The sequence below is a fragment of the Corticium candelabrum genome, chromosome 4 (genome assembly GCF_963422355.1).
Source record: "Corticium candelabrum chromosome 4, ooCorCand1.1, whole genome shotgun sequence".
NCBI classification, from domain to species: Eukaryota; Metazoa; Porifera; class Homoscleromorpha; order Homosclerophorida; family Plakinidae; genus Corticium; species Corticium candelabrum.
In genome coordinates this window covers 3,316,537-3,385,520 of record NC_085088.1, presented here as the reverse complement: position 1 = coordinate 3,385,520, position 68,984 = coordinate 3,316,537, and the positions used below count along the sequence as shown (strand labels likewise).

General features: G+C 41.3%; 10 protein-coding genes across 14 annotated transcripts; 4 read left to right on the top strand and 6 right to left on the bottom strand.

Moving 5' to 3' along the window:
* Positions 1–3,450: 3,450 nt before the first annotated feature.
* Positions 3,451–4,196, top strand: LOC134179051 (uncharacterized). Its single transcript, XM_062645955.1, has one exon. The coding sequence runs from the start codon at positions 3,804–3,806 to the stop codon at positions 4,143–4,145; it is 342 nt and encodes a 113-aa protein (XP_062501939.1). The 5' UTR covers positions 3,451–3,803; the 3' UTR covers positions 4,146–4,196.
* Positions 4,197–19,554: 15,358 nt separating this feature from the next.
* On the top strand, positions 19,555–21,075 carry LOC134178035 (uncharacterized). Its single transcript, XM_062644813.1, has 10 exons — positions 19,555–19,619; positions 19,790–19,849; positions 19,908–19,984; positions 20,052–20,171; positions 20,233–20,280; positions 20,330–20,422; positions 20,492–20,558; positions 20,792–20,853; positions 20,905–20,955; positions 21,013–21,075. The coding sequence occupies exons 1-10, from the start codon at positions 19,559–19,561 to the stop codon at positions 21,073–21,075; spliced, it is 702 nt and encodes a 233-aa protein (XP_062500797.1). The 5' UTR covers positions 19,555–19,558.
* Positions 21,076–21,886: 811 nt separating this feature from the next.
* Positions 21,887–23,442, bottom strand: LOC134178674 (uncharacterized). Its single transcript, XM_062645558.1, has 2 exons — positions 22,713–23,442; positions 21,887–22,653 (listed from the first exon to the last, which is right to left on the bottom strand). Exons 1-2 carry the CDS (start codon positions 22,933–22,935, stop codon positions 22,427–22,429), a joined length of 450 nt encoding a protein of 149 aa, XP_062501542.1. The 5' UTR covers positions 22,936–23,442; the 3' UTR covers positions 21,887–22,426.
* Positions 23,443–24,984: 1,542 nt separating this feature from the next.
* Positions 24,985–30,362, bottom strand: LOC134178918 (uncharacterized). Its single transcript, XM_062645832.1, has 6 exons — positions 30,310–30,362; positions 29,087–29,150; positions 28,722–29,029; positions 25,698–25,836; positions 25,522–25,619; positions 24,985–25,461 (listed from the first exon to the last, which is right to left on the bottom strand). Exons 1-6 carry the CDS (start codon positions 30,316–30,318, stop codon positions 25,276–25,278), a joined length of 804 nt encoding a protein of 267 aa, XP_062501816.1. The 5' UTR covers positions 30,319–30,362; the 3' UTR covers positions 24,985–25,275.
* A 1,616-nt stretch (positions 30,363–31,978) lies between these two features.
* Positions 31,979–36,168, bottom strand: LOC134179030 (uncharacterized). The gene is made up of 11 exons (XM_062645934.1): positions 35,957–36,168; positions 35,145–35,767; positions 34,822–35,085; positions 34,678–34,747; positions 34,350–34,612; positions 34,123–34,290; positions 33,992–34,060; positions 33,738–33,935; positions 33,444–33,601; positions 33,262–33,374; positions 31,979–32,547 (listed from the first exon to the last, which is right to left on the bottom strand). The coding sequence occupies exons 7-11, from the start codon at positions 34,026–34,028 to the stop codon at positions 32,013–32,015; spliced, it is 1,041 nt and encodes a 346-aa protein (XP_062501918.1). The 5' UTR covers positions 34,029–34,060; positions 34,123–34,290; positions 34,350–34,612; positions 34,678–34,747; positions 34,822–35,085; positions 35,145–35,767; positions 35,957–36,168; the 3' UTR covers positions 31,979–32,012.
* A 35-nt stretch (positions 36,169–36,203) lies between these two features.
* Positions 36,204–39,262, top strand: LOC134178919 (uncharacterized). 2 transcript variants are annotated; one of them, XM_062645833.1, is made up of 11 exons: positions 36,204–36,398; positions 36,460–36,663; positions 36,895–36,941; positions 36,999–37,117; positions 37,201–37,252; positions 37,332–37,370; positions 37,440–37,478; positions 37,536–37,661; positions 38,643–38,736; positions 38,803–39,019; positions 39,091–39,262. In XM_062645833.1, the coding sequence occupies exons 2-10, from the start codon at positions 36,603–36,605 to the stop codon at positions 38,916–38,918; spliced, it is 693 nt and encodes a 230-aa protein (XP_062501817.1). In that variant the 5' UTR covers positions 36,204–36,398; positions 36,460–36,602; the 3' UTR covers positions 38,919–39,019; positions 39,091–39,262. The 2 variants fall into 2 exon arrangements, with proteins under 2 accessions (XP_062501817.1, XP_062501818.1); XM_062645834.1 differs by having other exon boundaries at positions 36,204–36,411; positions 36,501–36,663.
* Positions 39,263–39,520: 258 nt separating this feature from the next.
* Positions 39,521–47,996, bottom strand: LOC134178849 (galectin-4-like). Of its 2 annotated transcripts, none has more exons than XM_062645756.1 (9): positions 47,944–47,996; positions 45,308–45,426; positions 44,486–44,587; positions 43,797–43,874; positions 43,007–43,414; positions 40,759–41,184; positions 40,189–40,330; positions 40,023–40,120; positions 39,521–39,968 (listed from the first exon to the last, which is right to left on the bottom strand). In XM_062645756.1, the coding sequence occupies exons 4-9, from the start codon at positions 43,872–43,874 to the stop codon at positions 39,792–39,794; spliced, it is 1,329 nt and encodes a 442-aa protein (XP_062501740.1). In that variant the 5' UTR covers positions 44,486–44,587; positions 45,308–45,426; positions 47,944–47,996; the 3' UTR covers positions 39,521–39,791. The 2 variants fall into 2 exon arrangements, with proteins under 2 accessions (XP_062501740.1, XP_062501741.1); XM_062645757.1 differs by having other exon boundaries at positions 40,795–41,184.
* Positions 46,723–47,714, top strand: LOC134178926 (uncharacterized). Its single transcript, XM_062645841.1, has one exon. The coding sequence runs from the start codon at positions 46,970–46,972 to the stop codon at positions 47,534–47,536; it is 567 nt and encodes a 188-aa protein (XP_062501825.1). The 5' UTR covers positions 46,723–46,969; the 3' UTR covers positions 47,537–47,714.
* Positions 47,997–49,125: 1,129 nt separating the features above from the next.
* On the bottom strand, positions 49,126–51,656 carry LOC134178700 (uncharacterized). Of its 2 annotated transcripts, none has more exons than XM_062645583.1 (6): positions 51,589–51,656; positions 51,336–51,498; positions 50,508–50,933; positions 49,924–50,065; positions 49,750–49,847; positions 49,126–49,691 (listed from the first exon to the last, which is right to left on the bottom strand). In XM_062645583.1, the coding sequence occupies exons 2-6, from the start codon at positions 51,351–51,353 to the stop codon at positions 49,482–49,484; spliced, it is 894 nt and encodes a 297-aa protein (XP_062501567.1). In that variant the 5' UTR covers positions 51,354–51,498; positions 51,589–51,656; the 3' UTR covers positions 49,126–49,481. The 2 variants fall into 2 exon arrangements, with proteins under 2 accessions (XP_062501567.1, XP_062501568.1); XM_062645584.1 differs by having other exon boundaries at positions 51,560–51,597.
* Positions 51,657–54,153: 2,497 nt separating this feature from the next.
* LOC134178839 (uncharacterized) lies at positions 54,154–56,498 on the bottom strand. 2 transcript variants are annotated; one of them, XM_062645745.1, is made up of 5 exons: positions 55,927–56,498; positions 54,885–54,914; positions 54,776–54,824; positions 54,619–54,716; positions 54,154–54,548 (listed from the first exon to the last, which is right to left on the bottom strand). In XM_062645745.1, exons 1-5 carry the CDS (start codon positions 56,365–56,367, stop codon positions 54,369–54,371), a joined length of 798 nt encoding a protein of 265 aa, XP_062501729.1. In that variant the 5' UTR covers positions 56,368–56,498; the 3' UTR covers positions 54,154–54,368. The 2 variants fall into 2 exon arrangements, with proteins under 2 accessions (XP_062501729.1, XP_062501728.1); XM_062645744.1 differs by having other exon boundaries at positions 54,159–54,548; positions 54,776–54,914; positions 55,927–56,491.
* Between the last annotated feature and the right edge of the window lie 12,486 nt (positions 56,499–68,984).

Sequence of the window (68,984 nt, the reverse complement as noted above, 5' to 3'; positions counted from 1 at the left end):
GCGGATGCCGATGGTGTTGGCCATGTCAGTGCGGTTGATTCGGTTTCCGGTAGCCGACAGAAGTCTCTTTGGGGTCGCGGTCGCGGTCGACGACGGAAAGACTTTGGAATGCAGAAAACATCTGGCCGATTTTGTTTCATCTGTGGCGATTCTAACCATATTCGTCCCAATTGTCCTCATTTGCACGATTGTCATCGGTGTTTACGTCCAGGACATGTAGCCCGTAATTGCACGGCACAGGCTCCAGTACATCGAGATAGCGGTAAGCAAAGTCACGTTACAAACCTGACAACTAATGTACATGGTTTCATAATGGTGACAGCTATAATTGGTAAAGAGAAATGCCCTTTCCTCGTTGACACGGGAGCTGATGTGAGTTTAATAGGCTATGATGTCGTTGAGGGAAACAAGTTGGCAATGACACGGCAGGTCGCCCGCCAACCGGTAATGGTCGATGGCACGATACTTAGATGTGAAGGTATGGTGAATGAATTTATCCAGCTAGGATCTCGTGGTATTCGTGCCTCCTTTTACGTGGTTAAAGGAATTCCTTATGGAATATTGGGAACCGATGTGTTGTCGTCTCTAGCGGTACAGATTGATGTGGCCAATAAGAAATTGTGTATTGACGGAGATGAAGTATCAAGTTTCGAGAAGGTTGAAACCATTCAACAATCTGTTCAGCTGGTAAAATTTGGGCGAGTATTTGCACCGGTCCACATGACGATTCCTCCAGGACAAGAAATGACTATATGGGGTCAAGTTTATTCTGCCATACCAACGGAATGGACAGGTATTATTGAGGTAACAGAAGATTTGTGCGAAAGATCTGGTTTGTTGGGTTGCGATACGATTGCAGTTGGAGGTAATCAAAAGAGGGTTCCTGTCCGAGTTTGCAATTTGACGTCTTCCCCTATAGCAGTGTATAAGGGACAAAATATTGCAGAATTTTCGGAAGCGGCCGTTGTTAATAATCAGAATGGAATTGAACGTGGTACATCCCCAGATGTAGGGAGTAAACCTTGGACGGAGGTAACTTTTGGAGACAAGTTGACGCAAGTGGAAAGGACTCAGTTAGAAAGATTGCTCAAGCGTTATCGTACTGTATTTTCATATGAAGGAAATGAGGGAAGTGCAAAAGGAATGGAGCATACAATTCCGTTAACAGATGATGCTCCTGTTACATGCCGCCCTCGTAGATTGCCGACAAAGTGGAGAGCGGAAGTTGCAGAAGAGGTGAGAAATCTTCACCAACGAGGAGTTATACGTCCTTCAACGTCTGCGTTTGCTGCACCAGTATGTCCGGTACGACAAAAAGATGGAACTTTACGTTTGTGCATTGACTATAGAGCTCTAAATGCGAGAACTAAAGATACGGCTATTCCCACGGGAAATCTATTAGAAGCTGTTGAATCTATGGCTAGAGCACGGTTCTTTAGTAAAATCGACTTAGCGCATGGCTATTTCCAAATACCCATTGCAGAGAAAGATAAAGAAAAGACTGCTTTTAGTACACAATCCGGATTATGGGAATTCAACAGAATGCCATTTGGACTAAAGGGAGCACCAGCTACATTTTGCCGTATGATGAATTTAATCTTAGGTCATATGTCACCATTACAGCTAGTGCTATATATGGATGATCTGTGTGTTTTCTCTGACTCGTTTCATTCACATTTAGAACGTCTAGAACAAGTCCTTCAGACATTACAAAGTCATGGATTGAGAGTCAATGGAAAAAAGTGTGAGATTGGTATGACTGAAGTTGTTTTTTGTGGATATAGAGTGAATGCAAATGGCCTTAGTCCAAAATCAGAAAAGACAGTGGCGATTGCCAAAATTCAGAGACCGAGTTCAATTAAAGAGGTCAAGTCATTTTTGGGTATGACCGGTTGGTACCGACGTTTTATTCCGAAATATTCAACAATTGCTAAACCACTTACGTCGTTATTAGAAGGTGACAAACTTTTTCATTGGTCTCCTGAATGCGACAGTTCGTTTGTTACTTTGAAAAAGAAGATAATGTCTGCTCCGGTGCTAGCTCATCCTGACCCATCTCAGATGTTTATACTTACAACGGATGCCTCAACGGTAGGAATTGGAGCCGAATTAGCACAAAGCACTCCAGACGGTGTGAGACCTGTAGCTTATTTTAGCAGAGTTCTGACCAAAACAGAAAGAAAGTATTCTACCTATGACCGTGAGTTTCTCGCTATAGTTATGGCGGTACGACATTTTCGACACCATTTGATTGGAACGAGGTTCATAGTACGAACGGATCATCGTCCCCTCCAATTTAGATCGGTTGTTAAAGACCCTTGGGGTCGAAGAGCCAGGTGGATTGCGGAGCTGGAAGAGTACTCGTTTAGTGTAGAATATATAAATGGTGAAACAAATAAAGTGGCCGACGGTTTGAGTCGTTTGGAACCTCAGGATGAGTACTGGTGCGAAAACGACATAGAATATGGTGCAGTCGACAAGATAATTCCCGACTGTGCTGTGAGGTCGTTATCACAAAAGTGTGTTGCCTGGGCTGAAGATGTATGGTCAGCAGATAAGTTCAGGGAAGCACAAAAGAGAGACCCGTTGCTTAACAGAGTGTACGACCTATTGAAAAAGAATATTTCTGTTTCCGCTGCAAGCTTGTCTTTGGACATGAAGCAGTTGTTTAAAGAAGAATTACACATTTCTTCAACTGATATTCTGTATAGAACAAATCCTGGAGTTGGATCACAAATTGTGGTACCATCAAAGTTAATTCCAGAGGTTCTTAGACTGGCGCACGATGAACATTTGGCAGGTCATCAGGGTTCTAAGAAAACTTTGCTTCGGGTTTTGAGTCGTTTTCGGTGGCCAACCGTTCGTAAAGATGTAGAAAACTACACGCAATCTTGCACTGTTTGTGCTGAAAGAATGCCTGTCAACATTAAAGCTCGAGCTCCCCTGTTGGAAAGACCGTCATCGGCAAAACCATTTGAGGTTATTGAAATGGACATCAAAGGTCCTCTACCGAAAACCGACGGCGGATATCAATACATTTTTGTTATACAAGATGCCTTCTCGCGGTATGCAGAAATGTGTGCCATACGGAGACAAACAGCCGAGGAAGTTTGTGAGAAACTACAAGAATGGATTGGAAGGTATGGTATTCCAACACATTTTCATTCAGATAATGGTCATCGTTTTGTAAGTCATGTCTTTAAAGAATTTTGCAAACAATACGGTATTCGACATTCGTTTTCAGCACCTTATCATCCACAGGCTAATGGATCTGTTGAACGTCTTAACCGCTCTCTGGGTGAATCTTTGTCTAAGATGGTTGCGTCACACCAACGAGATTGGTATGACCACCTCTTTGCGGCACAATTTGCTCACAATACAGCATACCACGAAACCATGGGAGATACACCTTATAGAATCGTTTTCAAAGATTCCCCAAGAACTATGTTACACGTAGCAGCGGATCTGGTATATTCTGAGTCAACAGATGAACATCAACTACCTACTGTGTATGCTGACCAAGAACAGGAGAAAGTTGCAGAAATGTACACTAATGTCGAAAGTAGATCCAAGCAGATGAAGGAAGCTAGACAACAACAATATCAAAAAAAGTTCGAAATTTTCGTAAGTATAAGATCGGTAACCTGGTATGGATAACAGCAACGTCTCGACGGGTGAAGAAGTCTCGATCACTGTCTCCCAGGTGGATAGGTCCCTATACAATAATTCAACCTTTGTCGGATGTCGTCTATTTGCTGCAAAGATGTCGCGGAAAGAAAGTTATTTCTGTTCATCACGATCGGATGAAACCATACAAGTCAAGGCCCGTACATCTCACATCGAATGAACGATCGGAAGTGATATGTCAACCGATTGATAATCTCCAACACGATAAGACGGATCCTGGACGGGATAAAGGGTCCAAGGAATGGGAATGTTGTTCAGGAGGCGTTGACCAACCGGAGAATGGCAACGATGACGATATGGACCAACTGGAGAATGATAACGAAGACGGTATGGGTGAAGACCACAATGGTGATGATGCAGTTCGAATCCAACGTCCCGTCCGCAATCGACGTCGCCCACAGCGATACGGAGATTACCTAATGGATTCCGACATTGATTCTAGTATGGACTCTGATTAAGTCTATTCGCTAATTAAGTTAATTAGAGAAGGTTATTTTAGACACTTTTTAGAGGGGGAGTGATGTAATTAGTGTATGGTCACGTGATACTTCGGCGATGTATTTAGCCTGCAGCGCTATAATAATAGCTCATTCTTGATACCCCCACTTGCGCGTGCCAAAGACATTACAGTAGGAAGCCATTTCTTGAGTACGGCTTCTCGAGGGTAAGAGACTGCTGTTCAAGCTGAAGTTGCCTGATTCACATTCTGAACAGATACACGTGGAGTGGAAAGACAGATTAGTCATTTCCTAGCAATGGAAGTTTTATCAGGGGAAGATTTTGTGGTAGGGGAACCCATTCCGGGTAACCGAACGTGACGCACTGTGGCTGAATTATATCAATAGAATAACTTGTTTCCCCCATCTAGCGTTCCTGAACTGTGAAACTGTGTATCTTGTCGAACTAGAGTCAGCAAGAATTCGTGTAGCCTACTCAACCCTTCATGGAAGGCGGTGAGCTCATGAGCTTACATCACTTGATGTACCTTGGCCTTATTTTTGGTTTGCTATACAGAGTAATAGTCTTGGGTGCAAGACTTTGCTCATGCAAAGTCTTACTCGAGAACTCTAATCTTGTTTTCAAGTTCCACTATTTCATTTGCTTGCTGTTCAATTATCTGACGAAAACCATCAGCTTCAGCCTCAGTGACATTTTCGACAATCAACATCTTCACTTCTCTAGGATCACTAGCTAGACTGTAGATACACGTCTTGATCAACTGCACCTGCAAATGAGGTAGAACAGCGTCTGCTTTCTGATTTAGACATTACAGCTATGAAATAGCTAGTGCGTGTGTGTTTTGTAGACATAACTGTTGCTGGGACTGGCAGCTAGTGCTAATATACAGACTGTAGTGTACGTGTGCTATACTCTGATCTGCGTCAGTACCTATCGAGTGCAAGTTATCACAGTAACATCTTCGACTTGGCCAATCACATATATACAGAAGCAAGCTAGACTGCCTAGAAACAACGCGAAACGTCCTACATGTCTGGTTACCCCAAATGGGTTCCCAGGTGGCATGATTTCACTCGCTAAAACTAATCCATCACTAGGCAATGAGTAATCTGTCTTTCCACTCCACGTATATCTGTTCAGAGTGTGAATTAGGCGACTTCAGCTTGAACAGCAGTCTCTTACCCTCGAGAAGCCGTACTCAAGAAATGGCTTCCTACACGTCTCTGAGAAGGCAAAGTCTCTCACAAGATACACGAAATGGTAAGTAGTGAACTTACTTACAAAGCCTAGTCAACGGCAAGATGATCTACGGTCCAGAAGCAGACCCGGAAACGTGGACTTTGTGTCGAGGTTGCGCATGCTCTAGAAGCTCCGCCCCCCCCGAATATCGTCTATTCATCACACTCCGTATTGCCTCGCGTCCCAAACGCTTCTAGACCTGATTGGCTAATTGTGTTCATTAGTATTGTTAAAGTCATAGCCAATTAGATGAGCCCAATTGGCGGCATTCACCTATTTGCGAGTATGGGCAGACAAACAACTCTAGCCTAGATGAAGCACGCCTCAAAATTAAGACCACGGCTTAATTTTTTTGGCGGGCCCCGTAGCTACGCCCCTGGCTGCGAGTAATCGGTACGTATCGTACGGTATCCAGTAAGAGTATATAGTATATACTTTCCTACAAATCTTTTGCACAATCGCCAACAAGAAATAGGTGACCACGTGCTTGCCGGAAGTAAGAAGGCCTAACTAAGATCTAATGTAATTACAGAGTACAATACGTTGACTCTTCTTCGTCGGTTGCATGGCTAATTGTTCTGATTGGTCAACTGCAACAACATGCATGGCAGTTGTAAGTCTACAACAGCATGCATGGCATGCAGTTGTAAATCGTACAGTACTCATGCCGGGAAACCACACCCAAATTTTTTCCAACTGTGATTGTTTCAATAATACACTTCAGAATGTCGTGAGTAGATTTCTAGAGTCTTTTAGGTCTGGAAATGTATGTCTACAGCTTCTAAAGAGAGCTGAGCCACATGTTGCTTTACGACTTGCCAACATGGGTGGTAACGTAAGTACAGTGCCTACGTCACCAATCGAGACTTTGAAATGGCCTCTTTCTAGTCTACTACAGGATTGATTGGTGGCCTAGAAGATTAGCCCAAGCTCGTACAGGAAGGCCAAAGGAAGCCTTTGTCGCGGATGCGGTGGCATGACTCCAGACCGACAAGGTTAATTGGCCTAGTTTCTGTTTTGCAGATGTACACTAGTATATCTAGGCATGCATCCTAGTCACTAACTTCTAGAGTCTACGATATTACCTCACTGTCTTGACTCATTGACGAATTGCTGTTGCAGACGACCGCTTTCCTGAAGTTGTTAGGATACCACGTGACTATCGTGAACCAGAGCACACAACGTAAGCTAGAGTCTTGTGTCAATCCTCAAGCACTCACGTAAAAATGTAGCGATCTGACACAACTAAGAATAGAAACATCATTATGTAATCACATCACCATTCGTCGTAACGTTGTTACTGTACTCTCTAACTTGCACGAAACTGATCTTTACCTTTCTTTCGGTCACGCAGTTCCAACTGGCTTGCTATCTATCTATAGCGACCTTGTAATATAATTAACCGGACGTCCGGTTACTTACCAGGGTGCACGTCTTGGAGCGGAGATGGTAAACACTTTACATGTCTCAGTACGACTCTGCTAGGGTTGGTTCACAATAAGACGCTGGCACCCGTGCGTTGCGTCTGTTGCGTCTGAGCGCGTCTAGTGACGCTAGGGCGTTAACTAGTGCCACACCCATTTAATTAAGCATGAATGAGTTACCAGATGAAGAAGTCGTCTTGACAAGCTGCTAGATTGGCGTGCACTGCTTAGGAGCGTAGCCTAGACCAGACTACATCCCATCATTTGTAGGCATGGTCATAAAAATTGTACAGCAAATATGTGTGAGGACGAAAGCTGTCTATATATAGTATATGCACCGCGCCCTTTCTTCTAGTCTGGATCTGCCAAATAATTCTACTATATCAGTCAACTAGGAGACCATAAAAGTGGGCGTGTTCATAAAGTGGTCGTGTCTCGTAGCATCGTGAAGTCTAGACCCCCATTTCTAGAGGTCACGTCCTACACTGCTTCATTTTCGACGTAGACATCGAAAGAGGAGGAGAACGTGGACTACAGATATATTTATATAAATTGTACGATGTCCGACGTGTGTGTATACGCTGGAACTTGTGCTAAGTAATTTTAAAATATTTGTTCAGGCGAGGAACGGAGTAATCAGCCAGTATATAATCAGTATCTAAAACGTAACAAAGCATTCAAAAAACACGCAAGTCTATTTGATAAGCTACTCGTACGCACACACGCACCTACACTCGTCCAAGTCTAAACATTAGAATATCTAGTTGATGTGCCTTGCATCCAGTTCGTCACCTATCCATATGCATGCAGCTGCGATGATCGTTACGGCTACAGACCGTTGTAGAATCGGGTTCAGGACCGTCTACTTCGTCCGGTGGTACAATATTTCCTAACTGGATGACGCCAATGTAGCTCCCTGAAGTTTCGTAAGACTCAAAAGTATAGTATTCATCATTGGTTTGTCTGACATAAAACTCATCATAAGAATCAGCAGAACCATCAAGTTCCTGTCATTTAAAAATTTAACATTGAGTTAATTAAGTAATCGATCAATTAATAAAATTAATGATGTGTCCATACGGCAAAAAGATGATTCTCTCTGATTGTCAAAAACTTATCAGATAATTGATCGTTTTTTAGCTTGTACGGATTGCTGTTACCAGTGGCAGTAAATTTCGCCACGGAAAATACATAATGAGATACGCATGGTCAGATGAAGCGTACATACTGTATACAATCACCTTTAGCGTTTGAATTGGTTGCAGTAGTGCCAACAGTTCTTCCATCACTCTTTACAAATAGATACTTTTGAGGAACAGTTGAAGCAGCACTGGTTAATGCCACCAGCACATCATCTAGTGAGAGAAGAGTCCACGAACCCTAAACGGTACAACAAATATTGACGTCGCTAGTGAAGGCAAACAGACAAAACATAACGGCATGGTAAGCAAACAAATGAACCGGTGTAGTAGGAAATCCGTCTCGGGGAAATCTGTCTCGGCCGAGACACATTTCCTTAGGATATCTGTCTCGGCTAGTCAGATTTGCTAGGAAATCTGTCACTACGCTGGGAAATTAGTCTTGGCCGAGACACATTTCCTTAGGATATCTGTCTCGGCCGAGGCGCTAGGAAATCTGTCACCACGCAGGAAATATGTCATTGTGTGTCTCACCCACACGCATGTGCAATTGTTTGATATTCTGAATGACGGGAAGCGCCATGGAAGAGCAAATGTACGAGCGGGTCGTTTTCTACCTTGAAAACGGTTCATATCCAACAGGTAGGCTGACGAAGAACAGCTGTCACACCGTCTCTACGTCCGTGCGATTGCCGATCCTCCTAACGATGTTGGTGATCTAGGTCTCTCGGAAAGCGAGAAGAGTGGTGTCCGTAAGAAATCCAAACTGTTCCAGCTAGAGGAAGGGATTCTCTACTTCCAAGACAAGAAACAATCGACACGCAGACAAGTTATCAGAGACGATACGACAAAAAGACAGGTGAACTCTCTAATTTCTCGGAGTTACGGGTTTCACCTCTAGTTAGCCATGCATGCCCTAAACTGGGGTGTAGCAATCATTTTTAAATTGTTCGGGCCTAACGCGCGCTAAAGGAGGTGACCGCGGCACGTGACAAAGCATGACTAGCGTGCGCTACCATCCAGCTAATGAAAAACAGTGTCCCCACCAATTAATCTAATTGACCTAACTGTACGTCCCCAAAGTTATGTTTTGACTTTGCCACAAACTGGTCATGAAAAACTATAATATGATCCACATTATCGTATATTTTAATATTGGCCTGTAATAAAGACTCTATATACTCCAAATAAATAAAAGTAAATAATATATTTAATTGTCTATACCTAAACTGGAAGTTGCGGAAATCGTCTGTTGGTGTAAGTCAGTAATTTCAAAATTGGTCGCCCTCACCCTTTGGCAGTTTTGGTACGCCCCTGCTAGTAAACTGCAAGGGCAGATGACAAAATTTCGTCATGTTGACTTAATAAAATGTTTACATTATGTCTTCTCTGTATATCCAGATTCTCCAAGGATGTCATGTCACTGGAGGTCATCATCTTGGCAGGGACAAAACGCTAGATCGAGTGACAAAGAAGTACTACTGGCTAGGAATAGTAGCTGATGTGAAACAACTAGTGAGAACAAGCATGCATAATTTTTTCAGAAGGTGCTTCAAAATACTGTCTCTGCACATTTCATTTCTCAGGTTCAACATTGTGATATATGTCAGAGAATGAAAAGAAAGTTTGATCATCCATCAGAACCGTTACATCCATTACCTGTACCATCTAAGGTCTGGTCGCAAATTGGCGTTGACTTGGTTGGACCATTGCAAGTCACTAGTAGTGGCAATCAGTATATTGTTGTGGCTGTCGATTACTTCAGCAAATGGCCTGAAGCCAAAGCAATTCCATCGAAAGAAGCAATTCACGTTGCTGACTTCCTTAACTCACTCTTTCTACGACATGGATTTCCAGAGGTGTTGATATCCGATCAAGGTCGCGAGTTTTGCAATGCTATCTGCAATGAACTTTTGACAAAGACAGGAGTCAAACACAGAATTACGTCTGCCTACCACCCTCAAACAAACGGACTGACTGAGCGTTTCAATCAGACACTGAAAAATGGAATCTGCCAGATGACAAACTGCACAGATGAAGACTGGGATTCAACAATTGAGGCTATTCTATTTTCCTATCGCACTGCTGTTCATGCTTCGACCAAATTCACACCATTCTTTCTTTTTAATAATCGAGATCCTCGTATGCCTCTAGATGTGCAACTGCATGCACACCACGTCTCAGATTCAACTGCGGAAACCACGATGCATTGCCTGACTGATGAAGAGATGCAACATGATGTAGAACTGCTAGTCAATCTGAAACACCAGTATGCAGCAGCTGCAAAACGAAATATTGTCAAAGCCCAGGAACGCCAGAAAGCTTACTATGACAAGCGCCATAATACATATTCTTTATCTCTCGATCTCAATGACCAAGTTCTTTTAAAAAATAGTAAACATGACAGCCGTAAGGGTGGAAAGCTGGACGTGAAGTGGACTGGTCCATACTGGGTGTCAGAACGTCTTCCGAAAGGCTGTTTCAAGCTGAAAAATGGAAATGGTGCTGTTCTGAAGCAAATCTTTCATGCAAGTCGTCTCAAACCGTATTATCCACCGCAGAGCTACGAGCCATGTGGTAGTGGCACTTCAGACGAGTGCAAAGATACCGTATGCAGCGATTTGAACATGATTGTTTTGCATACACATGGCGTAAGTTCTGTTTATTAGATCAATGAAGATGAAAATGCTGCAGAAGCCATTGAATGGCACGCGGATGACTTACCTCTTCTATCCCCTGCGTCTGCATGTGTACGTGTGGATGCTTCAGTTGCATTCCAACCTGATGCGCAACCTTCAAGGACACATCAAAATGAAGGACAGGTAGAGGTCTTCTACAGTGAAAGTCAATTAATCTAAAAATAATGAATGTCGTTAATATACCATTTTACACCAACTTCATATGCCTAATAGAGCACTATAGCTGTGTTTGGATATTTTCCACCTTCTGTGCCTTGCAGGGGTTATTGGTGATGGATAACAGGACAGAAATAGAGGCCCGTTCATTACCATCTACAACTCAACCATCAGCTTCATCCAGGGAAATCTCAGATGAAACTGACAAGGGCACTGTTGGAAGCAGAAGTATCAAATGTGACAGACGTAAATTACGGTTGGAACCTAAGAAAAGAGTACGTTTCCAGCTTGCGGTTAGCTCATTGAAAAATATCTTCTATTCTGTAATCCTTCTCTATGATTTGATTTGCCTTATACAGACAAATGAAGATAACAAAGAATGCAGTCAGACAGCGAATGAGGAGGAGAATAGCAGAGAAGAAGATGGAAAACGTAAGCGCAAGCTTGATTATAGGGGCCAAACTCAACCCCAAACAAAACGAAGACGTACTATAGTAAGTATCTCTTTGGGAAACCCTCTGAAAGGTTTAACTTACGTATTCCATGAATTGATTAGGAATCTAAGAAGAACAGTTTCACTATTTCAAGGCGAATGAGAGAAATTCTCATGCAAGGCCGCGAGCTTACGGATGAGCATATTTCTCTTGCTCACAACATACTAAAGAAACAGTTTCCACACATTGATGGCCTACAGTCACCGTTACTTGCACAGACGAATGGTTTTATCCCAGTCCAGCATGAGGGCATCCAGATACATCACGTCCCTGAGCGAAGCCATTGGGTAACTTCTAGTTGCTGTGGCCAACATATATCAGTTTATGACAGCAAAGAGGCCGGTTTTCAACTTAGTACTTCTCTCAGTCACCAGTTAGCCTTGATTTATAGGCTGGCGGTAGAAGATGATAGCGAAGACGACGATGATGGAAATGATCCCATCAACTTGTTTGTTCAAAAGCCCTATGTCCAACAGCAGAGGGGAGGTTCGGATTGCGGACTGTTTGCCATTGCATTTGCTGTGCATCTTGCTTTTGGAGACAATTTATCGACTCTGCAATTCGACCAGGCACTGATGAGACGGCACCTTCTCAAATGCTTTCAGCAGAAAGAAATGATGCCTTTTCCGCAGATGACAAAGACCACGGCTCATCGTCCCAAGAGACTTCGCGGTGTCATGATTGAGCTTTGTCGTTGGTGCTTGATGCCCGAGACATTTGCTGCTACAGTGAAGTGCCAGAAATGCGATGATTGGTGTCATTTGAAATGTGCTAGACCGATATTGCCTACTAGGAGCAAAAAATGGACCTGTGGTAACTGCAAGTAAAAATTCTGCATGCATACACTAGCTGACACTATACACATGTATATAGTTCGTGTTTGCGTTCAACGTGCATTACTGTTTGCATTGTGTGTATGATGAGCCTAGAACTTTGTTTAAACTGTGCTGTACGTATACATACGTATAGTGGGAGGCTGCAGTACAAATGAGAAACCTGGAATGCTGTGTTATGTTCCCTAGAAACGTGGTTAAACATATCATGATTTAGGCCCATTAGTAAATTCCCTGCTGCATGGAGGCATTTTCAATACCGAAACACCGGCCGTTCTGGGTTTTCCTAGAACATTCAGAGTGAGCTGCGTTTCCTAGCTCCGAGACCGATTTCCTAGGAAATCTGTCCCGCCCGATACCGATTTCCTAGAACATGCAGGGCGTGACGGATTTCCTAGCTCCGAGACCAATTTCCTAGGAAATCCGTCTCGGCCGGGACAGATTTCCTGCCGGGACGGATTTCCTACTACACCGGTTGTACTCACGGCTCTTATAGCGTTATGCATTCTATATGCTGCATCTGTAAATAGATATATCTCATGTCTAGGTTATAATTTAGACATACTGTACAATGTACAGTATACCTACAAATTTGTAGCAGTAGCATGGTACTTAGAATTATTGTCACGATTATGGATTGCAATTTATACTTGTTCAAATATCGCATATAAAGAGTAGATAACTTTTCGACTAACGGAAAACATTGAATGCAAACATGCATACGTGCATGAATATATAGGAAAATACATAACACACACACACACACACACACACACACACACACACACACACACACACACACACACACACACACACACACACACACACACACACACACACACACACAACACACACACACACCCACACGCGCGCGCGCACACACACACACACACACACACACACACACACACGCACACACACACACACACACACACACACACACACACACACACACACACACACACACACACAAGCGCACACATTCAATTTTCATATCTTACTGATACAAGCACTTGAGTAATCTTGACTCCATTTTCTGATTGCTGACTGATGCCAAAGCGTTTCACATCTTGTAGCTGCATTCTGTGCTTAAAGGAATAAAGATGTGCCTCGTTTACTTTGATGTCATATGTTTCTTTCGTGGTTGCTATGGTGAGCAAAAACTTTTTTCTGTTTGGAATGGAAATGTATCTGCCTTCAGCTGTTCACCCCACACACCGTTGATTTTAGAATTACAAAAAGACAGCGTTTTTAGCAGATTGAACGCTGATGTGAAGGGCGATTCCGCTGTCGTCTTCTTCTGCAGTCGTAAACAGATCAATATCAAAGTCGACAGGATCACGTAATATCACACCGTAGACGTAAACGGTTTTTCCTGGAGCGTTGGTGAGATATTGGCGTGACAATGGTAGACTGATCTGTTGAATAAGTACGTTACAGCTTACTAGAGAAATCAGGTGTCACGTTGCTGGAAGGATGTATACAAAATTGTTACAAATCATTTTACAGCCATAGCACTCAGTCCAAACGTCTATGAGTCATAGCAAATACGGAATAACTAGAATAAGCAATTTTATAATAAAAAGTTTTGAACCCATGCACTCCCGACCGGTCACACCCCGTGGAAATGACCGGCTGGACACTCGAGCCTAACCCGATCGAGATATGTCTATAGCATCGTGGCTATACTTGTAGCGTTTAATTAATCAAGTTTGTATTCATTAAAGTCTCTGGGCATAAACTTTGGTCCACTACGTGTCACTGTCAGTGTGTGTGTGTGTGTGTGTGTGTGTGTGTGTGTGTGTGTGTGTGTGTGTGTGTGTGTGTGTGTGTGTGTGTGTGTGTGTGTGTGTGTGTGTGTATGTGTGTGTGTGTGTGTGTGTGTGTAGTGAGATAAAAGAGCTTTAGACCAGTTGTCTGCAACAATCGATAGCCCAAACTCGTACAACAGTTAATTCACAGCAAGTCTTAATTGATGCAGTGGCATGCGTACTATGGCAAGGCCCACTTGTTTAATTAAGGGCGTTTCCTTTTACATGCAGGATCACAGTTAATATTTTGGTTGAAGACTAAGGCACCTTTACACTGCCTCTACTCCAACTAGGACACATGCATGCAGGGAGCTGCAGTTAGGCTCAGCAGCTTCTCACCAGTATCACTATAGGTTAGATTGTAGTATAGAAGACTCTTCCTGATAGTAGACCAGTATCTGCACAGCTGTCCAATTTGAGCATAGAATTACAAAGCAGGACGTTTGATATCAGCGAGCCCATGCAGTATGGCCAAAGTATTAGGACCTAAGGCTATGTATATATACAGAAAAAAGCGCAGAAACGTTGAAAGTTTTTGTTTACCAACAGGCTGTCACGAGTGGAGAGTCTATGCATACATACAATCGTCCAAGTATGCCAATTACGATAGTAGAAAGACAGCCACACCGCAGAAACTCTGCTGCAGAATTCCGTTTTTGACTGCTTTAAAGACAATGTGGTCTTTTCATTTCTTGACCACATCATTTTGAAGTTTGATTAGTCTGTACGTTCTACTAGCTATGTGCAGTAGACTCTCCGTTTACACGAGCACGCCGAGCCGAGACGAGCCGAGCCGAGCCGAGCCGCGCCGCGCCAGCCCGTGCCAGCCCAATATTCTAGCCCGCGTTTACACGACACACTGTAGAAGGAAGCCAATGCGTGTCATTAACGTGCGTTAGTTACTTGAGCTCGCGTTAGCTCACGTTTGCAATGGACAGAAGCCACGCTGCTCACGTTTTTTCTCTAATTAACAGTCATATTGAGAATGCGTAGGACGTACACAAACGTACGTCGTAAATCTATCGCCAGGCGACTATTGTGCGCATGCAGCAATGGAGCTAAACTTCTTGGTCGCTCTATAATTGGATAAGTCACAGAGTCTCGCTCCATGCTATTTGCACAATTTTCGTCCGGCTTTACATGAAGCAGCGGAAAGAGGTCTGGCTACGCGAGACACCAAATGAGCAAGCGCGGCTCGTTTTCCGGCACGCTACATCATGTACGTACGGAAGCCGGCAGCGGGTTGATATCAGTCCGCTGTTCTCGGCCGCATTGATATCAATAGAATACAAATTGTAGCGCGCGTTAGCACAATGGCGCAAGAAATTATCTCGATATATAGGCATTTATATCAATCGCTTCTTGCAATTCCAGACGTGCGGAAACAGGTACACGTTCTGGTGTAATTCACACCATAGACGGCTCAAAAACTGAAATGTCACCGAGGAAAGTTGATATTTGGCGCTTGCGTATATACGTTTGGGCACGTTTTGGGCACGTTTTGTGGGTCTTGTGACATGAGCGCCACGAAGAGGCTGGAAAAATTTCGTTTTCTCGCTGACTGCGTGGAAGACGGACTGATTTCGCGACCAGAAGCTCTACAGATAGCACGATCCCCACGAAAATGTACGGCAGACGATAGACATATGTGCAATTTATTGGTTTGTCAGTCTACATGTGAATCGACATGTTTGTATGCTTGTCTGTCTGTCTGTCTGTCTGTCTGTCTGTCTGTCTGTCTGTCTGTCTGTCAAAAACAAAAAGGACCTTAGGCCCTACACATACAATGATTTAATAATTTGCAACTGTAGTGTTCATTCTGTGAATGCTATATAACTTGTCTGCTATAACTTTAGCAAGGTTTCTCTGCAGTTGAATGGAGATGAGAGATCTCCACGTGGTCTTGAATTGGGCCTTGTTTTTCTTTCCCTCATCATCTCTAGACGACTCGGCCAGCTTGTTCAGATAGTTGGAGGCTTGTGCACCCCAGCGACCAAAATGTTCAAGAACCAAAGGAACAAAAGATGGTTTGATGCCTCCTGGAAGAAGCTCTCGATTGTATTTAACCTCTTTTCTCTCTTCCCTCCTTGAGGCCGCAATACCTGCTGTGCTAACAGCCAATGCTAGCAAGTCTGCACCAGGGATGTGCTAGAGAAATGTCTAGTTCTGTGCCATCACAAATTTGGGGATCGATAACAACATGTCTGGTCTGTTTTCGTTGTCGAGGTATTGATGAGTCGGTTCTTCGCTGTGCTGGAAGTTCAGTTCGGTCAAACACTTTGACCAGACATGCTAGTGTCTGTCTGTGTGTCTGTTTATCTGTCTGTCTATGTGTGTGTCTGTTTGTCTGTCAAATTGTTTGTCTGTCTGTTTGTCTGTCTGTCTGTCTGTCTGTCTGTGTATGCTTGTTAATACATATGTTTGTTGCCTGTCTGTACGTCTATCTATGTTTGTGTATCTGTCTGCCTGTCTGTCTGTGTATGTTTGCCTCTTTGTCTAAGAACTAGATATAGGACCCAAAAGATCCCTAAGTACGACTGAGTCAAACAGTTGACAGTCTGTCCGTCTGACAATCATGCCATAGATATCATACAGAAAGTTCATAGAAGTGAACAGTAAAATTGAATAATTTCTTTTCCTATAATGATAATGATTTTCTTTATCTTGAGAAATGGTATACACAAAGGCAAAACGACAGTCTACATACTGTTATGTTTGTTTGCTGCCATGATTACTGTGGTACAGTACCGTGTTCTTTCTGACATGTAAAACAATAATCATTGCTTTTGTTGAATGCCTGTGTCAGGGTGAGTTATATAAGAAATGTTCTAATCACCAAGGTTTGTAAATATTTTCAGCTTGTGTATACATGTATTACACACACACACACACACACACACACACACACACACACACACACACACACACACACACACACACACACACACACACACACACACACACACACACACACACACACACACACACACACACACACACACACACACACACACACACACACACACACACACACTTTTATTGAATACATACATGATTTATTCATCTAGAAGGGGTGTTTGAGACCCTGTCTACGTACAACTGTAGTATATGGAGCAGAGTAAAAGGTTACTACTGTAGACACTAGATCTTCGAAATAAACAGCAACAGACAACAAGAATCAAAACTTGCTCAGAATTAATAACTATTACCACTATTGCACGACTATAGACATCAGAGTTCATCCAACAGTCTGAATTTCTTTGACACCAGATTGCAAATAATCTGCCAATACATGCATACATGCATACATACATACATGATGATGGCATGTCCACTGACAACAGTGATGACTCTCTTTAGTGTCCTCTGTGTCTCTGGTGGAATTTAACACCTGCTTTTGAACGGCATTCCTTGCCACAAGATTGGCAAACAAATGACTTGTTGGTAGGAACAATTTGTTCTTTCCGTTTCTGACGTTGAGCTTGAAGATGTCTAATACGATTTTCTTCAAACTGTTGGAGTGATGAATGGCAGAGAGATCTCCAGTTTGTTCTATCACTGGATAGTTTCTCAAAATGCAGGACGTCAATCCCACAAGATTTCATATTAGCCTTGAGAGAATCTTTATAAACATACATACATACATATATACATACATACATACATACATACATACATACAATTATAGTTGCGCGTTGGTCAATAATTGATAAAAACACGGACAGATTTGAGACAGGAAAGTATTGTTAACTTTCAGAGTTTAAGAATACTTGTGACATCTGTATTGTAGACTTGAAACTAAAAGATGCAACACTGTTTCAAGTTGAAAGGCTGCCTAAGCTTGAAGGTATAGGCATATTCATCAAGCAAGAACACATGATTCGGTCATTTGCATTTGCTATTGTGTAGTATCTCACAAAAACAGTGTTTCACCCATTTCTGAATCAGCTCGAGTTTCACCGTCAAGGTCAAACAACGTATGCAGTCCAGCTAGTCTTTCAGGTTAAGAGAATGCATGTACGTGAATGTCTAGCTGGATAAAATATGGGCAATATAGGCAATTGTTTACAGGTAGTGAAGACTTTATTGTTTTGTTGGCAAAATATAGACAACATTCTAAAGGGATTCACCTGTCAGCACAAAAAACAAAATGCAAAGGCAAAAGCCATCAACACAGCAGGTTTGCAATTGCCATTGCCTAGGGCTTTCATCAGTTTTTTGCATGGTGGATTAGAGCTGAGCTGGGAAATTATTGAAATTTACATTGCTGCTGATTGTTTAAACTTTTTGACAGGGAAGACAGAGAAATCAAAAATCAGTGTGTGGTATGTATGAGGCCAGCCATCTCAGTACTAGTGCATGGACGTGTAGGTGTGTAAGTATGGGTATGCATGTGTGTTCTATAATTTTGTTAATTAATGCTCTATCAAGTTGCTACATTGTAACAGCTATTACTATAGTCACTACTCTATGGAAACAGCACAAAACATGAATGTCTAGCAAACTTATTGAATTTAATTGAATTTAATTCAATTTAATTGCTATTTCGAATTCATTGTTATAGTAGAATAAGATTAAGTTATTCAATGTGAACAGCTTTGATATATATATATATATATATATATATATATATATATATATATATATATATATATATATATATATATATGCTACTCTTATTGATTACAGATTTGCATGCAGGCAGCAAGATCAGACTTCAACAAAATATCTTGTAAAACAGCCAATCAAAACCACTGTCGACTAGCAGAGAGGGTAGAAATGTCTGGGCTCAAGTTTAGAGACACAACACCTGCTGATGAAAATTGTCTTTTTCCATGCTGTTTCGGATCAGCTGAAACGAATTAAGTCAGAAAAGCCCTACTGTCACAGTGAGCTTCGAGCACTGGCAATTTCTTGTCTCAGAGATCACCAGTTTGTTGTAAGAACAGCTAGTACACTACTACACGTGTGATGTATATGTTAAACTAATGTAGCATTTTTGCAAGGATATCAATGGCAAGAAACTAAACCTTTACAATATGTCAGTAAGGATTGGGATCAGTATTTATCTGACATGGAGAAGGATGGCGAGTGGGGAGACCACCTTGTTATGATGGCATTAACAATAGTGCTGTCTCATAATATTCTAATAGTCAGCAGTGTAGATGGTGCAAGCGACCATTTTACTGTTATAGTAGAACCCAATGGCCATGTTGCTTCTAATGATGTTCCACTGCTTCTTGGCCACTATGCCGAAAATCATTTTGTGAGTCTAGATATAGCAAACAATGGTATGTATGACATTATAGAGCTTAATGTCCTGTAATCTACCTATTTCACTCTTTCTGATTAGATGATTCTGCTGCGCAAGGCCTTCCTTACGGGGACCATAATTATGCAAGAACAGATACTGTCCCGCCAGGTATCTCAGCAGTTGTTGCAGCTTCAGCAGTTGACTTGTTTGTACATGAGCCTTTTCATTTCACCAGGTACTACCAGGTACGGTGACCATGATTATGTAAGAACAGATACTGTCCCCCCACCAGGTACCACAGCAGTTTTCACAGCTTCCGGAGTTGACTTGTTTTACATCAGCCTTTCATTTCTAGGGTTACAAATGAATGTCACTAAAATCATAGCACCAACCTGCAGGGAAGACCCAAGAAATATACACTCTGGTAAATACGTCTTTATTTACTCATTATCTACCTTATATTAGTCCACGTTAATTAAATTTATTCACTTGCTGTTGATCAATTTCTTAGTGGCCGTACATCTGTAAAACATTTTGACGTATTATAAACAAGAATATGCAAGCTGCCCTTTGACATTCAGTTGCTGTCTTTAGGTATTCCAGGTAAGAGCAGGAAGTGTGACAAAGATGTTGTTGAACTACACTGTGCTACCGGTATATACTTTTAACAATTTATCTGAACTTAACATATCCTGTATGTGAAATATGCCAGACATTCCACCAAAAATGAGAAGACTGCAGCCATTTTACATTTTATCAAGTCATGAGCAGAAAGAAGTAGATCAAATGGTCCTCTCTAGATGATACTGCAATTGGTCATTACTATGTGCATTGATTGGTAATGTGCAATTTACAGATGGCTACTGCACTAGACAAAATAGCCGGTGACAGACAACTGTCTGATTCAAACTTTCCAGGTGTGATTACAGTACGTGACTTAGCAAAGCTTCAGCCAAACAAATGGCTCAATGACAATGTCAGTTGTTGTAAACGAGCTAGTGAAATGATACATATTGGTAATGTATTAGTATTGACAGCTCATCAATGCAGTATCATGTTTATGGGAGACGGATGCTTGCCGCGAGGTATTATCTCATAACTAATTGCTCGTTACAAACTACAACTCTTTTATAGGGAAGAAAAGTCAAGAGCTTCAATACCTACTTCTATGTGAAGCTCGACAATCAAGGTCCAGTTGCTGTAAGACAATGGACAATGAAACAGCTGGTGCAGTAAATAGCCATCAAGTAAAATGATTGCAACATTTTCATAAGTGCTTTGATTGATATTCTGCAGATAAATATTTTTCATTATGATGTTCTGTTAATTCCCATGCACATGCCTGTGAAGCAGCATTGGTGTTGTATAGTATGTTTGTTACTAGATGAAATTATTTACAACAGTGTGCAAACAGTGACTTTTTTAGGTTATCGACATAACACACAGGACAATTAAATACTATGACCCGCTAATGGAAGTGTTCAGAAGTCTTTCTAAAGATTAGGTCATGCATACATATAATACATATATACACATACTGTACATATGAAAGATACATGTAACATTACTATTCTCCCATTAGATATTGGTTATCAGATACAGTAACATTGACGAAAGAGAACTATGTTGCTACAGAGTGGACTAACGAAGTTGTGAAAGTATACATATTGCACATTTTATTTTTGGAGATTATCATTTGTTGTTTATAGAATGCTCCACGGCAACAAGACGGTTCAAGATGTGGTGTCTACTGTCTGATGGTAATAATTTACAGTGTCACTTCTAGAAATTTTGTAGATAATTACCCTATGTCTCAGTACATGAGGAATGAAGCACTTGGCATTCACTATAACAACTTTTGTGAGGTACACAGTGTATAACCGTTATGTAACTCTATAAAGTAATCAGCTGTTATGCATGTTTGTTGATATTGTATGATGGATTGTAGAGTGAAATTAATGACATCAGGTGTTGACTGGCACATAGGCTAATTACACAGTTTGCTGCAAATACAACAGGAAATAAAAGGTACATTTATGTCGACTGTTACTATTCTATTGCACTGGAACTACTAAACTTCCTTTGAAGCCTCAACTTGGAGATAACACCTACTAACATTCAGCCATGCGCAAAATACTATATTAGTTGGGAAACAACAGAAATTGTAACAGACTTTGGAATCAGAGCTCTACGACTATTCCCTGTTGCGACTGTTGCAAACAGGGGCATCACTTCAAGCTTGGAGAGCAGAACACGATGATGATACGCCAGTAAGTCACAAAAATTCTGTAAACATTATGTTGGCCAGCTAGGAATTTGTGAATACTGTAATCAAAATGCCATTTCATCGATTTTTGTTGACAAAGTTTTTGAATTTAGTCTTTGCATAAGCAAAATTACAATTGCAGTGGTAGATGTAGGAGACCAGTAGGCAGTTTGCTCATAGAGCGAGTAATTGATAACATATTTGCTGTTATCTGATTGCAGCTCCAAGAACAAACAGTATCAGTGGGAGCATGCTGGCTCAGCATTGATTTACATGTAGCTTTATGGCTGGATGACAAATGCTTCAACAACAAACCTGCTGTACAAGTAGTTGGTGATTTTGTCCTTGCCACACATGAACTTCACATGGAGTTTATCAACTTCGTCTCCGACAACACGATGTCCAATATATATATTGTACCGGCAGTAGGTTTGGTCAGGTTTTGGATGAGACAGCAACAACACAGGATGACAACAATACACAAGTATGGCAGATACTACATACCCCTCACCTCATCTGAACTTGACGATCTGTGCACTGGCATAAAAGAAATGAGGAAGCAGTTGGAACATGGCAAACACATCTTCTAAAATATTGACCCTATCTATACTATAACAGAAATCAGTACAATAATCTGTGACATGTGTTTTGAAAACCTTGAAATAATTGGAATCAGGATCTACTTAATTCCTTAGAATGATAGGAATCCAATGTGCTAGTTACCTTGATGCTGTAAGCATTATTAATTAAACACCCTGAAAACGAGCTACATTTAGTGTATATCTTTAGGAAAGTAGAAAAAATACATGGTTTTTACCCTCTTGAAAATACACGTACTCGTAAAGTAGAAGACTCCTAAACAATTAAATTATATTTCTGTCTACACTTCAACTTCGCCATACATGCACTAAACCAGTAAACGTTGTCATACATTGTGGCATCTCAGTCAAACACAATAACAATTCCTATGCCAATGTGGCAGAGTCATGGTCTGTCACAGCTTTAACTAGTTGCTCATACAGTGCAAGCCCCTCTGCTGCTGATTTTGGTGTTTCTATAATGTTGTTTTTCCTCATAACATACTGTGCGATTGAACAGAATTCAGGGGAAGCAGCAGGTGGTGGATCTGATACATGCTTCTCTACAGCAGCCAACTGTTCTTCAGTTACAGGACACTTGTAGCAATTTGCACCTAAACACAAACATTTCATGCACTTGTGATAGCCTGACAACCTGACCTCAAAGCCAAACCTTTCAGTTGTGGGTAAAAGTACAAAGCATTAGGAATCCCTGGGGGAGTATCTGTATACCTGGAAAGGCGAATTGTATGTTTGTTCCACTCCCGCTTCACAATTTGAAGTTCATTGCCGATAAGATCCATAAAACAAAATCGAAGGGCATCCCTACACATTCTGCAATTAAGAACGACTCGATTGAGGTACACTGAGTGTGTGTTCAAAGAGTCACAAAACATCTGACACAAGAGTCACCCACAGGGTTGCTGTTTCCATAGTGAAAGGGGAAATTTTAGCCCTGGCTAAAATTGTTGGTCCAGACAAAAAGAATGCCAATTAATTATTATGTAATACTTGCTTTGACAAGATTTTCCAGCGCTTCGCTATTTTGTGACAAATGCATGAATCCTATTTGCAGAATTTTTAAAAAGATACATAGATCATTATTGTGATAATTTCAACACAAGTTAGTTGACCAAGAGCTGGTGCAAAGACAATTCATAACATACTCATTCGATGAAACATTTGACTGACATTCTATCAGGCCGTATGGCTGTGGTAGACTTGTACAATCTTCAAAATGAGAAATTTCACACGATGCTTTACTGTCTTGCTCCACAACAAAACTGTTAATGCCTTTGTCAATAATTAAATTCCTTCTGACAAGAGACCAATAAAAACATTTTTGGAGGAGCTGACTACTGTGTTTCTTAGTTTAATTTGTAGGGTATACATGTAGTTGACTATTATTGTGTATCGATCCTACAGCAGTTCTTTTTAGCACAAATTTAGACTTTAAAATTTACTATAATTTACATCAATTATTTAAAACAAATATTCCTATCAATAGTTGGAGCCACGAAGTGCCTCTTGGGGCCTCAATTTATATCCATGTCAAATCTGACTGGCAACACTGACTCACCTATGCAATGGGTTCGAATCATCAAATTTTGCTGAAAGTTGCATATCCTAAATGATTAACACATGCCATTTGAATAGGTGAGACGTGTATCTGTTTAATCCACATGACATACTTTGAAAAAGTACATCCACCATTGCATACATCTTTTCCTTAAATTAAAAAGACTGCCAAAATTGTCATATGTATTTAATTAATAAATATCATCTTCATGTTCATCTTATTACCAAAAATTGAGTTGTATGTAGTCTCTACTTCAAGTAGATATGTGCGAGCAACACAGATTACTGCTAATTGAAATTATTTAACTTAATAATCATCTGTCGAGGACACTAATTAGAACTGACTAAATTACACCCTACCTAAACCACTGTTTGCGTTAGCAATTCTAAATCATTACTTAATCATGTCATATTACATGGAAGAAATATATTGCGTTTGTGAATTATAAATTAATTATTAATATTAGTATAGAAGAAAACGTAACTACATCACGTACCATAACAGATTTAGCTCTCAAGCAATCGTCAAATCAGATGATTGTGCCTTCCGTTATTCCATTGCTTTCTTAAACGTCGATTTGTGCAGCGAACATGACTTCGAGTTCAACACTGGGGCCCCATTTGAAAGAAGCGTTGTAGTTACTACTCAAAGAATGCGCAATAGATCGACATGTCGTTTCCGTAGAAAATAAAACTGCAACATGTCTAACAGCTACCAAACTTGCTCTATAAGAGGAGCCGCGCCGCTAGCCTCGTACTACCAGCCCACTGTTCGGAGGCTAGTCCAAACCGCGGCCCAAAAAAATTCGCCCAGCCCAGCTAGAAGTACTTGGGCCGAGTTTACACGTGTATACCATAAAAACCACTTACAAGTGCTCGTGTAAACGGGGACACTAGCTAGCACCCCGTTTACACCAGCACTTGCAAGCGGCCCAGCCCGTGCTAGATCGGTTTATAGGGTACGTGTAAACGCGGGCCGATCCGTGCCAATTCGTGCCAGCTCAACTCGGTATTTCTAGCCGGGGTCAAGTCCATCGTCCAGACGAATAGCGTGGTGGAAAACGAGCCGCGCATGCTCATTTGGTAGTCTCGCGTAGCCAGATCTCTTTCCGCCACGTCATACTTTCGTGCGGAAATAGCACGAATAGCGAGGAGCGAGACGGAGACTCTGTGTCTTATTCAATTATGGAGCGGCCAAGATGAGCAAGAAGTTTAGCTATTGAACTCCGTTGTTGCATGTGTGCAACAGTCGCCTGGCAACAGACCTACGACGTCTCGTATACGTTCTACGCATGCATGTGCATAGGCAAGCACAGCAGACCCTAGCCGAGAAGGACCATGCCTAGTGAAGCACAGCATAACTCTTCTCGGCTTCCGTAGGAAAGCCAGTGTAGTTTTTTTAGCATTCAGATACTAGATTTACTGATTTCTACAACTACGAAGAAACCGCGCCAAAACTAGTCTAGGCATCAAACTATACATAGACGTCTAAACACCACAACATAAAATCTCGAACACCATTTTATACACAAACATACACGCATGCATGAGCAAGCACGCAAACTCACACATGCGCACGCACGCGCTTCAAACTAGATGTCAACAGATGTCCTTTGCACACATGCAGTTCTCTACATGATTGTGTAGAAACGACGACGTCATGTCTCGTCACTATTGTAAGCGTTGTAGAAATTAGACTCTTCGCCCGTAACTTGGTCTGGTGTTACAATATCTCCAGATTGGCTAACTCCAATAAAGAAGCCGTTAGTTTTGTTAGACTCAAAAATGTAGTATCCTTCATTGTTTTCTGCGACTTGGAACTTAGCATAGTCGCTATCAGCATCCTGTAATTAACAATAAAGACAATTGAAGTAACATTGACACAATTGGTCACGTGATCATACGGCGTAAAGTCGATTCTCTTTGATTGTCAAAAACCTGTCAGTGAATTGATTGTTTCTTAAGCTGTACGGGTTTTGTTGACCAGTAATCGTAAATCTAGCTACACGCATATAAATGCAATGAAATAGACGATTACTGATTAGAGTTCAGAACAAAGTACTGTACATGTATACGTCACCTTTCTTTCGACTCTTGCTAGCCGTAGTGTCAACAGTTGTTAGATCACCTTTGACCTTTAAATATTTCTTGGAAACAGTTGAAACTCTGCTTGCAATTACGATTACCTCATCACTTAATTCGGAAAGAGTCCACGAACCCTAAACCGCACAACAAATATTGATATCTTCACGCTGCTTATGCAGTGACAATGATGAAACTTTCTGACAAACAACAATCAACAAAACGACAGAGTTTATCTATGTCGTTATCACCCGGTAGGTAGGGTAACTGGGGTCTTTACCCTCAACTGGACGCCCACCAACACGACAGGTAAGTCCCAGAGAGGTACATGTTTCCGTGTAATCCATATGGCGCTAGCTTATCGATATTGATTGCGTGTGCTACGAGGATTTCGCCAGCACGTCCAGTAGATATTATTGACTACACGGAAAGTACTGATCCTCATTGCCAACGATCCTTACGCCAGATCACAGAAACTTCCCATCGACGGAAACAAGTCTACTCTCACAGACATAGCCCAATAGAGAATGAGAAAGAACCAACAGACTCATTTCATTATATTGCTATCGCCACCCGGGATCAAACCCAGGTCATCATGGTATTATGTTGTCATCACCCTCTTGGTAGGGTAGGTGGGTTTTTTACCCTCAACTGGGCGCCCACCAACACGACAGGTAAGCCCCAGAAAGATACATTTTTTCGTATAATCCATATGGCGCTAAAAAGTAACAGGCATAACCTCAATAATAAATTTATTTATATTATAATCGATTATATATTTTGTGCAGCACGAGGAGCCAGCTCTAGACAGAATGCCCAGTGGATATAGATAAATACAAGGAAAGCACTGATCCTCATTGCCAACGATCTCCACGCCAGATCACAGAAACTATGTGTCGTACTCAACCAGATCGGTCTGATTTGTAAAGTCTATTACGAGTACCGGAAGCATACCCTGCTTCAGAAGTACTTAGACCATCACGGCTGTCTAGAAAGAAGACATGACTTTACGAAGGATCCGAGTAAATTCCAGAAGCACTGTTTTCTGTAAGTGCTGCAGATTGTGATGACCTTGAATAATGTCCAGCCACCGTGCAATACCTGCGTGCACTGTGCCCAAGCCTCCCAAGACCACCAGAACCAACATTGTTCCAAAATGCCACACGCGGCTTATCTCCACTCACAAGTCGCTGTACTTTGCCGACTTCTCAGGATGTTTCTTGCCAATGTTGCCATTAGCAGGACAGCTGATATCAATAATATAAGAAGACAGTTGTTTGTCTTCCTATTTCTGAGACAGATGTCTGGACGATTGGCTTTGATCTTCCTGGCAGTGGGAATGGTGGCATCCCACATCATAGTAATGTCATCCGTCTCCACAAGCCTATCAGGATGATGCCGGTACCATCTGCTCTCTACTGGAACCCCAAAATGGCGACAAACATCTCAGTGAATGATGGAGGCCACCTGATTGTGTCGATCAGTGTAGTCCATCGGTGACAAAGCACTACAGCCTGCCACAATGTGGTCGACTGTTTTCAGGCCTGCACTGCACATGCGGCAAGTAGGACTGACATCACGATGTAGAATCTTGCGCTTGTAGTACCGAGTCCGAAGAGCTTGGTCTTGAGCAGCAACAACCAGTCCCTCAGTTACAGTAGGAAGATTCGCTGCCTTTAGCCATCCGTAGGTCCCTTTCATGTTCACAGGCGGTTGCTCAGTGAGACGGCGATACTTTCCGTGCATAGGCTTTCTGCTCCAGGATCGCACACGAAGAGAACTGCAACACGTACGGTAATGTCTCGCATCTGTTTCAAGCGCTTGCTCGAAGCCACCTTCAACCGAGATGGATGAATTCCTGTGTAAGCTCTGCAACTTGTCGTCCGAAGCAAGACTCCTCCGCAGCTGTGCAGTAAAGTGACGAGCCATGCGCTTGATCGAGTGTAGAGATTTTCCGGAGTCACCCCCGTATCATCTGTATATATGAAAGGATCAGAACTGTCTGCAAGGCAACTGTTCAGCCTCACAATACAAGATTGATATGCCGACTCAATCTGTTTTAACCCCCTACCCCCATCACTGCAAGGAGCGTACAGTCGGTCAACGTCTGCAGAAGGATGGTGTTTATTATTATTATTTATTATTATTATTAAAACGCAAACAGTAAACATATGTACAATAACAGCTTTAGTGCTGTACATGTACTGCATGTAAATAGATTTAGACTGCATTCTAGCAGCTGCAAATATATAGTAAACATTAGTGTAATATTGTTATTTGATGAAGTTGGTAACTTTAATTAGGTATTAATTAAACGTACTTTCTTATTTCAGTTTATTCTCGTCCAAACAGAAAAACATTTTCGACTAATGACTTCGATCGAGACAGATAACATGACAGGCCCGGATCCAGATGGGGTTCAGAGGGATAAACCCCTCTTTTATGGAAGAGAGTGCGTATAGCATTGCACCCAGACGTATGGTAAGAAATTTGTATGTGGTGACTGCTGCCTTTGCGCACATTATCCTGTCAGATTGCATTACGGTTTACTTTTGCTACACCTCTTAATTTGAACATTCTAAACTGACTACTCAAGATTATAGGCACACTAAAAGTACAATTGACCATTTTCGTATGTAACGGTTCAATCAATGCTCTTGATTTGTAAAAAAAATTACAAATGATTGCATTATTACATAGTCAGCCTAACAGATAAGTAGTCAAAGTTTAACAATAAATAATTTCAGTAGAAGAGATAAAATAAATTTACGCTTTATGACTGCTAACAGATCACATACACCCTCTTTCAAATAATCATTGATTCGGGCCTGCACGACTTTTCTACTTTTCATATATTGTTTGACAAATGACCCGAGCAATTGCCATCTGCATTTATTTCAATAATTAAATATATCTTTTTGACTTAATTCCAAACATGCATACACAAATACATAAACAAGCATACACACAACGCAACAGCACATGCACGCATACAGTGACACTAACAATTTTTGTAGCTTACTGTTACTAGCACTTGAGTAATCTTAACAGATGAGACTTTATCTCCTGATTGCTGACTGATGCCAAAGCGTTTCACCTCTTGTGGCGGCACTCTGTGCTTGAAGGAATAAAGATGTGTCTCGTTCACTTTGATCTCATATGTTTCTTCTGTGGTTGCTATGGTGAGCAAAAACTTTTCCTCCGTTTGGAATGGAAATGTATCTGCCTTCAGCTGTTTACCCCAAACACCGTCGATATCAGAATTAAAAAAGACAGCGTTTTTAGCAGATTGAGCGCCGATGTGAAGGGCGATTCCGCTGTCGTCTCCTTCTGGAGTCGTAAACAGATCAATATCAAAGTGGAGGACATGATCACGTGATATCACACCGTAGACGTAAACTGTTTTTCCTGGAGCGTTGGTGATATAAGGGCGTGACAATGGTAGACTGACCTGTTGAATAACAACGCTACAGCATACTAGCTAAACATTAGCTGTCACGTTGCTGCAAGGATGTATACAAAAGTTGTTACAAATCACTGTACAGCCCTAGTGCTCAGTACAGTCCAAACGTTAAAGCCATAACAAATAAGAAATAACTAGAATAAGCAATTCTAAAATGTTTTGACTCACACCCGGGATACGTGTATGTCTCCAATAGCGTCGTGGCTATACACTCGTAGCGTTTAGTTAACTCATCAAGTTTGTATTCATTAGCTGTCTTGGCGTATTGGTCCACTAATGTGTGTGTGTGTGTGTGTGTGTGTGTGTGTGTGTGTGTGTGTGTGTGTGTGTGTGTGTGTGTGTGTGTGTGTGTGTGTGTGTGTGTGTGTGTGTGTGTGTGTGTGTGTGTGTGTGTGTGTGTGTGTGTGTGTGTGATCATTTATTAGTACGGTAGGCTTCAGCAACTCGTGAGTAAGTTTTTAGCACCCTTAAATCTCTAAATACGAAAAGGCGTGTTTAGTATAGGCTAGAGACTGCTGGCGAGTGTATAAACGAAATAAACCTCGCTCCGCCCACGAGTTGGCACGATGGCGAAGCCCGAGTGCTCACGAGCTGGGCGCAGCGGGGTGTATTCGTTTATACACTTGACAGAAGGTCCATAAATTACCGGCTTGTAGCACCCAGGTGAGGCGTTGATATCCTTGCACGAACAATTCACATCTTGATAAACCAGTAGCCCCAATTCACATCTTGATAGACCAGTAGCCCCATGCAGGCCGATTTATTGACCGGTCAATATTTAGCGGAAGTGGGATATGTCACTTATTTTAAGCGAATACTGGACACTGATTGGCGCAGACGAAGCTAGGGTGCTACAAATAGCTTAGTAGCTTAATACATATAATAATAAGTATCTAGTAAAAGTGAGACAGAGGCCACACTCTATGTAAATCGGAGAAACCGTGTACGTCCTTGAGACTCTGGAATGTCTCTACGTTGCGCATTTCCATCTAGCAGTAGAAGCTAGCGAAGCTCGTACGAAAGGGCGAAAGTCCAACGGCTGCAGTGGCCATGCATACCGACCACGCCTGCCCATTTTCTGTATAAACTTTTAGACTAATTAGGGCATTGTAATCACGTAACTTCTGGAGTCTACTGTCATTCGTACCTCACTCATCGAAGACGTTCTTTGGCAGACGACCGTTTTGTCTTGAAGCTCAGTTAAAATGTCACGTGATTAGCTATAGCGTCAACGCATGCATGCCAACGACGTAATACGATCTGACGTATGAAACGCCTCTCATGAAATGGAGCATCTAAATATCTTGTCCGTAAAGTAAATTATATACGAATCAAGCAACCCATGCATGCAGCGACGCTTTAATCTTGAAGTCAAGACTAAATTGAAGTTTGTGTCTAATATATATATATATATATATATATATATATATATATATATATATATATATATATATATATATATATATATATATATATATATATATAGCACATTACATCCTTAGGAGAGAGGCGTCAACTTTACTTAGAGGTCTAGAACAGATGTTTTAGTGTATAGCTGTGCATCTACATTTATCATTGATATTTCTGTCACACGTACATTAGCATAAGTAATGCGCATGAATGTCAATGTGGATAGAAGAATGCAAGTGTAGGTTGTGGTCACGCGACATCGACATTACCATTGACGGTTTCTCCTCATTACGGTACGTAAACGTCAATGCAAATTTTTGACATCTAACTAGGTTAAAATCCACTAGCTCCATACCATCATTCTGCTAGCACAATTTCCACGTCTGGAGAGAAAAAGTTTCTTGAGATGTGAGCGGACGCGTATATATATATATATATATATATATATATATATACATATATTAGAATGTTTGGTAGCGTCATGGTAAAAAAGAGCAAATGCAAACTGTGGCGTATTATCTAACCTAGTCATGAGGATATTTGCCTCGGTTGAGAAAGTGGGCGTAAGAAACCGTCTCAGAATTGCCAGAACTATATACATACATAGCTACTAATCAAACATTAAAATTTTTGAAATAATGGGCATGACTTTTGTTGAACAATCATAGAAAATGGAAGTTCGTGTGAGCATGAGACTAGTAGACGTCTATATATTGCACAGTACAAGTCTAGAACGCGTCAGCGACTTTACACTCGTACTGTCGCAGATAATATCCCATGACAGATTCGCGCCGCGAGTTCACAGCGGGTAGCAGAAAATCGCCTCGAATTCGCTTCGATATTCGCCTATTCAGATCGAATTCGAAGCGATTGCAATATCGACGTACTAGCGCGGCCTTATCGCGTGTTGAGAGCGTTGCCTAGTCGAAACGATCTCGTTGTGAAACCGCTTCGAATTCGAACAACTAAAACGTGCCGTAATCGATGATCATGTCGATCTTAATATAGTTATAATTTTGAATTTGTACAATGTTGGGGCTTCACTATTCTAGCTAGAAACCTTGCAGCCGGTTGTAATTAGTCTGCTCATGATCATACAGCCAGCCAGCTGCTATAGGGTATAAGCAATTGCCATGAAATCTAACCATGTGAAAACCCGAGTATACAACACATCCAAATCGTCGTCAAACAGGATAGGACGCCAGTTGTCTATCCTATAGCTATATAGGCTGCATGTCTTCTGATTAATTAATTAACATAATTAATTAAGAGAATGGAGATCTACAGATCATGAAGGGGGTCAACTTTGCACGATTCTACAGTATGGAAGAAGTGCATGTTAACCAACATATACACCAATAATTAAGTTCTTGCAAGCAAAATAACAGTGTTGAATGTGCACACCATCAGATGAAGACCATTTCTTGAGTATTTCACAACTCAATCACACTCAATAATGTTAGGAAATCGAGACACAAAAACACAGCTTGAAACTAACATTTTCATACAGACTACTTGAGCTGTTATGTCTCCTACAGGAATTGCTACCAGGTCCTGAGTCTCTTGAGCAGGAAGTAGATGCTTTTCGATCAGCTCCTGAAGATTACTGTAAGCATCAACAACATCAGTCATGCAGTCATCGTCATTATGCAATAATGGCCACTCATCTAGTTTAAGCTGTTGAATAACAGCAAACTGTTCACATCCAAAAATGATAAAGAGTAATACATAACCAAACAACGGCTGTTCTTCATGACATTCAGTAAATTCAACAGTATAAGAATTTTTCTTTGTCACGTGACTTTTCTTTGATTGTATCACATGACCAGCTAGTTTCAGTCTCCCAACAGTTTTGACAAGTGAACTACAACAAACTTCCTCATTGCCAAGCCTCCTCAAAACAACATTGATTGGGTCAACAAACAGATCTGGTAGACAAAAAACCTTCACAGAATCTTCCAATTCAAAAGGGGACCTAACAAAAACCACAAATAAATAAACAAACTATTCAAAAAAATTCATAAAGAAATCAAGCCGCATACACAACAGAGATCAAACTTCATATACCTCATTCCAATGACATATATATGATGTTATTTAGATTAAGACCGTTGATATTAACTAGAACACATCCCAGTTCTCTTAGAAAACATGCATATATGGGATAACATTTCTGCTACAACAAAAGAATGTTTCGATGTAGAAATCTGATAGCAGAGTTTCTAAATCAGTTTCATCGGTTCCAAAATATTTGATACTGAATCAGAAATGTCAGCAAAATTTCAAACTATTTATTCTTGTGGATTTCAAGGCCACAATTCAATCGAGCCAATAAATATTTCCTAACACTTGATATTCTGTACTACACAAAAATCCAATACTTTAGGTACAAATTTAAAGTTTACGCTGACTGCAGATGAGAACAAAACAGATATAGATGTTCAGGTAGCAACCGATGTCTGACGAATACGTTAGTTGTGACCTGCTAGTACAGCAAAATATAAATTTCAATAGCCCACAACATGCTCACAAGTCACACTCGTACACTCAACAAAGAGATCTGCTTTGCAAATCTTGAGATCTTCAGCCAGTCGCATATAAACAGATAATTTAGAGATGTAGGCAAATGGCAACTTAAATTATCTAATTAGCATTACTATTAATTGATAATTACATTAAGCTTACATACCATATCAGTCCAAATTTTGTAGCCAAACGAACTACAGGTGGTGCTAATAGCTGGTCAGTCAGTGATGGTAGCACATCTGAAATGGTCTTAATGATCATAACAACTGATGCAACCTAAATCCCACACAACAATCACAAGTTACAAACAAGCAGCTTGGTGGGATAATTCACAGTTATGTATACCTGGCTGCAAACAAATCGTGTGCTGTGTACAAACCTTTTAAGAACTCCATTTAGGGATTCATACCAAAAGCAGGAATGACCCCACAAAGCACCCCACTTCTCTACAACATCCGGCAAATGCTGCAGAAGGTGTACTTTCATAGTCACTGCTTTCGTGCCTATATATATAAAGAGAAGGTCAGAGTTCAAAGATAAGATAGATGTATTAGGATGTATGCACTCATTCCGATGAATCAGAGAATCACAGGCATGATATAGCTTAAACACACCAATTAATACGAGATACATGTATACCATATAAAACTTCATAAATTTGATAAAACTTCAGCAGCAGTTTACGAGCCTCTTCTATTTGCTCTCTTGATATATAACTTTGACAAAGCAATCGGCAACCAGTCACCAGCAAAGAAAAATGGACAAAGTATTCTGTTGGGAGAACTCCACGTAAGACAGGCAGTGACCAATGGAATAGCCAGAAGCAAAGCTCATTAGCTGTACAATGTACTGACTTGATGTCAGCCTCAACAAAATTTTAAAGAAGTACCTACATAGTGTGGACTGCAATTGATAAGAATCGGTGGACATATGGAAAGAAGGTGTCTATCCAGAAACACAACCTGTTTCCACAAAGAAATGTCAATCAAAATAGTAACTAAAATAAGACAGGTGATCTCTATACCTTATCACCAATAAAGTATGATTCAGATCGTTGAGTCAACCACATATCAAGAAGTGCCTGAACAATGCCAAGACACACTACATGCATATAATCAATTGTAACATTGTCAACCATGTTGAAACCCGGTGCTGCTATTAAGGGAGAAACCACAGGAAGCATACCACGACACTGCAAAATAATGCATAAAGTAACAACGCAATAAAAAAGAAACAAAAAACTACACGTACTGCTGAGTTAGTTGCTGTTGCAGTTATAACATCTTGTTTCATAGATTCATGCGTTCTTCTCTCTAAAGTGCCATCGTACGGCCAGTACCGATGTAGATGGTCATCTCCTATAGTCATTCCAGGATGGTAACAATAGCAACACGCAGCAATGCCATTAAAATTTTTCATGCACAGTAGCATTGCCCTAGATGGGAGGTCACATGTCACCAAGACAAGCCGAGCTCTACAACGCTGCATTCCTCTAGCAGTCTCAAATAGAGCACCTACATTGCCCATACATAATATGTCAAAAATACTACTAACTTCAACACTCTAACCAAATTCATACCTTCACTTGAAAGCACACCAATTTGCTGGATGAGAGGGTCAAGAAAAGCTTGAATAGGTGGCTTCCCAGGCTGGAACCACAAAGCATACAAGATGACATACTTCAAAGAATACCTTTAAACAGTAAACAAATATACTGACTTACTAATGGCATATATACTAATATGCTGCATACTCTACAGAGATTTAGGCGAGAGCTCATTCACTGTAAGGTATACTGGCCAAAGTGAACCACTTCTCGATGTTTTGGAAATAGAAACTCCATCAGTGTTTAAGGTCAGTGTTATATTCCAAGGTGTCTGGGTGTACCCAATCCTAGTGATATACCTGTAGCTAGCCCCACTGGTGATGTCAGAAAACAGCGATCGCTCCTCAAAATTTCTTAGCAGCTGAGAGCAAAAAGCAGGGTCTGCAATAGAAAGTAAACAATATAATGACAGAAATGACAACTATTATCAGAATGCCTACCACAGAATAACTGTCCAAGAGCAGTTTCAATGCTAAGGACTAGAAACTCAAGAGGTCGACACACACCAAAGCAATCAGGATGTCCAGTGTTGCTCATCCTCTTGCATTATGAAGTCACAGTTAGAGCAAACAAGTCTCTTTTCATATTTAGACATGGCAGATTGCTTTTTCCAGTGAGACTTGAGCCTGTATAGTGATGTAAACATTTTATGCCCTGGAGGAAAGTGAGCAGTAAGAAGCTCGACTATATCTTCAGCAGCCTTCTGAGATATCTTATGGTGAACCAGGAACTCCATTATAAGGACTGCACTCAAATTTAACGTCAATGGACAGCCAGGAAATATTCTTTCATCTGCATCTGTGTCAACATTACCATCACAACTTGCAGACCCATAATTTACTTCAGGCTCTTCCACATCAAACTGAGAGTGGCCAGCAAAGAAATGCTCTGCCCAGTTCCATCTGTCAGATCCTTCTCCTTTGTCAGAATCATTTTGACTACACAAGGAATCAGTGTCTTCATGACAATCTTCAGGTAGACCGGTGCTCTCTTGCTCAATTGAAGATACAGACTCAGTTTCCACTAAGACTGAACACTGACTCAGCATCATCGGGTACATTTTCTACAGACACCACTGACTGATTAATATCAGGTGAACATAGAGATGACTTAAAGTCTCAACATAATAAAGAAACGCCCAGCATATGACTACACGTATACAATTACTCTTGTCTGACAATTAAGATAATCAAATCAATCCATCTCTATAAACAAAAACAACAGTATTCGCATATAAAGACTTACTACCCACCTGCTTCTCTGTTACTGTTGCCAGGTGACCACTGAAGAAAGGAAATGTCTGCTGTCGTCTCATCTTCCAAATTTTCAGAACCTTTTGGTAGTTCCTTTTCTCGATAGATTGCTTCCTCAACTTCAAGTCTCATTCTTCTTGGCATCATCTCCGCGTTCCGAAGATACTCTCTGTAGGGACCACGCTCCCTCCAGACGCCATCATCTAGGAACCTCCCGTATGTGATGTACCTCCCCGTATGTGAAGTTGTCAACTGCCCGTTGGAATGAAGCAACAGCGAATCGGTAGTCGCTCTCGCGTAGTGTTGGTCGGTGATTTCAGATTCCACGTGGTCTTTTGACGTCTTGTGTGTCTTTCAATCTCAATGTCTGCAAAGGATCGAAGAAAGGAAACCCGTCCAGTGCCAACTACGAAGTGGATTCCAATTTGGACGACGCCAGCGGTAAAGTGTAAAGGTATAACGGCTACCTATAATTGTATCTAGAAATATGTTTGTTCTGCAGAAATCGAACACGATCCTGGCATTAAAGTATTGTTTCCCCAGGACAACCAAACTCGAACTGTTTTCAGATCCAAATCTTGGAAATTGAGGAGCGCTAACTGCGACGAAATCGCTTACGGTACTATTACTGTCGGAGATCCAGTAATGGCTTATTGGAGCCCCATGAAGAAGTTTTATGACGCAAGAGTCGTCGAAGTTCCTCGCTGTAAGTTCATAAATTTTATTGTAAATTTTTCGGTTTTTCTCTTCACTACGCGGTTATGTACGTCATCATTCTAAGTAGGTATAGATGCCGTTATCTTGTAATTTTGACATTCTGCGTCAGAAGTACACTGGCAGCTAACAGTGTCTTGCATCCTTGCTGTTTGTAATGAATGTTGTAGCAATTATTCTGTCATATGATCACAAAGTAAACAAACATTGTTTCTTTCTCTAGTGTGCAGTTCAGGGGCAGTCAAGAGACAACTTGAATTAGATACCAAGGTCATACATTTTTGTTTTTAAATAGCTGCAGCTGGTGTCAATTCGTATTTTGAGCAGGAAGTCTCTGAAGTAGTCGAGACAAAAAAAAAGAAGAAGAACAGTGCAGCTGATAAAGCCCAGAGGGAGGCATGTGTCTCAAAAATGCTTCTTTACTCGAAGCTGCAGCTGACTTTGTGGTAAATTTCAATCATAATAATTGATGCATGTGCATTCCTAACTGGTACTTCAGGCAGATTAGTTCTTTTTTTTAAATATTTAGTGCAATGATGATTTGGAAGACTTTATTTGAACCTTTTAGTAAAAGTGGCCAGGTAGTCATATACTTATTACAGCATCAGCATGGTGCATATGTTGGATCCAATTTGACACTAATTGGCTTTTTATGTTCAGACAAAAGAAAACTCAAAGGAGTTACTTGAATCTGGCAAAGTTGGTTGCTTTGCCTTCCTTGATTACCTTGCAGTAATGATTATAATGCTTGTGATTGATTCTGCTTAGTGCCTTGAGATGAGTGATATTGTCTATGGTGAACGTGATGTAAGACTTTTTTTGCTTTAATTTAAACATAAGATTTCTGACTGCTTCTGTTTCTAGCCATCTCCTGAGGAAACAGGCCAAGTTACAATGATGGTTGCACTGCAGTCATTGGAGAAGCATGTGAAGGAGGTCGTTGAGAGAGTATGCAATATTGAAAAAATCCTAAAGGATGCCAAGTCAAAAGTGAGTTTTGTTGCTTTTTAATAGCCAGGCAATTTGTCTTACGTTGTGGCTACTCACACTGAGTTGTTATGGTTTGGCCTAGTAGTGGTGTATGACAATATGTGAGTCTCAAAACACTCTTCTCCTCATCTCGTCCAGTGACTGCTCTAAAGCAGTTTACTGCTTTAAAGTTGATCAGATGCTTGTGAACGATGTAAGACTAGAATCATCACTGCATCGATCATTCTTTCCTAGTATGTAATCAAAATGACCACAAATGACCACCTTTGTTGGCAGTAGTATTCACATTTGTTTTTAGGTGGAGCGTACAGTGGAATGTATACTTTATAGCCAATTTTCTAGGCTGTCTGGTCATCTGTGGTTGTCTTGGTGACATAGAGTAAGACAACGCTTTACAGTAATGCTAGTAGGTTTGCCTCAAATATGTCTTTTTTGAATATTTACCTTACCCTATTCTCGAGCTGCTATGCATTGCAAGGTTAGGGAGGAACTAGGTTGTATGTGAAGTTTCAATTTGCTTTGTCAAAAACATCACATATTTGAAGACTGGGCAAACAACATGCAGCATCAATGTACATCTTACTGTTTTCCAAAGCAATTATACGTACTCATGTAGTACAATAACTTGTTCAAACTGCGTGTTTGCATGGAATTTGTGTTGTGAGTCAGCAAGACGTGTACTTACATGGCAAGTTTGAGGTGTATGGTAAATGCATGCAAGTATTTTATTGCCCACACTTTAGAATTCTTTAACTGCTTTGTTTGAAAAAGATTTGGTGTGGCCATGTATCTGAGCATCCAGAAACAACTCTTACCACCCTGTGTTTTCCTTTGGAGTAGGCTAGCTGATAGTTATCGTGCATGTATCCTCTTCTCTTGAATATTGTAGAGACTATATGACTGCATGTTGGGCTCTATTACAGTACTTAAAATCTGTGATTTTTTACTAGTTGTATAAACTCGCAAATTTCTCTATTGTAGTCTCTTGCTACCCATACTCCAACTGCTGGTGAACAAGTAACACCTCAACAGTATGGCAGTCCGAAGAAGGCAGTGCTTTCTGATGAAACAGCTTGTACGTTACAGATGATATTTCAGTTTTCTTCCAAACACTAATGTTGTTTCATATTTCTGTTCTTAGCAAGTACCGTCCCAGTTGGTGATGTGTCCTGCAGTGTTTTTGTGGACAAAGTAGCACTGAGAAGGGTGGAGCTGAGGTCGGGGCGGAGGAATCAGCTGGCCTTAGGACTTTTTTGACATTGTGTTTGAGCCTGCTGTCTTTGGAGCCTCTACTTGCAACGGTTCACGTGACGGATCAAAACAGTCGCTAGATCCAAAGATACTAGAAGCCATCCGAAGTATGACAGCACGCAAACTGTAGAGTAAATTTTATCAGTCAGCATGATTGTTGTTGCATTTGTTGTCCTAGGTCACTGCTTCAAACTCTTCCCTCTGTCGAAGGAAGAGAATCTCAAAGATTCATGGCAAAAGATGGCTAAGGCCATCACTGACAAATGCCTTGCATGTGGCAAGAAGAACGTTGAATAGAGTAGAGTTGAGACTGGTCAGTTCGATAGTAAAGTATGAGTGAAAACCATTCAAACCTATCGTCACAATTCGCATGCGAGTATTTCCTCGACGTCAAATTCGCTGTGGCTCGAGAGCGAAATCATCGCGACACAGCTGTGAGTTCTCCGCGAGTCCGCCGCCAAATTTTAGTGAATTTGCGACGAAACTTCACAATGAATACGCTTCGACTCGCCATCGACAAGGAACGATCTCGCGGCGCTTTTGTCTCGATCTCGAAGCGTCACTAACGCGAGAAACGTAATAGATATGCAGCTGATTCGCCGCGGCATTCTGTCATGGGATATATTTTATATGCTATAAGACACGCACGCACACACACACACACACACACACACACACACACACACACACACACACACACACACATACACACACACACACACACACACACACACACACACACACACACACACACAAGCACACACACACACACACACACACGCACGCACGCAAATATTCACACTTCGAACTATAGATGTCAACCAATGTTTGCACCCAGTTCTCTACATGTACTTGCAGAGACCACGTGCCGTCTCAATGTTAGTTAGTGTACCCATTGTAGAAATTGGATTCTTCGCCCTCTACTTCGTCTGGTAGTACAATATCTCCTGATTGGCTAACGCCAATATAGCTTCCCTCCGTTTCGGTAGACTCAAAAATGTAGTATTCTTCATTGTCTTGTGTGACTTTGAACTTAGCATAGTCACTCTCAAGATCCTGAAATTAACAATATATAAAGACAGTTAAAGAAACATGGTCACGTGGTCATACGGCGTAGAGTTGATTCTCTTTGATTGTCAGGTACTTGTCAGTATATTTATTGTTTCTGAAGCTGTACGGATTTTCGTAACCAGTAATCGTAAATTGAACTATACGTAATGAAATAGACGATATATAGTGATCAGAGTTATTGGTTCGTATAGTTCGTATAAGTCACCTTTATCTTGTGATGTGCTATCGGTAGTGACAACAGTTGTTTGATCACTCTTGACCTTTATGTATTTGTTGGAAACAGTTGAAGCAGCTCTGCTTTCGAATACTATTATCTCACCTTCTAGTGAAGAAAGAGTCCAGGAACCCTATATAGGCAGCAAAACAAATATTGATATCTTTACGCTACTTGGTGACAATGATAAAATTTTCTGACAAAACAACTAGACAAAATGACAAAATATGTATTAATACTATTATTAGTGCTGTACTGCACGTAACTGTAAATTAATATATTTAGACTACATTTTAACATGCACGTGTATTGTTAACCGTACCATATCTCTCTAGATAAAGTTTTATAGCTTTAGGTATTCTAATGGCTTCAATGAAGACGTATAACATGACCTTTTTACCTTTCATATTTTGTTTTACAAATGTTCTCAGCTGCATATATTTTAATAATTAAATAAATTTAAGTTGACATCATTCCAAACATGTAGACATGCATACAGGAAATATATGAACAAACATACACGCCACGCAAAAGCGCACACTAATAATTTTCGCAGCTTACTGTTACTAATAATCGAGTAATCCTGACATATAATACTTCATCTTCTGATTGTTGACTAATGGCTAAGCGTTTCACATCTTGTGGCTGCACTCTGTGGTTGAAGGAATAAAGATGTGTCTCGTTCACTTTGATGTCATACGTTTCCTTTGTGGTTGCTATAGTGAGCAAAAACTTTTGTTCTGCTTGGAATGGAAATGTATCTGCCTTCTCCTGTTTGCCATACACGCCCTCGATCTTAGAATTAAAAAAGACAGCGTTTACAGCAGATTGAACGCTGATGTGAAGGGCGATTCCGCTGTCGTCTCCTTCTGGAGTCGTAAACAGATCAATATCAAAGTGGACCGGATCGTGTAATATCACACCGTAAACGTAAACGGTTTTTCCTGGAGCGTTGGTGAGATAAGGGCGTGACAATGGGAGACTGACCTGTTGAATAAGAACGTACAGCTTATTAGCAAAATGGGATGTTAGAGGCTGCTGCAGTTGGATGTACAAGAGCTGTCACAAACATATCGTATACAGTCGGTCCTAGTACTCAAACGTTCGACATAAAACAAATATTCATCAATTTTGAAATAATTTATTTTATTAATTACATAAGAAAGTTCGTAGATACACACACATCCGTGTATACATATAGTATGCATCGTAGGTTAAAATAATTTGCAATTGCAATAAATACAAATCAGGCCTTGCAAACCACAAAGTCATTAACTAAAGACCTTGACCTACAAACAGACAAACAGACAGACAATAAACAATAAACTTTCCAAACTATATAGAGATGAAGAAGGAAGAAACAATCCCTCAGATTTTAAAACACATTGGAGAAGACGCTTGTCAGTACAACTTCAGCGTTGCAATGCCTCGGTGTTGGCTAGAAAGATGATCAGAGTAACATATGGACAGAATACTGACCAGAGTTTAGATGTTGTTCAACTTTCAATTCAGTAAACTAAATTTCGGTTTGTAGGCTCCGTAGGGGAGCTTTTTAATGCTAATTGTTATTTGTGTAATTGTAATTGTAGTTGTGACACTTGTTGTTCATTAGCTGTTACTTTAGTTTCACCTGTATTAGCTTTGATGTATAAAAATATATGAAAATTTGACAGACAGACAGACAGACAGACAGACAGACAGACAGACAGATTATTTTATTGTTACAGATCCTGAACTTGTACACATTCTAAACTTCTATGATGAACCAGTCCTTCACAGCGAAATACTCTAAAACATTAGTGGACTTGGATCTGTACATTAAAGTCAAAAAGCTTGTCCATGTCATTCTTTGTTTCTGAAACTTTTGACACTTTTTGAGGATTACTTTTGCGTTGTATCTTTGAAGAACCAAAGAGAAGCGTTTCCTCCAAAAAGTTTTGAATTGTTCTGTACTACGAAAGGGGTCTTCCTCAATACGGCTGCACTGTTTTGAGAGAGTGTGTAAAAAGGCATCGGCTTGCAGACCCCATCACCAAAGTGCTCAAACACTAGTGGGATACATTTCGATGACGTTCCTCCTGGTAGAATTTCTCCTGTGTACTTATTGGTCTTCTTCTTTTCTCTTGTGCGGTCAGCAAACCCATCCTCCTTGCTGGATCGTTTTAGAATGCCTTGACTCCATGGGTGTGCCAATGATATGTCGACATCTAGATTTTGTCCTGATTCCGCATCAAAGAATGTAATTTCTGGGCGATCCTTAGTGTTGACGATAGATTTCTTGGTTCTTTCTCTACAGACAGACAGACATGCAGACAGGCAGACATAAAGACAGACGGACAGACATACAGACAGACAACCAGACAACCAGACAGACAGACAGACAATATATTCTCAACAAATTCTACTTGTACATATGCTAAAAATTTAATCAGTCCTTGCATACAACAAAGTCATTAACTAATGGACTTGACCTACATACATACATACATCCATCCATCCATCCATCCATCCATCCATACATACATACATACATACAGACAGACAGACAGACAGACAGACATACATACATACAGACAGTTGCTCGATTCATGTTTCAAATATATGTATTGGACAGACAGACAGACAGACAGACAGACAGACAGACAGACAGACAGACAGACAGACTAACAGACAGACAGACAGACTAACAGATAGACAGGGCAGACAAACGGACGGGCGGACAGACAAAACACATTACACACACGCACACATTGTACACACGCGAATCTCTACACGCAAACACTTCTCTACTAACTGTACAGTATCTTACATTCGCCAGCGCAGTTAGGTTTCCAATGCATGGAGCTTGATTGATACCAAAGCGTATCACACATTGTAGCGGCAACGGGTGGACAAAAGAATGTAAAAGCGTTCCATTCACTTTGACTTCGTAAGTTCTAGTTGTCGTTGTGATGGTGAGTAGAAATCTCTTTCCACTTTCAAACGGAAACGCGTCTGCTGTTATCACCCTTCCCCAGCATCCGTTTCTCCTAGAATTTAAAATAACGGCCTTTGCATCAAATTGAACGCCAATGCGGAGAGCGACATCGCTGTTGTCTCCTGCTGGACTTGTGTAGAGATTGATATCAAAGTTGCAGGAGTCGCAAGGTACGTGACCGTGAACGTAGATACTGTTTCCTGGACGAATGGTGAGAAGACGAGACAATGTTGGACAGACCTGTTAACAATATTAGACAGTTGAATAGCCACAATGTCGAGTCTCCTTTTATAATTATTCTGACAATAAAGTAGCGTGTTAAGTAGTACTCAACTAGCGCACACTAAACAGTTTTTATTGACTAAAATTTGCGATTGCAATTGAATATGCGCACTAGCAACTCGAATATGTGATGCGCAATAGTCTATGGTAAATATATATTGAATTGAGTACAAGAATTATAATTACTTTACCCTAGACAGGAAGTCTAGACGCTGATGGACGAACGACGAAAGGTTTTTGGAAGGTAGTCCGACAATGGCCCGAACCGGTTAATTCCGCCGCCCACAAACTAGACGTTCTATTAATAAATTTTGTGTTCACAAACATAATAACACCTTACGTTATGACAAGCTGCTTTTCCAGTAGTTACGAGAGTAATGATGATGATGATAGCAAACGAAAGGAAAGTAGTCTTCATCTGCACGACGTAAACATTAGTTAATATTATCGCAAAGCGGTGCTAAGTTAGCTAATTAATACTTTGTAGATCTGCATGTGAACGCCGCAATAATAAAACTTTATATTAAAGTGGGTAGATGCATTGATATTAATTATCCCAATATCAGCCCACTAGCAATTAATATAAATTATGCGAGTGTAGATATCTTGTGTCAAAAACCTGGAACCCAATGCCACTAATTCTCTCATTTTAGTAACAGTCAAAATCAAAAAGCAATTACACGTGCTACAGGTCAGGTCTATGGAAAGGAGACAGCTGATAAGAGACGGGTACATGTATAAGCAAACTGTTCGTTGTGCGCGTGCGCAAAAATATCATTCTACACTAAATCCTAAAACACTTCTACTGTACGTTGCAGACACAATTGAACTGAAACAAACTAAAGAAATATCTATAAGCACAAAATGTTCTCTATCATGTCACTGGAGCGGATGCGTGGGCCGCACCTACAACACTTGTGCATTGTACTGTAATCTATTGTGTACACTCTATACTAACAGGAAGTTCCGAACCATGATCTGCGTATTGGATTTAGTAGCGTGCGCACATTTAAGTTTTAAGTAACTCACGTTCTTTCTGCGTTCGCGAAGAATTCGTGCTGTAGGCACTTGCTGTGGCCCAACCAAAAGACGTCACGTGAGTATTAAAACATTCCCGGATGTTGTATTATTCTAGTTTCCAAATAAACATACAATTATTCTAGACTATACACTTGTACAGTACTAATTTTAATCAAACATATAATCGAATATGTAGAATACATGTAACTTCTGTTTACGACTTTAGTTATACGTATATAGCTGGCTTGGCTTCTAATTTTAATAGTAGCAAACACATCAACAATTGCCATTTAAATTGGCTACTTAAATCGGGATATTCAACTGGTATTCTTATGAGATATTTCAAGTTCTCTCTGTCAGACAATTCCGAGTCTTAGTTGTGATGTCTGCTAGTGGAAGACATGGTATTAGACCCAATTAATATCAATACAAAGAGTGAGCGTTGCCTTACAGTACCATTTTTGAATAATTTTCTACCAATCTAAATTTCCGTATAAAACCCTGAGTATAATTTCTTAACTAAAACATAAATGAATACGAAAAGCCATTGAACAATCTCGATCAGACTGTCAGTTTCCTGCACCGTATTGCGCAAATCGGTGCTAAATATATTGTGCAAGCCTGCCGTTCGTGCACACAACATTAATAAAGGCTACTAAGCTTACGCCAATCAAGCTTTCTGTAACTAGACTACACACATGCATGCACTCATTCGGACTTCGCACTAATTACTCGCTAGGTCTAACACGCACCCGGCTATTTACGCGAGCTAGCAATCGCGGGCAGGTGCAAAACGATCTTTATTGTAACTGTTGTAGAAGTTTGACCTACATTGGTAGGGTTTGACTTCACTTGGTCGCATGATCTCGCCTTTGTCGTCGACGCCGATGTAGTCTTCTTGATCACGTACAGACTGAATCTTGAAGTAATTGGTAATTGTTTGCATGACCCTAAAATATGTAACATTTGGATAATCCGGATTGTCAGAACCCTGTTATTATAAAGTAAAAACAAAAAGATAAAAAATAAATTTATTAATTGAGTAATAGTATGCGGCCATACAAGAGTCAGATTATCTTCTCCAATTGTCAAAAAATTGTCATCATATGACGTTTCTTAGGCTCCATACATCAGACTCATAGGTATCGTTTCTTGACATTCTGAATTGAGCTAGACGTAATGAGATGGACGATTGCTGAACAAGGAGTATAGAATCGCGTATAGATACGTAAACGTATGTGTGTATACCTATTTTCCCAATGCGAGGACTAGTGACGATCGTTGTACTATTTTTTAGGTGCAACTCTGCTCATCATTATAAATTTTTTACCATCTAGTGAGTCGGAACTCCACGCAACCTGAGGTCAATTGGTTTGTTTAACTGTTAGGTATACATGTACTGTTGAGTTTGATTTAGATGGGTATTTCTAACAAACCAACAAACAAAGAAAGTGTGCACAGACAAGACAGACAGTCAGAAGGACAAACAGACCGACAGACACACAGACAGACAGACACACAGACACACAGATAGACAGACAGACACTCGGACAGACAGACACTCGGACAGACAGACACTCGGACAGACAGACAGACATACAGACATACAGACATACAGACATACATACATACATACATACATACAGACAGACAGACAGACAGACAGACAAACAGACAGACAGACAGACAGGAACACCAATTGGGAAACGTGAATATGTTGCACGAGCATGTTCCACTATTGCAGAAAAAGGGAATGATCTTTGTAGACAGCTTGTCGACTTGGATAATGTGCAAGCATCCATGTTGCTTCTTAGATACTGTCATACCACACGGCTAAATCACTTAGCAAGAGGAACGTGTCCAGAAACACTGGCACAGGCAGCTACTATCCACGACAAGCAAACAAAATCTACCTTCTCTTGTTTGCTAGGAAATGTTGACATCACTGGAAATATGTGGAAGCAAGCAACATTGCCAGTAAGACTAGGAGGTTTTGGTATGACTTCCCTAAACGAAGTGGCACCCTTTGCTTTTGTTGCCAGCTGGGCACATTCTCTTAAGCTATTGCCTGATCGCTTTCCTGCTCTTCAAGATCAAGTCAACTCTTTAGTGACATCATCTAATCATGCGAGTGATATTGGGCTAACTTTAGAACACCATCTCAAAGATATTTCAACGTTGTCAGATTTGTTGCCTAACACAAAAAAGTTGCAACATCGTCTAACAACAGAATTTGTACAATCGAAAGCAGATCAGTTGATTGAAACTGGTTCTAACCGAGATGCAGCACGATTGCGTTCAATTAGAGGTAAAGGAGCAGGAGCATGGTTAGATTCCATTCCATCTTCAGAGAAGTTTGCACTTTCATCTGGCAATTTTGTCTTGGCGGCTTCTCTCAGATTGGGTCTACCTTTGTCTTTACCACCTTGGGCCACTAAATGTGAATGTGGAAAGTCACTAGATGTCGAAGGATACCATTTACTAACATGCAAAATGGGTGGAGGCCCAGTTTGGTCTCACAATTCTGTTGTTTTGTGCTGGTCTGAATGCATGAGCAGTCTACAATGCCAGCATCAAATTGAACCAAAAGATAGATATACAACATCCAACAATAGAGCAGACATTGTTGTGTTTGACTCAACATGTGGGGGAAATGTCGAGCTTGATGTGGCCCTTGCTCACCCCTGGAGCCAGGACATTCTGCGAAGTGCAGCAACTACGGATGGAGCTGCAGCAAGAAGAAGAGAAGACATCAAACATAACAAATATTCTCAAGAGCAGTTGCCTGGAGGGTACACTCCTACCCTTATTCCACTAGTTTTCGAGCACTTTGGTGGGTGGGGAGAAGAAGCATCAACGTTCCTCAATAAACTTTCCAAACTATATAGAGATGAAGAAGGAAGAAACAATCCCTCAGATTTTAAAACACATTGGAGAAGACGCTTGTCAGTACAACTTCAGCGTTGCAATGCCTCGGTGTTGGCTAGAAAGATGATCAGAGTAACATATGGACAGAATACTGACCAGAGTTTAGATGTTGTTCAACTTTCAATTCAGTAAACTAAATTTCGGTTTGTAGGCTCCGTAGGGGAGCTTTTTAATGCTAATTGTTATTTGTGTAATTGTAATTGTAGTTGTGACACTTGTTGTTCATTAGCTGTTACTTTAGTTTCACCTGTATTAGCTTTGATGTATAAAAATATATGAAAATTTGACAGACAGACAGACAAACAGACAGACAGACAGACAGACAGACAGACAGATTGTTTATTTAAACGTTTACTCTACTGATAGCAAGCGCTAACTTTATGCAAAAAAATAACAGTCAATGGACAAAATGTTAAATGTCTCAATCATAGGTACAGTTGCCATGCATAACGACCACGTCTGCCCATTTTCTGTATAAACTTTTAGGCTAATTAAGGCATTGTGATCACTTAACTTCTGGAATCTACTGTCATACGTACCTCACTCATCGAAGACGTTCTTTTGTAGACGACCGTTTTGTCTTGGAGCTCAGTTAAAATGTCACGTGATTAGCGATAGAGCCAACGCATGCTAGCCTCGAACTTCCAGACCAGAGAGCGCGCGAAGCACGAGAACTCTAGTCTGGACCAAGTCGATACTAAAATGATTTCAGAAAAGCCTTCTAAACCAATCAGCTCCTTACAACCGGAATGTCGGTTGTAAATTCTGATTGGTTTAGCAGTAATTGGTTAGGCTATGTGCACTAACGCTGATTGTGCGCGTGTGAAATCCTCGTGGGCGACTATGTGTACGCCAGAGCCATGATGAAGACTCTAGTGCACGCACACATCTTAGTTTTAGTTTCAGCTTTAGTTGTTTGATATTTTCAAGCCTGCGGTGACAGGACATGCACAGCAGCGTCGCTAGACCATCATCTTTGACAACTGGTCGAGCGGTTAGACTAGCTAGCGGCCTGCCGAAGAATCAAAGAGTCGTGGTTTCATGCCATCCAACAAGATATCGCAGCAGACACGGCAGACGTCTCTTCTTTGTTCGTGAGATCTCATGGCATTTACAAATGATGTGTTGATCTAGGTAAAACAATCTTGTGCTGTTAATCTAGGTAAAACAATCTTATGCTGTTAGACTTGTTTGTTTTTGATATAGCACATTACATCCTTAGGAGCGAGGCGTGAACTCTACTTAGAAGGTCTAAAACAAATGTTTTAGTGTATAGCTGTGCGTCTACATTTATCATTGATATTTCTGTCATACGTACACTTGATTGGTCATTAGCGTAAGTAATGCGCATGAATGTCAATACGGATAGGAGAATGCAAGTGTAGGTTGTGGTCACGTGACATCCACATTACCATTGACGGTTTTCCCTCATTAGGGTACGTGAACGTCAACGCAAATATTGGACATCTAACTTAGTTAAAATCCACAAGCTCCATACCATCATGCTGCTAGCACAATTTCCACGTCTGGAGAGCAAAAGCTTCTTGAGATGTGGGCAGACGCGTATTAAAACGTTTGGTAGCGTCATGGTAAACAAGAGCAAATGCAAACTGTGACGTATTATCTAAACTAGGCATGAGGATGTTTGCCTCGGTTGAGAAAGTGGGCGTAAGAAACCGTCTATAGAATTGCCAGAACTTACATACACAGCTACTAATCAAACATTGAAATTTTTGAAATAATGGGCATGACTTTTGTTGAACAATCATAGAAAATGAAAGTTCGTGTTAGTATGAGATTAGTAGACGTCTGTATATTGTACAGTACATGTCTAGAACGCGTGAGCGACTTTACACTCGTACTGTCGCAGATATATTTTATATGCTATAACAGACACACACACACACACACACACACACACACACACACACACACACACACACACACACACACACACACACACACACACACACTCACCACCAACAACAATAACAACAACAAACTAACACAAACAGACACACACGCACACATTCACACTTCGAACTATAGATGTCAACCGATGTTTGCATCCAGTTCTCTACATGAACTTGCAGAGACCACGTGCCGTCTCGATGTTAGTGTACCCGTTGTAGAAATTGGATTCTTCGCCCTCTACTTCCTCTGGTGGTACAATATCTCCTGATTGGCTAACGCCAATATAGCTTCCCTCCGTTTCGTTAGACTCAAAAATGTAGTATCCTTCATTGTCTTGTGTGACTTTGAATTTAGCATAGTCAGTCTCAAGATCCTGAAATTAATTAACAATAAATAAAGACAATTAAAGAAACATGGTCACGTGGTCATACCGCATAGAGTTGATTCTCTTTGATTGTCAGGTACTTGTCAGTAAATTTATTGTTTCTGAAGCTGTACGGATTTTCGTAACCAGTGACCGTAAATCGAACTATACGTAATGAAATAGACGATATATAGTGATCAGAGTCATTGGTTCGTATAGACACAGAGTTCGTATAAGTCACCTTTAGCTTGTGATGTGCTATCGGTAGTGACAACAGTTGTTTGATCACTGTTGACCTTTATGTATTTGTTGGAAACAGTTGAAGCAGCTCTGCTTTCGAATACTATTATCTCACCTTCTAGTGAAGAAAGAGTCCAGGAACCCTATATAGACAGCAAAACAAATTAATGATATCTTTATGCTACTTGGTGACAATGATAAAAATTTTCTGACAAAACAAATAGACAAAATGACAAAGTATGTATTATTACTATTATTAGTAGTGTACTGCACGTAACTGTAAATAAATATATTCAAACTACATTTTATCATGCACGTGTATTGTTATAATTAACCGTACCATATCTCTCTAGATAAAGTTGGTATAGTTTTAGATATTCTAATGGCTTCAATAAAGACGAATAACATGACCTTTTTACCTTTCACCTTTTTGTTTTACAAATGTCCTCAGCTTCATATATTTTAATAATTAAATAAATTTAAGTTGACATCATTTCAAACATGTAGACATGCATACAGGAATTATATGAACAAACATGCATACACGCCACGCATAAGCGCACACTAATAATTTTCTCAGCTTACTGTTACTAATAATCGAGTAATCCTGACAGATGATACTCCATCTTCTGATTGTTGACTAATGGCAAAGCGTTTCACATCTTGTGGCGGCACTCTGTGCTGGAAGGAATAAAGATGTGTTTCGTTCACTTTGATGTCATATGTTTCTTCTGTGGTTGCTATGGTGAGCAAAAACTTTTGTTCTGTTTGGAATGGAAATGTATCTGCCTTCATCTGTTTACTCCAAACACCGTCGATATCAGAATTAAAAAAGACAGCGTTTTTAGCAGATTGAACGCTGATGTGAAGGGCGATTCCGCTGTCGTCTCCTTCTGGAGTCGTAAACAGATCAATATCAAAGTGGACCGGATCGGGTAATATCACACCGTAGACGTAAACGGTTTTTCCTGGAGCGTTGGTGATATAAGGGCGTGACAATGGTAGACTGACCTGTTGAATAAGAACGTAGAACTTATTAATTAGAAATATGGGATATTAGAGGCTGCTGCAGTTGGATGTACAAGTGTTGTCACAAACATATTGTATATAGTCGGTCCTAGTACTCAAACGTTCGCCATAAAACAAATATTTCACAATATTGATGCAGTCTCATATTGCAATCTCACATTACAGTCTCATATTACAGTCTCATCGCCTCATCTTATGGTATCATCGCATGGTCTCATCGCATGGTCTCATCGCCTGATCTCATTGTCTAATTTTGACACAAATGGCACGCCATAGTGGCATGACTGTAAACTGGCAAGGTTGGCCTATTTTCTGTTTTTCAGACGTACACTAGCATATATAGGCATGCATCCTAGTCACAAATTCTAGAGTCTACAATATTACCTCACTGTCTTGACTCATTGAAGAATTGCTTTTTGCAGACGACCACTTTCCTGAAGTTGTTAGAATCCCACGTAATTATCATGAACCAGAGCACACAACGTACGCTAGAGTCTCGTGTCAATCCTCAAGCACTCAAGTATAAATATGTTTTAATCTGACACAACTAAAAATGGAAACAGCGTTAGGTAGTCACATCACCATCCGTCGTAACATTGTTACTGTACTTTATAACTTGCACGAAACTGATCTTTACCTTTCTCTCGGTCACGCAGTTCCAACTGGCTTGCTGTCTATCTATAGCGACCTTGTAATACAATTAACCGGACGTCCGGTTATTTACCGGGTGCATGTCTTGGCGCCGAGATGGCAAACACTTTACATGCTTCTGTTTACAATATGACGCTGGCACTCGTGCGTCGCGCATGTTGCGTCTGAGCGCGTATAGCGACGTTAGCACATTACTAGTGCCACTCCCCTTTAATTAGTCATGAATGATGAAGAAGTCGTCTTGACAAGTTGCTAGATGGGCGTGCACTGCTCAGGAGCGTAGAGTGGCATGAGCTAGACAGCCAACCATTTGTAGGCGAGGTAATAAAATTGTGGACTGTAAATTCGCGTGAGGACCAAAGCTTTAGAAATAGTATATGCACCGCGCCCTTTTTTCCAGTCTGGATCTGCCACTGATTCTACCATATCGGTCAATTAGGAGTCTATAAAAGTGGGCGTGTCCATAAAATGGTCATGTCTCGTAACATCGTGAAGTTTAGCCCTCAATTTCTAGTGGTCACACTCCTGCACTGCTTCCTTTTCGACGTAGAGAATCGAAGGAAGAGGTGAACGCGGATTACGGATATATTTTCCCGGAGTCAGACAGAAGGAGAATTTCCCAGACTGGTGCAGAAACAGTCCGCGATTAGCAGCTCCAGAGTTTCATTTTCGATATATTCGAATGTCGATCTAGGAATGGATTTGACCATTTGCTAGTTCAGTATACTTTGACAGTACAAAAAGATTAACTGCATGGCTAGAAACTGGATGTCCGGCTAATCAGAATTGAACACTGATACAATAGTATCACGTATCGGTTGGTGCTTATTTCTACTATACAACGTACTCCCCTTGAGTTCATGTCTCTAGCGATAAGCTCACGCTTCTTTATTCTCGCATACAGACGACAAGAAAGACGGGTGACTCAAGTGACGTAATCTCGCGGCCACGTGATCTCGAGTGCTTTTTCCATCAGAACATGCAAATGCTAGCGCTGTAGGATCCAGTCCAGGTAGTACCGGACCACTCTTTTCTAGTCACCAGAGGTCTATTTCAGCACGAAAGCAGCTGGTCCTGTCGGTGACTAAAAATTAGTTCAAAAATTGCACTTTTGCGACACTTTTTGTGTCGACGATTGCCCGAAAGTTTCTGTTAAAAACTTAGAAATTAAATAACTAATATATCTATAGTTAAAATAAAAGTAAACTAAAAAACCTCTAAAGCGCTAGCAGTATGACTTGGTATACATTTACCCTAGCAGTGCCCTGAAGTCATTTCGTAACCACGTATTACATAAGCGAGTAATTATCCAAAATATAGCAGAATGCTGGAGACTGCTCTTTTGGTGCGCTATCTTTACACCCCGCCCTTTTAGCGCGCGTTAGACCGGACCATTTTGAAATGCTTCCTACGTGTTACAACTAAAATTAATTTATGTGGGAACACGGCTTTGTATAAAGACACATGCCTCTTGGTAGTTGAGATTACAATGCCAAATGAAAGCCTCAGAAAATGCTGCTGCCAGACATCGTATTGGCAAGTTGAAGATGACTTCAAAGATTGATATAATTATAAGTACGTCGAATAGCTGCCACGTTCAACATTTCGAGAGTTTGTGTTGGCCGTCTATTAATATTAATAAGCAAATTGTACGATGTCCGACGTGTATATATAGCCTCGCAAGCCAGGCTCTTCTGAGCAGTCGCTGAGCTAAACGCACGTGAATCACACGAGGAGGAGGAGATTTGCCGGAATTGCTCCGGCGCGAGAAGATCCTGGTCGCTTTCGAGAACGTCATAGTGACGTGGGACCCCGGATCCTGTTTTATAGCTTGGATAACGCTAATTCGATTTCCTAAATAGCTTGTTAATGCAATTGCGTTGGATACACATGAAGCGGAGAGGAAGACCTCCGCGGAGAGCGCTTGAACACGAAAGCCAGTGAAGCTGTTGATGGACAAAGTGTTGGTGAATAATGAGCCCAGGAATGGCCTACATGGGACTGGTCCGCTGAACCTACACTCTCCAGCAATGTTTCTTCCTACCGAACTCATCTGAAGGTTTGCGCGAATTGAAACCGACGTAGAAGTGTTCACCACTCTTGTGCGTCTACTCTGACATCTATAGTCTGTGGGGGAAATGGTGTTGAGAACTGCCGGTCATCTTTTCACTCAATAGTCCATCAAAGTAGTGGCATACAGTTTGTTGACCTCTCCAGATGGGAACAGAGTCCACGTCATGATCAGATTGGCGTGTATTGCTATCTCAGTCTAAATGACGTGGACTCTTTTGTACGATATTGGCTCCCCTCGCAGTGAACTGAAAACATCTAGGCGTGGGAAAACAGCAGTACACTAGACCTACCATGTTCGGGAAGTGTAGAGTTGACTCGTAGTTGCATGTGTTGTGTACTACGTCGAAAGCGACCAGGCTCTTCTCGCGCTGGAGCAATTCCGGCAAAAGCTCCTCCTCCTCGCTCAGCGACTGCGCGGAAGAGCCTGGCTTGCGAGGCTAGTGTAAGGGGGAACTTGTGTTAAATAATTAACTTAATAATTTGTCAAAGTGAGGAAACGAGATAATCATGCAGTTAGTGAGTATAATCGGTATCTAGAACATGGCAAAGCATTCAAACACGCGAGTCAATTTCATATGCTACTCGTACACACACACGCGCACCTACACTCGTCATAGTATAGCTAGATATTATAATTGATGTGCCTTGCATCCAGTTTGCAACCTAACCATGCAGTTGTGATGATTGGCACGGCTACAAACTGTTGTAGAAATTGGATTCAGAACTGTCTACTTCGTCCGGTGGTACAATATTTCCTGACTGGTTGACGCCAATGTAGCTCCTTGAAGTTTCATAAGACTCAAAAGTATAGTATTCATCATTGGTTTGTGTGACATAAAACTCATCATAAGAACCAGCAGAATCATCAAGTTCCTGTCATTTAAAAAATTAACATTGAGTTAATTAAGTAAATCAATTAATAAAATTAATCATGTGTTCATACGGCAAAGAGTTCATTCTCTCTGATTGTCAAAAATTTGTCAGAGAATTTATCGTTTCTTAGCTTGTACGGATTGCTGTTACCAGTGAGAGTAAATTTCGCTACGTATAATACACATGAAATTCCCATGGTCAGATGCAGCGTACATACTGTGTATTACCTGTATCACATGACTTGGTTGCAGTAGTGCCAACAGTTCTTCCATCACTCTGTACAAATAGATACTTTTGAGGAACAGTTGAAGCAGCGCTGGTTAATACCACCTGCACATCATTTAGTGAGGCAAGAATCCACGAACCCTAGACCGCAAAACAGATATTGACGTCATTAGTGAACTTAATTAAAAGGCAAACAGACAAACAAAACGGCATTGTAAGCAAACAAATGAACCGTGCAATCACGGCTCTTATAGTGTTCAGGGTTATATATATTGCATTCTCTTAAAGGAACCCTTCACTGGTTCGTGCATCTCTGACTCCGATCTCGACGCTAAACGTTTCTGGTCACACATCAAGTTGGAAAGTTTGGCGCTATCTCAGAGCAAACTGGATAGCTAAGCATTATGCTAAGGTTTGAAAACAAAAACGTACAAGGCGGTTTTACAAATAACGTCCAATAAGTGTAGGTTTTGTTTTCCTGCTTCGTGTAAACTTTGATAGCTCCTTAGGCGAAAGTAAAACTTGCTTTCACAGACTCACCTTTAATCGACGGCGAAAAGCACACATACGGCTATGGTTCGGCTGTAGCACTTGTGTCTCGTGATTATGTGCGGTGACGCACGTTTCCGTGTGTTTTTCGCATCACGCAAGCCTTTTTGTACTGTAGTATGGCCTCAGTTCGTAGACGGAGGAAAGTGCCCGAGCGATGGCAAGTCCTTCAAGACGATCACGTGGAGTCTACAACGTACGAACGACTGAATCGCTTAAGAACTGTAACTTGTTCTCTTTGTCACTGTCAGAGTCGCGTGAAGCTTCTAGACCCGTCTCTTGTGCTCTAGTAGTTGGCCTCGGAAAGCAAGACCAAAACAATGCGCTGCGCTGCGTTGGGTCCGCAGCCCAAGGCCTTAGCGTACGTTAACGTCTACTGCTCGTGCCAATCGGTGAAGTGTTCCTTTAGAGCATACATGCATACGTGCATGCATATATACAAAATGCATATATAGAAAATACATAAACACACACACACACACACACACACACACACACACACACACACACACACACACACACACACACACACACACACACACACACGCACACACACACACACACACACACACAAGCGCACACATATTCAATTTTCATATCTTACTGATACAAGCACTTGAGTAATCTTGACTCCATCTTCTGATTGCTGACTGATGCCAAAGCGTTTCACCTCTTGTGGCGGCACTCTGTGCTTAAAGGAATAAAGATGTGCCTCGTTCACTTTGATGTCATATGTTTCTTCTGTGGTTGCTATGGTGAGCAAAAAATTTTCTTCTGTTTGGAATGGAAATGTATCTGCCTTCAGCTGTTTACCCCACACATCGTCAATCTTAGAATTAAAAAAGACAGCATTTTCAGCAGATTGAACGCTGATGTGAAGGGCGATTCCACTGTCGTTTCCTTCTGGAGTCGTAAACAGATCAATATCAAAGTGGACAGGATCACGTAATATCACACCGTAGACGTAAACGGTTTTTCCTGAAGCGTTGGTGATATAATGGCGTGAAAATGGTAGACTGACCTGTTGAATAACAACGCTAAGCATACTAGATAAGAATTAGATGTCATGTTGCTGCAAGAATGTATACAAAAGTTGTTACAAATCATTGTACCGCTTTAGTACCGAGTCCAGTCCAACGTTATAACCATAACAAATACGGAATAACTAGAATAAGCATTTCTAAAAATGTTTTAACACACACCCCAGATACATGTGTCTCTAATAGCATCGTGGCTATACTCTTAACTAATTAAGTTTGTATTCATTAGCTCTCTGGGCGTATTGGTCTCTTGATGTGTGTCACTGTCAGTGTGTGTGTGTGTGTGTGTGTGTGTGTGTGTGTGTGTGTGTGTGTGTGTGTGTGTGTGTGTGTGTGTGTGTGTGTGTGTGTGTGTGTGTGTGTGTGTGTGTGTGTGTGTGTGTGTGTGTGTGTGTGTGTGTGTGTGTGTGTGTGTGTGTGTGTGTGTGTGTGTGCGCGCGCGCGTACGTCTGTGTGTGTGTGTGTGTGTGTGTGTGTGTGTGTGTGTGTGTGTGTGTGTGTGTGTGTGTGTGTGTGTGTGTGTGTGTGTGTGTGTACAAACACTAAGACTGTGGAAGGGGAAATGTTTGCTAATAAAATCTGCACTAGTTGAGACAGCCGCGTCTGTTCTAGGTAATGAAGAGAGGAAACACCCTGACTGGTTTAGAGACAACATAGAAGTCCTTGGGGCCTTACTTCAAAGGAGAAACAAATTGTACATCAAATTGCTTGGTACAAGCAACGCCTTGGATCGTCAAATGTTTGCAGAGGCTTGTAGAATGGCACGGTTGGCAGTCTGAACAGCAAAGAACAAATGGTTTGTAGCAAAAGACTGGATTTAGTTTCTTAACTTAGACGCTTCACTAAAGACGAGACTGGTATGCAAGCAGTGCAATTCTATCTCATTAGCTTCTCTTGTTTCGTAGAGAACAAATCGAACACTACAGCTAGAGTCGTTGCTGTTTGTGAAATCTACATGTTTACAGCAACAATTAAATAAACGCGGCCGCTGGAACGTTGACGTCGACAGGCTAAGCTTCCATCTCCTACGCAATCTGTCATGATCGACGTCGTACTTACCGTTTGTGCGCTTGTGTCACAATGAAGACTGAATGCGAACGTACTCGATGTAAAGCAATGCACAAAACACATGAAATGATTACCCAAACAGAGAAAGACGACTTCGATGACGTCAGCTCCAAGCCCTTCAATTCCAGGACCAGATATCACTCACTCTGGACTGTCTGCGGTCGCTTTAGATGTCAAAACATCAAACAGCATCGAGTATGTTCACATCCATTCTGTGCGTTCGCATTCAGTCGCCGTTGTGACACAAGCGCACAATGCTAGACGTACGACTTCGAGCCTGCCGACGTCAACGTTCCAGCGGCCGCATATAATTGCTGCTGTAGACATGCAGATTTCACAAACAGCAACGACTTTAGCTGTAGTCTTCGAGTTGTTCTCTACGAAACAAGAGAAGCTAATGAGATAGGATTGCACTGCTTGCATACCAGTCTGGTCTTTAGTGAAGCGTTTAAGAAACTAAATCTTGTCTTTAGATAGCCGATTTCTGGCTAGGCGGCACACAGCGACATCAAAGCCTGTTCACCAGACCCCATTTCGCCGAGCGCGGCGGAAATGGGTCTGGCTACGCGAGACTAGCAAAAGCTGAGGAGGCCCTAAAACAAAAGTTTGATGGAAAGTTGTAGAAATGCATAAGAGAAATGCAGCGTAGTCGTAATGGCCTTGCTCCAATGTAAACTGCAATAGTTGCCAAGACCAGTGCACAGCAAAAGCAGTGGAGACACCATTTTACAAAAGTATTGAATGTCGTAAGTAGCTTTGATGCTGCCAAATTGGAAAAAATTGAACAGAGACCATATCGATCTGAATTTTATGACCTGCCATGTAGTTAAGATCTGAAAACGGCAGTGAATAGTCTAAAAATGGTAAGTCGGCAGGAAGTTCAGGAATTCTGCCAGAAACGATAAATGTTGCTTGTGCTGATGACCTTTTCTTGACTCATTTACTCGATTTAGTTTACTCAGTGTGGAAAGAGAAATCTGTTCCTAAAGATTGGGCAAATGCTGTTTTGGTCCCTATACCAATGAGAGGCAATCTCACAAGCTGTGACAATTGAAGAGGCATTGCCCTGATGGACATGGTTGGGAAATTTGTAGCCTCCATCATTCGAACAAGATTACAAAATCTTGCTGAGGAGGTACTACCAGAGTCACAGTGTGGTTTCAGAGGCTCAAAGAGCTGCACAGATATGATTTTCACAGTGCGTCAACTTCTTGAAAAGTCGTGGGAACATAACGCTAAATCGTTCTTCAATTTTTGTAGATCCAAAAAAGGCGTATGACTCTGTTCCACGCTCAGCCATGTGGTTAGCATTAGAGAAGCTTGGAGTTCCAGACCACACCATTGACATCATCAGATCATTCCATGACGGAACGACAGCTCAAATCAAACTAAATGGAACCTTGCTAGAGCCAATCAGTGTTGATAACGGACTACGGCAAGGCTGCTGCATGGCTCCTGTGCTTTTTATCTATGCGCGTGTTTTGTAATGGAACGCTGGAGTACAAGAGTACAGGATCCTAGTGTAGGTGTCATGATCAATGACAAGTATGACAAAAAGCTATTTCGGAGATACATGCGCAATTCTACTGAAATGCTGCTAACTGACTCTCAATATCTATGCGGATAATGCTGCCCTGCTGTCAACTACTAGTATATCAGAGGCTATGAGAGCGGTGACTGAATGTATGAAGACAAGTCAAGATTTTGGTTTATCACTAAGCATCCCGAAAACTAAGGTAATGGCTGCAGGTAGGGAGGTATGTTCCAAAGATTGCAGTCCCATACATACTGAACATGTTGACATTAAATATGTACTAGATTTCACGTATCTTGGATCCACAACTGAAGCTTCAGAAAAATTAGACTTGGATGTAGATTGCAGAATTACGAAAGCATCCAGGACATTTGGAGCTTTACGTAAAGCTGTGTTTGTGGATAAAAATCTGACTAGACTCATACATCAATTATCGAACACTTTCCAATATCGGACACTGGCGTAAGGAAACCAGACGAAGATTTCTTGTATCTAAGGCATCAATGTAGACAGTATAATATAGTCACACCGTAACACGACGTGCTAGATTCAGCTTGATCATTTGGCGTATTGCTGTTCACAGTGACAAAATAGAACTTCCGCTGCTTTTCCTGTATATCGGACACGCCCATCAAATTATCGGACAGCCGTCGGTATTTGCTTTCGACGGTACCACAGTTCGCTGTCCGTACATTTAAATAATAGGTACATGTCTCTTCTACTTGCAGTGATAACAACAGATCGGCAGCTTTCCAAGTTGCTCTTCAGGAATCTCAGGAAGAAGGGCGGGCCTTGTTCTCTAACTAATATCGGACACCCGATTTGCTTGATGCGAGTGCAATATAGGCGAGAACCGTGAAAAATTGTGTTAATGTTGACTGCAGACGTCTACTAAATGCCCACCAAGCACGGAAAGTCTTTGACTCGTCTCTGTATCAAGCAAAAGAAATATTTGGAGAAAAAATTAGATCTTGAAATAATTCCTATGGTGCTTGTATGGTCAATATAGATGCGGAATAGACAACTACGATCGCAAAATCCGTGTTCTAGATGTCAAGTGGACGTATGACGCCGTGGTAGGGTCTGGCTACGCGAGGCTATATACTGCTCTGTACTACAGCTGTCTCTAGATTCATTTGTTCGCGAACGATGGCGATGTTTAGGACGTGCTAAATATTGAAGGGCTATAAATGTTCTCAGTTTAGCGGCTGTAGGTTATTTCATATCTTTGTGGACGGCCATATCTAGCTAATTCTTTCGATACAGAGACGAGTCAAAGGCTCTTCATGCTCGTTGAGCATTTAGAAAACGTCTGCAGTCAGTATTAACACAATTCATCGCGGTTCCCGCCTATTTGCACTCGCATCAACCAAACTTGGGTGTCCGTTAGCTAATTAGCTAATAGAGACCACGACCCGCCCCTCTTCTCAGCTTCCTGAAGAGCAACGTGCAAAGTTGCCGATCTGTTGTTATCACTGCGAGTAGAAGAGACATGTACCTATTATTTCAAGGTGCAGACAGTAAACTGTGGAACTGTCGAAAGCAAAAATCGGCGGCTGTCCGATATTTGATGGGCGTGTCCAGCAGCGGACGTTCTATTTTGTCACTGTGAACAGCAATATGCCAAGTGATCAAGCTGAATATAGCACGTCGTATTACCGTGTGACTACTCTCTACATTCATGTTTTAGATACAAGAAATCTTCGTCTGGTTTCCGTACGCCAGTGTCCGATATTTGGGAGTGCCCGATAATTGATGTATGACTTTACATTGACAGACGCAAAATATATGATGCTTGTGTGCTCTCTACACTATTATATGGCTCTGAATTGTGAACCCCTTGAAGAAACATCTTCAGAAAGTAAACTCTTTTTATAATAGATGTCTCCGGTCGTGTCTTGGAATCTCTATCACAACACAGTGGGAAATTATTATCTCAAATAAAACAATAAGACAATTAAGGGGAGATCCTGACACTATAAACATCAAACTTATAAGACGACGTATGCAATGGTTAGGGCATTTGGCTCGAATGCCCAACCATCGAATTCCCAAGATGTGCTTCTTTGGGTGGTTATCAGACAACGTCAACAAGGTGGCCCTAAGAAACGCTGGAAAGACATAATTAGAAAAAACTAAATGATATGACCATTCTAGAAAGCTGTTGATATGACTTTGCAAATAACTCAAGATCTGCCTGGAGAGACCATTACCATGCCTGTCTGGAGTCTAGTCAAGTGTCATCTGGCAATGTTGATTTACAAACTGTTGTCTGCCCTGAATGCCACAGAGGTTTCAGACGCATTAGTAACTTGAAGAGACACAAATGCATTGCTGAAAGAGAAAAACCTATACATGAGCAAAAGGAGCCATTGAATGCCAGACATCTAGTAAGAAGTACTTTCGAAGCAAAGGAGGCTATGCAATACACAAATGCATCGCTACTCAAGGAAAAACTTTTTATGACTCTGTCTTTGTCCCCACTGAAGAGATAGCGTGTCCGTTTAGACGGAAGCAATACAGGAGGAGGAAGAGGTGTGTGTGTGTGTGTATGTGTGTGTGTGTGTGTGTGTGTGTGTGTGTGTGTGTGTGTGTGTGTGTGTGTGTGTGTGTGTGTGTGTGTGTGTGTGTGTGTGTGTGTGTGTGTGTGTGTGTGTGGGTGGGTGGGTGGGTGTTGGTAGCCTCGTCCCCAGACTCTCTCGCGCTAGTCTTGTCCGGTGCCCGTATGACAATTCCAGGCGCGAGAGAGTCTGGGATCATCCCGCCTACTTCCTGCCATATCTCCTTTCTAAAAGCTCACTAAGTGTCACCCCCAACGTCATCAAGTGTCCCGTAACTTCAAAATCAGATTAGCGTTAGTCTAATCCAATAAACGTATCACAGTGGATGCTATGACCATTGTTTGGTGTTTGTGGCATATCCAGCACTTGCAGACAACTGAAGCATGTTGAAAAGGCAAGTCTATGGAGTGTTGGTGACGAGTGTCGTGTAGGCTTGTAGTCTGAGATTTACAATTGGCGGAGTGATGATTTCTAGCTAGTTCACACGCGACCATTAGCGTTTGCGCGCAGACTAGACTCTGTAGCAAAAAGAGCGCAATGGCAAGAGAAGGGGTTGATCTTGACATGAAACTACCGTCTGGAGGGTCAACTTGAAGCTTCCAGGGCTATTCTTTCGCGAAAAGATGTATTTGTTTTCATACTTGAAGAGTAGACGGTAGTTTCATATCAAGATCAACCCCTTCCCTTGCCATTGCGCGCTTTTTGCTACAGAGTCTAGTCTGCGCACAAACGCTAATGGCCTCGTGTGAACTACGTAGAAAGGTCATCACTCATCACTCCGGATCCGCCACTTGTAAATCTCAGACTACAAGCCTACACGAAAACCGTCACCAATACTCCATAGTCTTACCTTTTCAACATGCTTCAGTTGTCTGCAAGTGCTAGATATGCCACAAACACCAAACAATGGTCATAGCATCCACTGTGGTACGTTTATTGGACTAGACTAACGCTAATCAGATTTTGAAGTTACGGGACACTTGATGACGTTTGGGGTGACAGTTGATGACGTCGGGGGTGACACTTAGTGAGCATTTAGAAAGGAGATATGGCAGGAAGTAGGCGGGATGATCCCAGACTCTCTCGCGCCTGGAATTGTCATACAGGCACCGGACAAGACTAGCGCGAGAGAGTCTGGGGACGAGGCTAGGTGTTGGGGTGCATGGTACAGAGTTGAGCTTTACTAGTTGTCAATAGTCATGCAAGTAGTCTCACCAGTCTCTTTATCGCTGGACGCTGGAGAGGGTTCGACTACCAAGACTAAGTCTTAGATACGAACTTCTCTACCGTATACGTGTGCCCAGAGTCAGTGCGTACCATAATGATACTGTCTACTGATTGCAGCGAATGTGCTCGGAGACCACACCTCAAATTCCTTACAATTGTATCGCTTGAGCACGCTTAAAAAACCTTGTGAATAGGTATCTAAATTTTTTATATCTTTCAGATACGAAAATGTGTGTCTAGAGCCTCTAAGATTGTCGTGTCACATGTTGAGGGGTGTGTGCGTCACCGGGACTCTGAAATGTCCCTACGTCGCGCACGTACATCTACATCTAGAACTGATGTGCCTGAAAGATTACCCATTCAAAGCAAGTCCTACAACGGATGCAGTGGCATGCCTACATGCCTACTGTACATACGACAATTTACTGTAGAGATAGATAGAAACCGACATCGACGCACTGTACATCAGACCTCTTTATAGAACCTACAATTACCTCACTGCCTTTACTCATTAAAGAATTATGTTGCAGACGATCGCTTCCTGAAGTTCAAATTAGAATCACACGTGACTAACCTTCAAAACATAGCCCATATGTAGAGTCCCGTATCTGGTTTTGGATGTTGGGATTGAGACGCGAGATCTTGGTCCAACGCAATTGTGTAAGTATGGAATCTGGGGCAACGTAGAGACGCTAGGTAACTATTCTTGATCCGTGACAATCAATGGATTTGGCTCGTTCTAGCGAGAACGAGACTCGACTAGACGTCTACCACACCTATTTCTAGACCCGGACAATACGTCTAGTTTCGGATGGCCTCTCGTGTAGAGCTGCCAAAGCACAGACAGAAACAGAATTTTTTTGCAGTAGCCTAACATCTCATCTTTCAAACACTCGTATGGGCAGCGTCGTCGTGTTTCGTGCGTAGCCGCGGTAGTCGTCAGAGTAGAGTGAAGTAACGACTTCTAGTTTCGGATGCCCGAAACACGCTAAATCGTCATTTTCCGAGCAAATTTAGACACTTTGTAAAGATTTTGAGCATAGAATCTCGACGTCTAGTGCTAAAATCAACTTTTAAGACATGTTTCTATGTATTTCTAGCCAATTTCTCATCACTCTCTGCAGTGTATAGAGATTGTACAGTGCCGTTTGAATATCTAGGAAAATTTTATTTTTCTATGTAGCAGTATCTTACTGGCTTGCTACGCTATCTAGATTAAAAGGTTCGACTTGCGCAATCAAACTATGGTATTCCGCTCGGCTATTGGATATTTAGTTTCCTTTTCTCGTGAGATGGTAGAATTATTTTGTTCCACTTTTTATACGGCATTTGCTATAAACAAGTGTTCCTAACCTTCCTTTTGTTTCAGTAACAAACAGGGGTAACGTGCGGCTGATTTTGTAACTGGCGCTACATTTATCTGAGGCTTGGGCGCGCAAGAGGGCCTGGGTACGAGGCTAGGTATGTCTACAGTACAGCGCCGGATCCAGGAATTTTGAAAGAGGAGGTTCACCGTTAGCAGCTATTTATAGCATTACTAATTTTCTCTTTTCTAATGGAATTTAATAAAATTATTAAACCACGCCTATTGGAAAAGAGGGGGTTGAAACCCCTTGAACCCCTCTGGATCCAGCCCTGCAGTATGAATCTAGACCAGCGCATGTTACTCCTGTTTGTTACTAAAGCAAAGAGAGGTCAGAAACGCTTGTTTATAGGAAATGTCGTATGAAAAGTAGAACACATTAGACCTACCATCTCCTAAGAAAGGGACACTAGATATCCAAGAGCAAAGGGGAATACCCTACTTTGGTTTTGTAAGTCGAACCTTTGTACTGATGCGTATGAAGCCAGTAAGATACTGCTTCATAGGGAAATTTGGTTCCCTACATGTTCCAACGGTATCGTACGATCTCTACGCTGGAGAATTACGCACAAGAGGACAGAATGAAAGCAAAAGCCAATATGTTGACCTCTACAAACTAAAATTGATATCAATGACACTAATTAGCATTAATCTACCGTACAAAATTAAATCTATGATACAAGAGGTGGATGCAAATTAGTTAGATATGAACAAACAGTAAATACCTTATCTAAAAGATTCATGCTTGAATTAAGTGTTATTTATACATAGCAGAATTCTATAGTTCGTTATCCGTCTGATCACCTCTCTACGTCGATTCTATGAGAAGCCACTTGTCAGCATTTAATGACTTGCTTCTCAGTAAACTGACCTCCTCCTTTTAGAAAAGAAGGTAGCACATGACTTGATCTCCAGGCACCAATTTATTGAGAAAACCAGACTACTTGGTAAGTTCCCTGTCTGATTTGGCACCAGTAAATAGTCGTGACACAAACATAACATGACCACATGGCGATATTGCAACTAATGCTTTCACAGTGTGGTGGTGTTTGTAACTAGAAGAGGAAGCTGATTGCAAACCCCTCTCTGAATGACGTCCTGTAAAAAGTTTTGTTGCATCATTGATGCACGTCTCTTTTGGAAAAGCCTCTTTAAATAATGTCTAGCCATGTGACAAAAATTTCCATGTGAAAAACTTCAAATATTTCCTTTGGCAGATAAATTGGTACATTCAGAAACACAGCAAACACCATGATAGCACGGCAACTACACACTCCATAAGGTAAACACAGTACAGCAACACTGAGTGACTAGCTCATTTGTATGACAGCTACAGCCTAGGACATTATCTCAAGATGAAATCATGCATATTCTCTTCTTACAGGCACTCAGAACCACCAGACTTGTCTAAAGACTTTTCCTTCACGTCAGTCATTCCCTAAACGCCGCACTTTCTAGAAAGTATGCAGGAGGCACAAACCAAACCATTTGGCAAATGCGTACCACCAGAACACGCATCATAGATTACGTACGCTCGTTTGTACCCGCATTTCACGTCTGTCAAGTCTCAATGTTACATCATCACTCACAATGACACGGAAGAGTGACGAATGAGATCAGAAAGAGGTTGTTCATTACTGCAAAACACACAAACACACACAAGAACCGAGTCCTAATGAGGCCTTACCTGATTCGATACATCGCTATAGGTGCCGGTAAAAGTTCAAAAGAAAAATTGTTGCTTTCGCTGTGGACTCACGCTATTAATTAACAAACGCCGATGCATCCAAAGCGAATCAAGTCTTCGCTCGGTCGGCGATGACGTCGTTAGTGCCACGCCCTGTCAAAAGGTCTGTCTTAGACAATCTTTTTCTCCAATACGTCACCAACATGAAAACTGGATTCTAGATTTACAAACTGTTGTGACAAATGCTGCAAAACATTCTCTGCTTTGAGTCCCACCTCTCAAAATGTTTATCACAAGAGAAACACATCTTGATATACAACCTCATGGAACAAGCTCTTCTGAATATTGTTTGTATTATGTTATCTTCTCTTGTCGTGGCAGTATGACCATTTTCCCTGCTAGCCGTCCTAATAATGTTCTGACTCCATGGATGAGCAAGTGAAACATCAAGAACCAAATTCTGTCCAGTATTTGGATCAAGCATTGTAGTGTCAGAACGGTCTTCAGTATAGATGTATTGATGTCTTGGTTCTGTTTGATGGGAAAGGTGAAGGTCAGACAGGCACTCGATCACTCCACCCATTTAAGACTGAAATGTGAGACCACCAGGTCCACCCATATTTACAGGCTAGAAGATATGGTATCCGTTTTAATCCAAGTCATGCCCACAATCACACAAAAGTGAAAGGTAGAGCCACTCACAACTTCAGGTAAGACGCTAAAGAAAATTTATTTGTTCTTATGGCGTGCCTAACAGAAGTTGGGATGACATCGAGCCATGCACCAGCCCTCGCCCTTGCAGAAATCTCAACCCATGCTGCATCTCCGTCAGACTGTGCTTGTATAATAACATCAGCAGCACTATCACTGCTGTAATTCTTTTGAACATGAGATAAAGTCATCAAGAGACTGTTGTTTTCCATCTTTGCGGTTTGACTTGGGCATTGGTGGTAAGGCTTGATAGGAAGAGGACACAGTAGAGCCGATTGACCGTAGCAATAATTCAGACAGGCAGGCGGGCGGGCGGTCGGGCAGGCAGGCAGGCAGACAGGCAAGCGAGCAGGCAGGCAGACAAACAGACAGGGCGACAGGCTAACATGGAGACAAAAACTTCAAAGGTACACGGCTAGGTACTATCAATACTTGAACAAACAAACCAACTGACAGAAATATGAACACATGTATAGCACCGCTAAGAACTTGCCTGTTAAAGAATTCAAGAACAGAAATACTTAAACATCGATATCGCTGCATTACCCTCAGTGAACGAAAACAGCCCGCGCGTATCTTTCTAAACAATACCCGGATTATATGCACATCTCGTTGTGTTGCAATGTCCCGTATTCCGGTGTTGATAGCATTATACGTGTATGTACCCTGAGTGATTCAGATGACTACTAGTAAATCGGAAGATGTCTATTGTCGAAGCGCAAGCCTGCCAATAAACCGGTAAACGTCTACTGTGTACAGACGCTAAATTTTAGCACTGCAATCAAGCGCATAGCACGTCACTTTTAACAGTGCCTCGTCAGGAGGCAGTTGCCTCTACTGCCTCATGCCTGGATACGGTTACTCATCGATCAGTCAATTACATTTCCTGGTAATCTCGAATTTCTACTAGACCAGAGAGAGCGCAAAGCGCGCGACTCGTAAGTCTGCTGAATACAGTAAAACTGTACATATGGATGGCCAAATGCAGCTATTGGGCGTGGTTGCTATTAAAATCTTTATTTGAGTAATGATCGTACATACACACTGTAACACAGAGTATTTTAGATGTACTGTCGGTGCTGTCGGAAGACTCCATTGTCAACGCATACGTATATACAGTTCTGAAATGCGTCAGGACTGCACAATATTGTGAAACAACAGATTAATTTAATTTAATTGATATACTAGATGTATATTGTAATAGAGAGAGAGCGGTAAGAGGGGTGACTCCATGCAGACAACCTCTATAGCTTGTGCAGCCCCTGGACCATGCAGTGGTGGCTGTACGCACGCGTTTTCGTTTTAGTTTCAGCTTCAGTTCTTCGATCTTTTCAAGCTAACAGTGACAGGACGTGCACAGCAGCGTCCATAGACCATCCAGCGGCGTAGTCAGTTTTCTGCCATTGGAGGCACACGATGGGCTATATGTTTGTATATATTTAGCTACATAGGTACGTAGTATATATATCTAGATACATACATACCTATAGCTATAGATACATATATAGAAATACTAGATACAATTTATACTTTATATTGGTAATGCAAAAGTATAACGTAATGCATGTATGAATATAGGTATAGTATTCGATGGATTATTGATAGACGTTCGCGCAGACCTTGTAACGCACAGCTCAATTGGCATGTATCTATACAATAGTTGTTACAAATCATTATATACTGCTTTTGCACCCAGTCCAAACATTAGCCGTAACAAATACAGAATACTTACATCAACTAAGCAAATTTAAAAAATCTTGAACCCACACCCGAGATACGTCTGCATAACATCGTGGCTGCAAGCGCGTAAATCACAGCCTGTCGAGGGACATTTTAGCCATTACCTGGGGCGGGCGCGTGCTATGCGTGCGAAATAAAGACGACGTCATGCGTTTGTCACTCCTTTCCGTTCCCAATTATCTAACGAATTTGAACAGACCCCTTCGCTTGCGCACCGCCCCCTCTCCGCTGTTCATGCGCGCGTTACGAGGGACTGTGCAAGAGACTTAGCACGTTCCGTCTACTAAAAAACACAGTGGACGTGCGCGGAGACCACACCTCAAAATTCCTTACAAGTGTGACCGCTTGAGCACGCTTCAGAAACTCGTGACTAGGTGTCTAAATCGTTTAGATTTTAAGGTCTCTAGAACTTTAACTTAATTAGTTTAATGAGAGTGGGGCCACATGTTGCTGTAGACGACCTAGATTTGAAGAACGTGTGCGTCACCAAAACTCTGAAATGTCCCTACTTGCGGACGTACATCTACATCTAGAATTAATGGCGTAGAAGAGTAAGTTCAAAGGACAATGCAGTGGCATGCATAAACTGACACGCAATCCCAGACTTTATAATACAGTAGATTAGGCATCGTAATCGTATGACAGAATCGTATAATGTGAGTAATACGATTCTGTCATAGCGCAACTAATTACCTCTAAGTTTTATACGGGCCAAGGGCTTGCATTGCTAG

Bases quoted from the DNA above. Each gene is read 5' to 3' on its own strand.
- LOC134178674 (XM_062645558.1), bottom strand. From the start codon at position 22,935: ATGTTTTGTGACTCTTTGAACACACACTCAGTGTACCTCAATCGAGTC. The intron at 22,654-22,712 runs GTTTGGCTTTGA...GTTTGTGTTTAG, and splicing joins CTTTTACCCACAACTGAAAG to GTGCAAATTGCTACAAGTGT.
- LOC134179051 (XM_062645955.1), top strand. From the start codon at position 3,804: ATGAAACCATACAAGTCAAGGCCCGTACATCTCACATCGAATGAACGA.
- LOC134178849 (XM_062645756.1), bottom strand. From the start codon at position 43,874: ATGAAGACTACTTTCCTTTCGTTTGCTATCATCATCATCATTACTCTC. The intron at 41,185-43,006 runs GTAAGATACTGT...CTTATTCAACAG, and splicing joins ACCTAACTGCGCTGGCGAAT to GTCAGTCTCCCATTGTCACG. The intron at 40,121-40,188 runs GTGACTTATACG...CATTACGTATAG, and splicing joins TAGCACATCACAAGATAAAG to TTCAATTTACGATTACTGGT.
- LOC134178700 (XM_062645583.1), bottom strand. The intron at 50,066-50,507 runs GTAAGCTGAGAA...CTGTCTATATAG, and splicing joins TTACTCGATTATTAGTAACA to GGTTCCTGGACTCTTTCTTC. The intron at 49,848-49,923 runs GTGACTTATACG...CATTACGTATAG, and splicing joins TAGCACATCACAAGCTAAAG to TTCGATTTACGGTCACTGGT.
- LOC134178918 (XM_062645832.1), bottom strand. The intron at 25,837-28,721 runs GTAAGCTACAAA...TGTGCGGTTTAG, and splicing joins TTACTCAAGTGCTAGTAACA to GGTTCGTGGACTCTTTCCGA. The intron at 25,462-25,521 runs GTATGATCACGT...TGTTAATTACAG, and splicing joins AAGAGAATCGACTTTACGCC to GATGCTGATAGCGACTATGC.
- LOC134178926 (XM_062645841.1), top strand. From the start codon at position 46,970: ATGGGTGGAGGCCCAGTTTGGTCTCACAATTCTGTTGTTTTGTGCTGG.
- LOC134179030 (XM_062645934.1), bottom strand. From the start codon at position 34,028: ATGTCCACCGATTCTTATCAATTGCAGTCCACACTAT. The intron at 33,936-33,991 runs GTAGGTACTTCT...TACATTGTACAG, and splicing joins TCAATTGCAGTCCACACTAT to CTAATGAGCTTTGCTTCTGG. The intron at 33,602-33,737 runs GTATACATGTAT...TTATATATATAG, and splicing joins AATTTATGAAGTTTTATATG to GCACGAAAGCAGTGACTATG.
- LOC134178919 (XM_062645833.1), top strand. From the start codon at position 36,603: ATGGCTTATTGGAGCCCCATGAAGAAGTTTTATGACGCAAGAGTCGTC. The intron at 37,118-37,200 runs GTAAATTTCAAT...TTAAATATTTAG, and splicing joins AAGCTGCAGCTGACTTTGTG to TGCAATGATGATTTGGAAGA. The intron at 38,737-38,802 runs GTACGTTACAGA...TTCTGTTCTTAG, and splicing joins GCTTTCTGATGAAACAGCTT to CAAGTACCGTCCCAGTTGGT.
- LOC134178035 (XM_062644813.1), top strand. From the start codon at position 19,559: ATGAATGTCACTAAAATCATAGCACCAACCTGCAGGGAAGACCCAAGA. The intron at 20,281-20,329 runs GTATTATCTCAT...ACTCTTTTATAG, and splicing joins AGACGGATGCTTGCCGCGAG to GGAAGAAAAGTCAAGAGCTT. The intron at 20,423-20,491 runs GTGCAGTAAATA...GATATTCTGCAG, and splicing joins AATGGACAATGAAACAGCTG to ATAAATATTTTTCATTATGA.
- LOC134178839 (XM_062645744.1), bottom strand. From the start codon at position 56,367: ATGCTTAGCGTTGTTATTCAACAGGTCAGTCTACCATTTTCACGCCAT. The intron at 54,915-55,926 runs GTAAGATATGAA...TTTGCGGTCTAG, and splicing joins TTACTCAAGTGCTTGTATCA to GGTTCGTGGATTCTTGCCTC. The intron at 54,549-54,618 runs GTATGAACACAT...TTTAAATGACAG, and splicing joins GAGAGAATGAACTCTTTGCC to GAACTTGATGATTCTGCTGG.